Here is a 72,089-nt window from a genome sequence, read left to right as displayed (position 1 = left end):
TGAGTTTAATGCTGCTCAGACACCTGCATGCTCAGACACTATGCTAGGTGACCCTAGCAAAATAATAGAACCATCTTCACAGGACTGCTGTGAGAATGAACTGAAATAATATAAGTAAGTGCTTTGTAAACCTTAAAACACCATATTGTTGTTCAGTCATTTTTTTTAGTTGTGTCTGATTCTTTATAATCACATTTGGCTGGATTTGAACTCAGGTCTTCCTGACCCCAGGCCTGGTACTCTATTCACTGCTCCACCTAGCTGCCCAGTTGGAAATATAAAAAATATTGGGTTTGAGTAACAGAGGGCTCAGCTATGAATAGCCAAAATCCTGTTTACTAGGAATGTCTTTCTTCACTGTCCAATGATGCTCTGCCTTCCTTTTCCTAAAGAAGCATAGCTGGTTTTACAGTAAACACATCTTCTGTATGGAGTATTGTTCTTAGGGAGCAGGGGGAAATTGAAGAGCTGCTCTCTAAACTATTTCACATCTTGAAGTTACTGTATTTATACAGTACTGTGGAGGGGCTCTAAGATCAAAGGCTAAATGATTTTACCAGTGCAAGCTGTTTATCTCCATCCTCTTGAACTCCCTATACTTCACTCCTTGGGTGGCCCTCATCACCCTCCATCATGGTATGCTTTGGCATTTGAATTGAACATGAAGTCAGCCCACCACCCCCCTGTATATCTAATCACCACATGATTTTTCCTCTGCCACCAAGGTCTTAGAACTCTTAGAGTTTCTAGCTACAGTGAGCCAGAGCAAATAGAGGGTCAGCTCCAAAGAGGCTCACATTCAATGTAGGACTCACTCTCTAGGCCAGAGAGCCTGTTATGAAGGGGTCTATAAAAATTTTAGATTGTGAGACTTAGTTCAGTTGATTGCTTCTGGGGATTGCCAGATTAGGAGTTGATTGCCTGTTTTCTAATGAAAGGTATTTCCTGGGTGTTCCTCATCTCCCCCCACCCCATTTTGGGATTAGGCTGCTTGATGGGTTTAGAATGAGGATTCACTCCAATTTCCAGCCAACCCTCTCTAAGTCAGTGGTTCTAATTCTTGTTTTGTGTCATGGCCCCTTTTGGCAGTCAGAAGCAGTGACAGATATCACTGGCTCTATGTTCAGTTATGATAGGACTCCAAAGAATTCCTCTATCAACTGATCATTTTCTGTCCAAAGGCAGGCATATCCCAAACATTCTTTCCTCTTATTCTCTTGCTGCAGTGTCACCATCTGCTGAGGTGAAAGCCTTTTCTCCTCCTATATGTCTTTGTACTTGATCCCAATATTAACCTCTCCTTTATCACAGATCTCTTCATTTTATGTTCTCCCTTCAGAATTCTTATACCTTCATACCCTCCCTCTTAGAGAACCTCCTTTCCTCCTGTACTAAAAAAAGTATAGGGTACATTCATTTGATGTCTCTCTTCTATTCCATTTCTATTCTTCAGTCTCTGATGAAAGGGTGAACCTTTTTCTTATCAAGGATAATTTCTATACTGTTTTTTTTTGATCCCATCCCCTCCTATCTTCTCCAGATTTCCCCGAAAATTTTTCCCTCTCTTTAGCTCATGTCCAATTTTTCCCAATCTGTTGTCTTTAAACATTTCTGTATCTCTCAGATTCTGAAGAAATCTTTGTATATCATGTCTCTTTTTCATGGCCAAACTCCTAGAAGGATTGTCTTTACTCACTGTTTCTATTTTCTCATCTTGTAGTCCTCAGTTGCTTGTAATCTCACTTCTAACTCCACCACTCAAGTGAAACTTCTCTCTCCATTGTTGGCAATGATAGCTTAGCAGCTAAAGTCAGAGGGCTGTTCCCAAGCCCTCATCTTTCTTGACAGCATGATGGCTTCAGGCACTATTGTATCCCTTCCTTCTAGACACTCTTTCCTTTGCTGGTTTATGTGGAATACCTCTCTCTTGGTTCTCTTCCTGCCTGTCTGACTGTTCCATCTTGACTTTCTTTGCTAGATTATCATTCTGCTACCACCTACGTAGTGTGAGCATCTCCCAGGGTTCTGTCCTAGCCTTTTCCCCCACTTTCTTCCTCAGTGATCTCACAGCTGCAATAGGTTCAATTATCACCCGAAGGCAAATGACTCTCAAATCTTTATATTAATTCCTAATCTCTCTCCTGAACTCCATTCTGTTATTATTGCCTGCCTAATATCTCTTCTTGGATATTTTAAGCAGCTCAGATTAAACATGTCCTAAATAGAACTCATCTTTCCAGTCCCTTATGATCTCTAATCTAGATTATTTCAGTAGCCTTCTGATTTTTCTCCCTGCCTTTGTTCTTCACTCTTCAAGCTTTTCTCTGCCAAACAGACATTCCCAATAAACAAATTTGAACCATATCCATATTATTCTCCCTCCCTATTTAGAAATCTTCAATGGCTCCCTATTTTATTTCCAGGAAAAATACAAAATCTTCAACCTAGCATTCAAAGCCCTCCACAATCTGCCTCTCAATTATATCTAAAGTCTTATTTCATATAAATTCCCCAGATTCACTCTTTTTAAAAATTGAATTTTTTTGTTCCATTTTAGGTTCAAAACTGCCTCACTCCCTCTCTCCCCACCCCACAATAGAGAAGGTCACCAGGTGACACAGAAAATACATACATACATATATGTGGGCGGAGCCAAGATGGCAGCTGGAAAGCAGGGACTAGCATGAGCTCCCCACCGAATCCTTCCAAAAACCTATAAAAAATGGCTCTGAACCAATTCTAGAACTGCAGAACCCACAAAACAGCAGAGGGAAGCAGGGCTCCAGCTGAGGACAGCCTGGATGGTTTCTGGGTGAGGTCTATCCCGCACGGAGCTGGCAGCTGGGAGTGGAGCGGAGCGGAACAGAGCCCAGCATGAGTGGCACGGACCAAGCAGACCAGGAGCCAGGCGGAGTGTGCCCTAGCACCCTGAATCAGTGAGCTGCGGCAGTTACCAAACTTCTCAACCCACAAACACCAAAGACAGCAGAGAAGGTTAGTGGGAAAAGCTGCGGGAGTGGAAGGAGTTCGTGGTTCGGCCACCACCCCGGGAGGCCGGAGTGGAGGTGAGGCAGCTACAGAAGTTCAGCTGCAGTTGCTTCCAGCCCCAGGCCCACCTGGTGGGAGGAATTAAGTGGTGGATCAGAGCAGGAGTGCACAGCCTGCTGAAGATCTGAGTCAGGTCCAGGTTGGGGGTTCTTGGGGAAGGAGGAGTGCTGGTGTGGCAGAGGTGGCACATCCCCCCAGGCATGGAACATAGTTCTCTAAACTCTACAAGCAGTCATACCCCACTGAAAAACTCAAGGGTCAAGTTAGTTGGCTGGGAATATGGCCAGGCAGCGAAAATGCACCCAGATTCAGTCTCAGACTTTGGAAGCTTTCTTTGGTGACAAAGAAGACCAAAACATACAGCCAGAAGAAATCAACAAAGTCAAAGAGCCTACATCAAAAGCCTCCAAGAAAAACATGAACTGGTCCCAGGCCATGGAAGAGCTCAAAAAGGATTTGGAAAAGCAAGTTAGAGAAGTAGAGGAAAAATTGGGAAGAGAAATGAGAAGGATGCGAGAAAACCATGAAAAACAAGTCAATGACTTGCTAAAGGAGACCCCCCAAAAATACTGAAAAATATACTGAAGAAAACAACACCTTGAAAAATAGACTAACTCAAATGACAAAAGAGCTCCAAAAAGCCAATGAGGAGAAGAATGCTTTGAAAGGCAGAATTAGCCAATTGGAAAAGGAGGTCCAAAAGACCACTGAAGAAAATACTACATATATATGTATACACACACACACACACACACACACACACATATGTTGAGAGAGAGAAAGAGAGAGAGAGAGAGAGAGAGAGAGAGAGAGAGAGAGAGAGAGAGAGAGAACATACTTCTGTTTATCAGTTCTTTCCCTGGAAGTAGATAGTATCTTCCTTTATTGGCCCTTTGTAGTTGATTTGAGTATTTAAAATACTCAGAATAACTTAAGTGTTCACAGTGATTCTTCAAATACTATTGCAGTTAATGTATACAATATTCTCTTGATTCTGCTCATTTCACTCTTCATTATTCGTGCAAATCTTTCCATGTTTTTCTAAAATTAAGCTGCTCATTATTTCTTACAGAACAGTAGTATTCCATCACAATTATATATACCACAGTTTGTTTAGCCATTCCCTAATTGATGGGCACCCCCTCAATTTCCAGTTCTTTACCACAACAAAGAGAGCTGGTATAAATATTTTAGAACATATAGGTTTTTTTTTTCCATTTTCCCAGATCATCTTGGTGATTCCCTCCATATTTAATGCAAATTGCCTCTTTAATTATTCTGCAAACATGACCTTCCTTCATTTGTTCTATGCCTTTGCAGTAGTGATCCCCTTATCTGGAATGTACTACTTCTTCATCTTGTAAAATCCCTATCTTCTTTAAAAGATAGATCATGGTCTCCTGTCTATACAAGGCCTTTCTTGAGCTCCAGTTGACACTATTTCCTTCATTACTTTATGTATAGATATAACTTCTTTATGTAAATGTTGCTTCCCCTTAGGAAAATGTACATTACTTGAGGAGACAGTCTGTTTTGTCCCTGTTTTTATATACCTAGAATCCAATACAGACATTGCATATAGTTGTTTGTCTTTTGTTCCAAAGAGGATCAAATGACATCATGGGGTAATGTCTTGAGTCATGCATGAATTAGATTTAAGTAAGGTAGAGTTGCACAGTCATTAGCCTCACTCTCTCTTCCAGAGTCAGTGGCAAGATAAAAGTCAGGATGATTGCCAGTGGCCTGGGATACAGTGAATGACCTTGGCATCTTCAATTTCTGACCAAGCTCTAAGCACTCCACAGTGTTTTGCTTCAGCCAGTTTCATGGCCATTGGGACAAACTGTTCTCATCCACCCATTTTGCTGGGCGAGGTCTTCACATGCTTGAGGTGGACATCTTCCTAACTCACCAATGGGTTTGAGGCCTGTCAGTTACCCTCAACCTGGTTTAGCCCATCTGTCAAGATGGTTTTACTAAGGTGTGGCCACTGCACATGCTACAGCTTCTTGGAGTCATAGGTGAGAGTTGGGTGAAGGTGGACATCAAATGTGGATGAACAGCCCTGAAAAGGCCTCAGCAAGCCCTCGTCCCAGAGGTACTAGTTCTTGCTGAACACCCCATACACTCCACTGCATATAATAACCAGTTTAAAGGGCCCATTGATTTGAATTGAATTAAATGTTTTTGACTCACATTGAAAATGAGCTGATTAGGCCAGGTATGGTAGCACAAGCCTGTAGTACCTGCTATTGAGGAAACTGAGATCACTTGAATTTAGAAGTTGTGAGCTGCATTAGTGCTAAAGCCAATTAAATATCTGTACTAAGTAGCTTGGAACCAATATAATGAGCCTCTGGGGGGTGGTGTGTTAGTGGTGGGGAAGGTACCAAGTAAACTAAGGAGGAGCATACTGGCCCAGAGTGGAAAGCAAATCAAAGTTTCCATCTCAATCAAAAGTAAAATGGAATCTAATATTGGCTTCTGGATTTCCAGCTTGAGTGAGCTAGGGAGATCAAAGCTAAAAAAAGAGCCGATTACTAAAACTGAAACAATTTTATCTAAGTGAAAGCATTTCTGCATGAGACTTAGATGACCTCAGTTAATAAAGCAGCAAACTTGCAAATTGTAGATGAAGAGAGAGCATCAACATGTCCACTAGCCTACATCAGCTATCTTTATCCAGTTTTTGACAGGGACTGGATGACAGTTGATTGATTACTGAATTATCTAATAGCAGGGTAAATAATTTATGGTTTTGATTAAAGGACAGCCATATACCTTAGATATGAGACAACACTGATGTTATTTGAAGATGGGAGGCTTCAGAGGAGAAAGGCAAAATTTGCTCAAGTAAAGATCTAGTTAAAAACATGGTATATAAGAAGGGCATTTGTATTTGCAACAGTAGAGCAAGATAAAACAAATAATTTCTGTTAGTCAAGGATATGATCTGTTTAATGAGGGCTGGTAAAAATATGTACATATGTATGTAGAACTTCATTTATTGAGAGTTTTGAAGTGAATGAGAGGCAATGTACTTAAGTGAATAGAGGGTTAACCTTGAAAAAGGGAAGATGTAGGCTCATCATACCTGTGACACATAGTGACTGTGTGACCCTGGAAATATCATTTAACTTCTCTGTCCTTTAGGTAACTCTCTCAAGACTTTAAGTTACAGAAAAGGTGCTGACCTATTTTGGTAGAAATTTGCTCACCTGAAAGAGCCTTATGTCAATGAAATTACAAGTCCAATCTCTATCCCCTATCTTTTTGAATCTCAGTTGAGAAAACTTAAAGCCGAAAAGCAAGGTGGACAGAGGAAAGTGTGCACACATATCTGCCAAGTTTGTTAGCTTTGAGAGCTGCAGTTGGAGTATAGGAAAAATAACAATGGGTGGGACTAGTAACATACAAAAGACATTATGTGAGGAGAGAGTCAATAATAAAGCCCAGGGCCTCAGATGGCCCTATACAAAGGCAGTATACAAAAAGCAGTATTTAGGAAGCAAAGAGGAACAATGAAAGGAAAAGACTGATACTAAGGTGAGTGTGACAACAAAAAGAGATGTCCAAGAGAACAGAGAGCTGAGAGCTGCTTCTTTCTGATTTGGATCCTATTTTCTCTGACAAAGTTACTTAAATGTAAAATGCAGAATGCAGAATGAAAGTAATATGTTGGAAAATATGAAGCTGGAATAAGTAATGAGAGAGGCCAAAGACTTAGAGACTTTAACGAATACCTTCTTTCAGAAAAGAATCAGAAAACATGGTAAATAATGAGCACAGAATAACATCACAAAAGTGAAATTGATTGTATTTTAATAACATGAAAGATTTACTATTGGCATAGAAATTATTCTGGAATCAGATATCTGTGTACAGTAAGACATTGACTTTGCAAAGATCAAAATTAGTATAAAGCTAGAAGAAAATAACATCGATGAAAAATAAAAATGAGAAAAAGATGCATAGTAAAAACAGCTCCATCCTGACTTATTTTAAAAATTGATTATAAAATATAGGACAAGGATAGAAAAAATAACATGGGTACAAGATATAATAATTACGTATAGAATTTCAACCATTGTAAATCAACCGCTTTAATTAAGAGACCAAAGGGACCTAAGAAGTACCTTTGTCAGCAAATTCTTGATGTACTGACCAAGAAGAAAGATAAGGCAGTCAAGGACAACACCAATTTAGAATATAAACATATTTGCACCCTCTTAAGGAGAAAGATGATATAATGATAATAACAACTAACATTCATATAGATTCTTAAGACCAGCAAATGCTGAGTCAAAATTCAAACCTGAGTCTTCCTGACTCCAAGTTCAGCACGCTCTCAGGTATGTCATATATTTACTCTTTTTTTTTTTTTTTTTGCTTTTTGGCAGGGCAATTGGGCTTAAGTGACTTGCCCAAGGTCACACAGCTAGTACATGTGTCAAGTGTCTGAGGCCGCATTTGAACTCAGGTCCTCCTGACTCCAGAGTCGGTGCTCTACTCACTGCACCACCTAGCTGCCCCCACATTTCTACTCTTATCTCCTTACTATGTGCAAATTATGAATTGTATTGCCTGATTAAATGGAGAGAACAGGTGAAGGTAAAACAATTTAATGAAGACTTTTTCAGAGGTAAGAGTCATACTAGTCTAAAGAAGGTTTGTCACGTTAAGAAAAGTAATCCTTGGTATTTACAGATGAAAATAGGAGGGGGGAGAGATATCAGAAAAAAAGATGGGAAAATCTACAAAGATTTTTAAAAATAAGAAACTTTTTTATCATAAAGGAAGGTGAAATCACCACCCTTAGGTGCTAACATCACAGTCCAAGATGTTTGTAGAAGAGGCATAAATGGCATTAAAGACTAAAGAAAAAGATGGCAAACAACTGTGATAGAGAAAGTATACGTAGAAGAGGTCTCTGTTGGAGATGAAAGAAGTATGAGGGGATTAAGAGACTGATTCATAAGGTATCCAAAGAAGAGGATGATATTAAAGGTATGATGGGGGGAAAGTGGACCTTAATAATACTGAAAAAAAAGAAAATTGATCAATCCGTTGAAAAAAGTTGGAAAACATATTCAGTGTTCCATATTCGTGGACCTTTTGCCTTTGCAAAAAAGTGATGTGGGGTGTCTTCTATATCTTCTTTGAGGTCATGTTTGTTCTGTGTCGTTTTGGAACAGTCATTTTTTTATTGTTTTGAGGTTTTTGTTCTATTTAATTGCTATTGTGGTGCGTGTTGTTTTCTTGGCTCAGTGGTGTCACTTTGCATGAGTTCATATAAATCTTTCTATGCTTCTCAGTATTCATTATATCCATCATTTCTTACAGCTTATCAATATTCCATTCCATTCACGTACCACAATTAGCCATTTACCAATCAGTGGACATCTACTTTGTTGTCAGTTCTTTGATAGTATGAAAAAAAAAGTCATGCCATATATATTTTGGGTTACATGAGGATTTTCTTCTTATAATGACCTCCTTAAGGTATATGTCTAGTAACAATAAATTTTTAAAATAGCTTTGCAGTAAATGAATTTGTTGTACCACTTCAGCAATACCCGAGATTCTAGTTACTAGTAGAGCTTGTGTCTCAAGGTTAGAGGCAGCATAGTAAAGTAGATAGAGCCCTGGGCTTGGTGGAGTCAGGAAGATTTGGGCTTTTCTCATGCTGCTAAGTTAGGTTTTTATCATGCCTCTCTCACTCCCTGCCTCAAGTAGCTTACAGTCTAATGGGGTAGCCAACATGGAGACAACTATGAATAAATAAGATATGTACAGGATAAATTTGATAAAATCACAGACAGTGGCACTAGCCTTAAAGAAGAGCAAGAAAATCATCTTAGCAATTCCCCAAGACTTCTTAATGCCAGTGGAGAGAGTTCCTACACTGACAAAATTATATATCCATTGTTTAGCTGTAACAGTGAACATTTACATAATGCTTTGAGGTATGCATTATGCTTTATACAGCTTATCTTAGGGAGTCTATGAGGCTGGTAATTATTCTGAAGGTGAAGGGGTTAATAGCTATCTCTTTAAAAATAAAGGTTTCTGAAATATTTTCCTCAGCAGCAAATTTAGAGTTAGGTACCCACTGATTTACTTATTACCATTGATGGGAGTGTGTGTGTGTGTGTGTGTGTGTGTGTGTGTGTGATCCAGATCATGTGGAATTCTAAATCTCTCTTGGTATGTCTAGATTTAGGACAATAAGATTTTGAATATTATTGCACTAATGAGGAAGTAAACCTAAAGCTCTAGCACAAATTTTGTTAGGCTTTTTTTCAAGATTATAGACTTTCCATAAGGACTTTCAAATCCCTTCAGAGGAATTAAAAAGGACCCTTCAGAGTTTCGTATTATGGCTTACCACTGCAAAAGTTGCATACTTTTCATAATTTTCACTCGGGAACAGAGGCAGATGTGAATTTAAAGGGCTTTACATTTTCAGGAGTTTCCTCTGAACTGATTTAAATATGCAATAATTAATAGTAATCTTTTCTTGTTCATATAAAATCAGCTCATTATGAGATAAGCTTTCCTGTAAACATTTACAAGACAGTGATTCATTTTTCCTCTTTTTAAGGAAATGTTCATCCAGAATGAGATAGCATGAATGGTCAGAATATGGCAGCCCCAAAGCACATTAGGTCATTGAGTCAGGTCTGCTTGTTTTGGATGTATCAGGTTCCATTTCATTTGCTCCTAAACTCATCAGATGTGACTGAACTAAAATCAAGTCCTCAATTGCTCCTGGTTTTACTCAGTGAAACACAAGTAATTGATAAGAAAGCCTGTGTTATGTTCTGTGGATGACTGAAGTTAATGATTTGTTCAGAGTAAGCTCTGTCTTCCTCTCTGGTTGTACCTAGGCATAGAAATATTAGGTTGCACGGGCAAAACAAAGAAGGTATGGGCAATGTCAGTGACACAGTCAAGGAGGGGGAAGGTAATTGGCTTCTAATTTCTGAATTTTATGCTTACTCGAGAACTGAGGTTGAACATAGTTTTTGTAAAAGAAAGATGGTGGAAAAGATGTCTACCATCTGCCAAAAACCTCTAAAAATAATTAATAAGCCATTCTTCTGTTTAAAGAATAATATCAAGGCTTCGATCAACAGGAATTTACTAATTGTCTATTATGTGACAGGCATTATAGTAGGTCCTGGGGAAACAAATATATAAATGAAAAAGTCTCTTCTCCTAAAGGCTTTACGTTCTTTTGGGGTAAATGTGTACACATATGTAGCATTCCAGTGTGAGTTTCAAAGTGAATGAGAGGCAGGAAGGTGTAACGGATAAAGAGCTGACCTTGAAGACAGGAAGACCTGGGTTCAAATCTTGTCTTTGACACACATTTCCTGTGTGACCCTGGCCAAGATATAACGCCGCCCCCCCCCATTACCTCACGTTTAGTCCCAGCTTTCTTGTTGCCAAAGTTCTCTTCCGCACTTCAGTACATCCTCTACTTAGCAGACAGTGATTTTTCTAAACTGCAGATCTGACCATGTTACCCCCATACTTAATAAACTCCAATGGCTCCCTATCTCCTCCAGCATAAAATATATAATCATCTATTTGGCGATAAGTCTTTCATAATCTTCCCCTCACACGTTTGCAGTGTTTCCACATTTTAGATCTTCCAATTTCCCCATATACTCTGTGATACAGAGATGTTGGCCTTCTTATGGTTCCTCAAACAATGCACTCCACCTCACAACTCCAGGTAATTTCATTGTCTGTCTCCCATTCCTGGGATGCTCTCCCTCCTCATCTTCACTTGCTTACTTCCCTGGCTTCCTTTGAAGCCCAACTAAAAATTCTGTCTTCTGCAGGAAGCCTTTTTGATCCCTCTTAATTCTAGTGCCTTCCCTCTGTTGATTCTTTCCAATTTATCCTTCTTCTAGTTTGTTTGTACATAGCTGTTTGCATCTTGTCTTCCACATTAAACTGCTGGCTTCTTGAGGCCTCTTTTTACATTTCCAGTACTTAACACAATGTCTGGCATATAATAGGCCTTTGTTTTTGTTCATTCATTTTTTAGTAATGTCCAACTCTTCATGACTCCATTTGGGGTTTTCCTGGCAGAGATGCTGGAGTAGTTTGCCATTTCCTTCTCCAGCTCATTTTACAGAGAAGGAAACTAAGGCCAACAGGGTTAAGTAACTTGCCCAGGGTCACACAGCTAGTGTCTGAGGTCACATTCGATCTCAGGAAGATGAGTCCTCCTGACTTCAGGCCCTGCCCTTAACCACTAGCTGCCCAGAACTGGGCCTTAACAAATGTTAATTGGTTGATTGATTAGCTGCTCTGGGTAGCTTTCTAAGATGAGATGCAGAGGAAGCACCTCCTTGTAGAGGGAGTTTCTTCACCTGGGGTTTTCCTATTGCAATGAAATCACCAATCTAATACCTATCACTGTCCTCTCTGAAGTGACTATTTACATAGAAAATATTTGTAGGGCTGACTGGTACTGGTACAGAGAAAGTAGTGATGACACTTAAGCACTGAGAACACAGATGTAGAAGGGATCCCTAGTCTAGCCCCTCATTATATAAATGAAGAAATTGGGACTTAGGGAAATTCAATGATTTGCTTAAGGTTGTGAAGAATTAAATATGAGGTAGGACTTGAACCCAAGTCTTTTAACTTCACAGCCAGTGCATTTTCCATTGTACTATATTGCCTTCTCTAGAGAAGTCTCCATGCTTTGATTTGAGTTTTGTGAACTAACCCTAAGGGCCTTTGGTAACAAAAAACAGTTTAGTGAACTAAAATTAGGAAAAAGGGCTATGGCCAAGCATTAATTCATTAGGAACTATGCATCTTGAAGAGGTTAAAAAACCCATTCCTTGAAATAATTATAAATTCTTCATAGGACACTTTAATAACTCATTATTTGGCATGAACCTTAATACTAAAGACATGCAATTCAAAATTTTTTTGTAGGGAAACTTCAGTTTTATGAGGTGGCACAATGGATTTATTATTTGTCAAGTAGCTCAAGTAGGGGAAGACAATAATAATGATTTGTTGAGGTTGTATTGTATCTTAGAAATTCAGAAAAATAGATCAATTCTAATAATTTCCTGCTGGCAAAAATCTCTGACCAGAGTTTTGTGGATTTTCAGGTCGCCTTTGTTAAAGGGAATCACTACAAGATATACATCTACACACATCCACACAAATGTCTGTACCTAGTTGATTATGTATGATTTTTCCTGTTATAATTCAAGCTCCTTGAGGTAGGAGTCTGTTTACACCTTTTTTTTATCCCCTGTGTCTAGCAAGGCACATAGTAGGTGCTTAATCTATGTTTGTTGACTGATTCCTGATGTGCCTTTAAGTAGGTATTTATAATTTGGTTATTGTGTATTGAAAGTTATCTGAATTAGATTCACAAGAAGCTTGTGTCTCAAGGCTAACTCTTCCAACTGAACCCTTCATTCTACTCCTTCCTTTCCCAATTCCCTCCCTTCATCCTTCCTTCATTTCTTTCTTTCTTCAACTAGGAAATCAACTGTCTATCCTTCTCTGTTCTGTCTCTAGTATCTTTTCCCCCTTTCCACTAGCTCCTGCTACTTTCTTTTTTAGGTTTTTCCTGCCTTAAGAGGACAATAAACTACCCTTGTTTATCATTCTCCCCCACCAATTTCCTCTTCTTCCAAACTTTTAAAATGAATAGTTCAATTACTAATGTAGTTTAGTAATGCGATGATTAGTCTAATGCAAATTGAGTAGTCTAACTACTCAGTATTACTAACCACTAGTCTAACTACTACTAAAGTAGTCTAACTAAGAGCCTTAATTAGACATCAAACACCCAGGACAAAATTCAGCTGAGGGAGGTGGGAAAAGAGTTTCTAAGGTTTATACCTTTGGGTAACTCCTTTGGGTGGACTGAGGTAGGTTAATGAGATAAGTTATGGGAATTTAGGATACTGAGGGTACTCAAAGGGGATAGAATTTGGAGTGGATAAGGCTATAATCCAGGTGTCAAATGTATTTGTGAGGAATGAAAGTCCATAGATGACAGAAATAGGGATCTGCACAGGTTAGAGTGAACTTTACTATAAGTTCCATGCTTTCCACAATGTCTCGCTTCCCTCTTCTCCTTAATTGTATGTTTTTTTTTCCTTCTTTCACTTCTGCACTTCCTCATCTCCCACAATCTTATACTTTCTCTTTTCTTTCACTTCCTTTTCTCCCTCTCAGGTCTATACGTTGCCTCTTCTTTCACTTTCTCCCCTCAATTTTTCTCTCATTCACTAAGATGAGCAGCTAGCTAGCTGTTCCTTGAGAGGATGCACCAGATATTAACCTGGGACATAGCCCTGGTTGCCCCATGTTAACTCAGGCTCTGGTACAGTTCTTAGTGGTGAAATCCCAAATAAGAACTCATATTCTGATTGAAATTTCACTTTTGGGACTAGATACTAGATCTAAGTTGGCCATATCAGGCAATATCATCTGCTAAAGAAATTGATTGCTATTTTTGACTCATGATGGATTAATCAGAAATGTTCTCATGACTTTTTTGGTCTGTCAGCATGAAAGCTTCCTTTTTTTGTCTTCTAGCCAAAGTAGTCCTTGATGAGAAAGTTGAAGCAGGCTATAGAAATAGGACTTTGGTAAATCTTGATAAATATGTGCCAACTTTTCTATTTAGCCCTAATTAGTTTCTACTGGTGATTTCAAATGTCTAAGGCAAATTCAATAGACCTAATTTAGTAAAAGATCCTCTAGTTAGTAAAATCTTTGAATAGCCATTTTATTCCATCACACTAAATAGAGATTATAAGTGATAAATTTTGAAAGATTGTGGAATCCCATTTAATTGGTTGAATAATGAGTTCATTGAAAACTCTCTGTATTTTATCTGCCTTTATAACTCCAATGCTTTATAAAATGGGTTAGTCAAATTAGGTGATTGCACATGTTCATTGAATTAAATTATATTAAATTATATTTTTATTTCTTCATGGAAAATATTGAAATAGGGAGGTTAAAATGCCATGCTGTATTTAAGTTACTTCTTCATAAAAATTTAGCAGTAGGATCAAATGGCAGCTAGGTGATGCAATGGATAAAGTCTTGGACTTGGAGTCAGGGAAAACTTACTAGCTGTATGACCCTGGACAAGTCATCTAATTGCTTTCAGTCTCAGTGTTTTCATCTGAGAAATGAAGGGTCACAATAATACCTACTTCATAGCATTGTTGTAAGACTAAAATCAAATAATATGTTTGAATTGGTTTTGTGTATCTTAAAGTGTGATTGAAATGCTATTATAGTATTAGTTACAAATACCACTATTAACTCATACATTGAGTATGCCATAGCTATCATCCTATAGCCAATGAAAAATAATTGTTAGTTCAAAAAAAAGACAAACTACAACCCAGTGATGAAATAAGTTCATGTAGCAGCCTTCCTATAGTATACGAGGATACTCTATGGGAGATCATTTTCAAATCACTGATATTGGTTTCATTCTTTGGTGACCATAACATTTGACTTGTGAACAAAATACCTAGTAGTGGCTTGCAACATGGCACTATAGGCATGAGTGGTCACAGTATTTTTAACTACCCACCTTTTCTTTAATGATTATATTTTATGAAGTTAAATGGATTGTAGTAATCATGCCCATTACTGCTATCTTTGCTGAACCACCACCTTTTTCTGCTAAACTAATGAAATATCATTCAGACTAATTCTTAGACAATGCTTTCTATTCTACTATTGGATTAGAAATTGAACAATTGAACTATTTTTTTCAATATGAATAACTGCCATTAATATAGTATTTTAAAGTTTGTAGAATACTTTCCATATGTACCCTGTGCCTATATGTCATCTCAGACACTTACTAGCAGTGTGACTTAACCTCTGTCTCTCTTAGTTTCTTCATTTGTAAAGTGGGAATAATAGTAGCACCTACCTCTCAGAGTTGTGAGTTTGAACTGAAATATATGTAAAGTGCTTCACAAACCTTGAAGGGTTATAGAAATGCTAGCTGTCATGGCTATGACTATCATTATTTTTGTATTTCTTCAAATTATTGTTTTCTCCAGGGCTTGGGAATGCCAGTGCCCTAAATATAAAAAAAATGGTTGATTCATGCTTGTAGAAATGCTTTTTAATAATATAGGAAATTGAAGTGGGGGCATAAAAGAGACCTTTGAGTAACTTGATGAATATATGAAAATTTTTACCTTCTTCCTTATTTAGGGTCTGTTGGTGATCTCATCAGTCAAGGGAACATCAAGGGAAAATCATAGCAATATTTTGATTTATATTTCAGCTACTGTTATTCCTCTGTCCTCTAAACCAGATCCACAGATGTTCATCCCTCCTTCCATGTTTTGAACATGTATTTTTTTCAATCTAATCTCATCAGAGAGTTCTCTGGTCAGTCAGATTGTCTTTTTAGCTACCCCCACGATAGTGTGATTTAGTGGAAAGAACAGTGGACTTCAAATATAAAGACGTGGTTCTTGTTTGTTGTATCCCAGTGTCTGCCATAGGACACTTTCTTCCCACCCATGCAGGACAGAGAAAGCATATAAACAAGCACAATTAGACAAGCAGGATTAGTCTATACCTATTACGTAGCTTCATCACTGCTCATAAGATACAACTTTCAGCATAAGCCATAAACTCAGGGGCAAAGATCAATCTTTTTTCACTACAATAAGACAACAGGGTGGGGTGGGGTGGGAAACAGGAATCCCAACCTCGTAGGTACTTTCCCTACAATGTTATTCCTAGCCTCCACAGGTCCCTTCTTGTCACACCCTCTCCTCACATACTCTGTGCAATTCCCTGTGTAGGTTTAGTCTGATCAAAGTTACACTCTTCTTTCTCTTGCCTCAAAATAATAAAAATAATAGCCAGCAAGTAAAGTTCTTAATAGCTTGCAAAGCACTTCACCTGTGTTATTTCTCTTGATCCTGTAAAGCATATATTGTTATCCTCATTATACAGATGAGAAAACTGAGGTAAGTATCTTGCCTAAAGATCACAAAGGTAGTATACATCTCCAGTAGGGTTTGAACTAGGTCTTCTAGACTCCAAGTACAATACTATATCCATTCTGCCACCTAGATCCCCGTGGCATCTGGTTATAGCCTCATTTTGAAGGTTGGTTACATCAACTCAGCTCAGCTGTTATTCTTAGCTTTTTTGTCTTTGTGGTCTGAACACCTTGCACATAGTAGGATTTTAATGTTTCTTTACTAGGGATAACACTTCTTAACTTGCTAAAATGTTCATATAATTTTTAAAAATGGTACTTAAAAAAATAAGATAATGACACTTTTAGAAAGTATCTATCTCCACCACCTTACCAGAGATAGATTCCCACCATACCCCAACCAAAGTCTATAATATCACTACCTGAATGCTTTTCAGTATTTACTGGAGCCCTGAAGTGGAATGGTTTTGTTATTACTATAATAACAGGTTCTTTAATAAGGGTTAATAATTTAACAAAATCAAGAAACTTTCATTAAGTGCTCACTCTGTGCAAGGTACCAGGAATAAAATGATAACAATGAAAAAGTTCCTATCCCCAAGGAGTTAATAATCTCTTGGGGATATGCGCTATATACAACATACTCACATGTCCATGAAAACAATTTGTATACAACAGTCTATTTCCTGGCTCGAAGTCTGTATTCAGGCTGTGCGCCAATGTGTGGAGTACACCTCCACATTTTAGAATCTTTACTCCTCTTACAATCTCAGCTCAAGTTCTGATCTACATGGTTGTGGATGATCCACCCTTTCCCTCAAATTAATTTTCTTTTAAATTTACTTTGCTTATATTCTGCATTTGCTCATCTGTGTACATGTTGTTTCCTTCCCAGCAGAATGTAAATTCTTTGAGGGTAGTCATTTTCATTTTTACTTTTGGTCTTAGTATGTCTGGCACTTAGCTTGTCTCTTGCAACATAAAAGATGCTTAATAACTGCTTGTTGAATATGAATAAAAAGAAGAGGACTGATATAAGAGATGGAGAACACGGAGATATAGAACTTGGCCTATAATTTGATATGAGGGATGGAGAGAGAGAAGACTAAAGGATGACTGTGAGATATTAAAAGAGAATGGCTGATTCTGGAGAACAATTTGGAACTATGGCCAAAGGGCTATAAAAAGGTGCATACCCTTTGACCCAGAAATACCACTTCTAGGACTGTACCCCAAAGAGATCACACAAGTGGGAAAGGGACCAGTATGTACAAAAATATTTATAGCAGCTCTTTTTGTGGTAGCAAAGAATTGGAAATCAAGGGGATGCCCATCAATTGGGGAATGGCTGAACAAGTTGTGGTATATGAATGTAATGGAATACTATTGTGCTATAAGAAATGGGGAAGATACGGACTTCATGATAACCTGGAAAGACCTACATAATCTGATGCTGAGTGAGAGGAGCAGAAACAGGAGAACATTATACACAATCCACAGATATGTTGATTCTGTGATGACTAACTTCAATAGATTAGGCTCTTCTCAGCAATACAAGATTCAAAGACAACTCCAAAGGACTCATGATAGAGAGAGCTATGTACATCCAGAGAAAGAGCTATGCAAATGCAGATTGAGGCAATCTATTTGCTCTCTCTTTTATCTTTTTTTTTCCCCTCTCTGTTTTGGTTTTGTTTCTTCTTCCTCATGATTCATTCCATTGGTCATAATTCTTCTTTGTAACTTGACTATTGTGTAAATAAGTTTAATGTGAAGGTATATGTAGAAGATATATCAGATTCCATGCCTTCAGGGTGGGGGAAGGAGAAGGGAGGGAGGGGAAGAAAATCTGGAACCCAAAAACATGCAGAACTGAGTGTTGTAAACTAAAAATAAAAAATCTTAATTAAAAAAAGAGAGAACAGCTGACAGAATAGTGGTTCCCATGATAGGAATAGGAAAATTTGGAGAAGGGACAGGGTTCGTAGAGGAAGATTATAAATTCTATTTTGAACATATTGAGTTTGAAGTGGTGGTGGGAAATTCAGGTGGAGATGGCAAGAAGACAAGAGTTGTGGGAATGGAATTCAGGATAGAGATTGTTGTTATTGTTAAGTCTAATTTGGGACTGGTCTATGTAGAGGTGAAAATAAGATCACTGAGATCATCAAGACTATGGAGAAATGAAAGAAAGGGCCCAGAAGAGAACTTCAAATGTTGCCTGTGATTAAGAAAAAAAAGAATGGAAATGAGCAGTGAAAGGAGACTGAGAAGGAATGATTATAAAGATAGAAGGAAAAGAGAAGAGTATCATGAAAGCCAAGAGAGAAGAGAGAGTTGCTGTTACGGTGTTTTGTTTTGTTTGTTTTCCTGAGAGGAGAGAAGAAGGGGGTACAAGGTAGAATCAACAGTATTGAAAGTTGCAGAAATTTTAAAGAAGATGAGTTGTAATGGCAACCACACTGGCATACCCAAGACGGCTGCTACTGCAGGTTCTTAGATCTGCTTAACTAAGGAAAGCAACTTAAAAAGGGTCAACGATCTTCTTTAATTACATAGAAAAAATAAAAAGAGAAATGAAGACCAACAGACAGGGCTCTACTGCCTGAATCAGAGCTTTACATCCACCACTGAATGGAGACAGCCTTTAACTCTGAGAAGTCAGGGAGCTCTGAACATACAGCCACTCGGAGTCTCAACGAAGGAATGACATCTTTCTCATAAGCAAATCCCCAAAGCAAAGGCTCACCTCTCACAATATATACTCTTTCAGCTAATAGGTTCTGAGCCAGAAGGCTTCACAACCCCACTCATTGCCTAATTAGCTTATTAACAAAAGGTGTAGAAACCTTCTCATGAGCAAGCTTCCCTTAATGGGCTCCACATGAGGCCTATTAATGGGCAGGGAAAATCTTACACCCCACCTTAACATTACATGAGTATGGAGAAAAGTCCTTTAGATTTAGTAATTGGGATTATTGTTTACCTTTGATAGAACAATTATCAGTAGAGGGCTAGAAGCCAGAGTGTAAGGAGTTGAGGGGCAAGGAAGTGGGAGCAGAAGGAATTATTGTAGCCTTTTTAGGAGTTCAATGGTGAAAGGAAAGAGAGCTCTAGTATGAAATTTTTAGGGAATGAAGGTCTAGAGGAGGATTTGTAAGTAAATTTGGACATATATGTAGGCAGTGAGTGAGGTCATGGTGGGGGGGAGAGAGAGAGAGAGACAGAGACAGAGACAGAGAGAGAGAGGAAGACAGAGGGAGAGACAGAGACAGACAGAAAGACACTTGGGATCAAAGGCTGATTGGACTACATCTGAAGTATTCTGTCCAGTTACAGGAACAATATGGTGAAAAGGATATAGAGAGGCTGAAGTCTATATCCAGAAAAGGGAAGCAATTCTGGTGAGAAGTAAAGACATCTAGCCTGAAGATAATATATTTGGAGGATTATCAGGTGAAGGAGGAATTAGAGCATTGTTTCAAATATTTCTTCCTCCTTCCTCACCCCTCTCTCCTCTTACCAATTGATGATCTCTTTTGACAAAGATCACTGAAATGGAAAATAAGGTGGATTGCAGGTTGAAGATTAACCTTGGAATGAAGCCAACCCAATACATGTGTCCTCTTGTCTGCTATTGTGTTGCTCCTCTGTCCTCAAATAATAGTTGCAGATTCACTACTATGAAGCAATGTATATTAAACATAAAATGAATGACATAAATGGGAGGAGGAGGAAGAAGAATTCTAATATAAATTTATACAAACAAAAGATTTTTGAAACTATTCAAGATACCTTGAAGGAGAAATATTTACAAGATAATATTTTAATATCTTTCACTCAGGGCTTTTTTCCCTATATATTGATATTTTTATGATTTTGTAAAAATACTGAAAAGTGTACATTAGTGAAATGGAAAAAAAAATTACTCAATTGCAGAGTTTGCTCTTGAAAGAGTTGGGGAAGTCCCTTCAGCTCATTGGTACTTCTTTTTCTTTTTCTGCTAATTAAGTTGATTGGAGTTGATAGGACTATAATATCTCTAAGGTTTCTTCCTGATATAGATCCTTGTTGTTCAGTCATTTTTCAGTCTTATCTAACTCTCTGTGGCCCAGTTTGGGGCTTTCTTGGCATGCTAGATCACACAGGGAAAAAAGGAGTGCAAAACACCAATGATTATATTACTAGCACCTTGTTAAAACTTGCTAGGCTATTGTGTCACCTTCAACATTACCAGTAAGAAATCTGCCTGCTAAGGGTTGTGAGTAATGCTTTCTGTTTATGTACTTCCTATACTTGTAAACATCTTTGCTGGCTTGAATGTTTAATGATTGCTGTGGGAAAAATGACACCCTGATTCATATACCTTGTTTTTCATTGTGTATGGTGGCTTTTTCCTGAGCCCTCTAAAAGATAACACTGTCAACCACATTGATCATAGCACCATAAATTAAGAAAGTGTCAGGGACCATAGAAGTGATCTGCTTCAACCTATTCACGTTGCAGATGAAGACACTGACGTCCCAAAAGGCAAAGTGACTTGCCCTATGTCACGCAAGTAGTATGTGACAAAGCCAGGATTCAAACCCAGGTCCCCTGATTCTAAATTCAGTACATGTTTTTGTACACATGCTGTTGACTGAAACTTTTGAGAAACTATCAATCTTAGCCTATTCCTACTGAGAATGTCTCTTTTGATTAAAACATTTGCTTTATTTTATGACTTCAGTTGAAAATTGACCCAATGAACATTGCCTATTATGCTTCCACACAGTAACTTCCAGCACTGCTGACAGTTAAATTAATGAGCTATAGCTGTCTTAGATACTTCGTACAGTGGAAAGGGCAATGGCTCTGTAATCAGAAGACCAAGGTTCAGGTCTCATCTCTGATATTGTAGCCTATATGACCTTGGACAAGTTGTTTGACCTCACTGGGCTTTCGTTTCCTCATCTATAAAGTGGGGTTTGATTAGTTGACCTCCAACATCAGTCCTAAATGAACAATCTTAACCCTTAGTGAAGTGCAACAAGCTTCCTTTTTCTAGTGTAGAAATGGTGTTTGATGTAGAGAAGATAAATGCTTGGCTATGGTCCAGCATTAGAGGGTTCTTACACTTGGATAAGCAGTTTATAAAGGGGAAAAGTCTAGGTTGAGAGGCCAATGACCTGAGAGTGAGTTCTGGTTCTATAACTTAAGTGTGTGATCTTGCACAAGTTACTTACCTTTTTAGAATCCCTTTTCCTAAAGGATAAAGCTGGGATATTTTTACCTACCTTACAGAAGTCTTATGAGCACCAAACAAAATAATATATATGAAAATGCTTTATAAATATAATCCACTTTTACGATCTTACTTTGAAAGTTCCATTAAGTTATTGGTGTAGGAATTCTTTCCACTGTCACAGATCATATTACCTCTAAATTTTAATAGATGATTTCAGGAGTTTCCAAGATCCATAAAATTTATAACCTTGGGTGGCCATCTTTATGACAAGTCTCCTCATAATTAGCTAGGGTAGTGCCCAGACAAGGAATAGTATGTGTTCAGAGTCAGGAAGAAGTGGGTTTGAATTTTACCTCAAACAGTTTCTAGCTATTGTTTTATGAATAGAGTTGTGTTAAGAATCAAATGAGATCATGCATGTACACTGATTTGCAAGCCTTAAAGTGCTGTGTGTCAGTTATTGTCATCATTAAAGCATTCTTAGCTGAATAGAACCTACCAGAGCTTGTGTATGATACAATCAACTCATACCATGATGAAATATTTCTGTGGGACTTCTGTGGAGGATTATTGTTTTTGCAATTGATAATACCCCCATTATTAATGTGAGAAATGTTAGTAATAATAAATAACATTTATAAAGAACTTCAAGTTTTACATAGTACTTTGCATATCAAATTTGATATTATTAGAATAAAGATAGTAAAGAACAATATCTACAGTAGTTCTAAATACTATTTCTTTGAGTGTGGAGGGGAATGGGAGGGAAAGTTATCAAAATCAGTGTGTGCCTGAATGTCATCAGCAAATTCATTTATGGAAATCTCAAAGGCCTGGCTTTCGACCAAGGAAAGATTTGTAATCTACAGCCCTGTTCCCGAAAGATCTCCCTCCATATGTGGCAGTCATCACACTAGGAGAATAGCAGTGGAAATAGGTCTTAGATCCTGATTTTCTTTCCTATTACCTAGTTTTGCCTATAAGTCATGTTGTTGGATCTGACAGACTTAGCATCCAGCACTCAAAAGAAGGCTAAATAGGGGTATGTTAAGTACTGTGATGATTTCCTGGAAATGTAGTGCCCAGATTTTAAAGAGTAGACATTTAAAAGCCTTTCATACAAGCTTTCTTGACTCAATTACCTTTACTTTTGCCTGATATGAAGTGTATATTTTCTTCTGGTTTGATATGGGGATCAGTGTAGGGAAATTCTGGTGGGAAACTTTCTCTACCAATTCAGATCAGTACCTACTCTGCAACTTAATGTCAGAGAGTTGTTTGGGGCCTCTGAGAGATTAAGAGACTTGCCCAGGATCCCAGAGCCAGGACTTGAAGCCAGGTCTTCTCAATCTTGAGGGTAGCTCTCAGTCAACCATGCCATGCTTCTTAGGATGGGTTCTACCTCCAGTGCAATGGATTACTTAGAGTGAGAGAGTTTAGATCAAAAATTACTTTTTTTGTAATGCATTTAGTTACACCCACAGAAAAAAAGCCAAGAGGGAGACTCCAGAAGACCTTAGCAGTCTTTTTGTTTAATACAAAGAGTGGTCCTCTATTCTGTTTTCCCAAAAGGAAAATCTTCATTTCAGGTCAGCTGATTCAGGGACCAAGTAAACTCCAACTATCTTAGCTGTGTTTCATAAAATTTTGGCTCACAGGTGCTTTAGGGTGTGTGTTGGATGGGGAAGGGATTGATGGAGGGAAATAGAGGATTGTCAACTCAAGTTACCATTCTCTGTCATAGCACCTTGGTCTACAACAATCTGTACCTCCACCCCTAGCTTCCAGGGTCACAAATATCAGCTCAATAACACAACCACTCTCACCCCCTTTTCTTTATGGAATACCATAACAAACAAAGGTAAATAAAGCAAGGGTCTGCCTGCACAGCTGCCCAGGCTCCTGCTGACTCTGGTCAGGCCCCATGCCATAGCTCAAAGTGGGGTGGAGGGTGAATATACCAATACTCTCTTCACTATTTCACTGCTACTGGTACTATCTGACTTAATGCCCTCAGGCACAGCATCTCTGTCTCTTCCTATTATTTCCTGGCTTGCTAACAGGACCAGAGCATTCCTTCACTGCCATTTTTTTTTTCCCAAATGGAGGCTACTGGATCAAAACAATTCACCAAGCATCCATCTATCTATCTATCTATCTATCTATCTATCTATCTAGCTGTCTGTCTGTCTATCTATCTATCTATCTATCTGATTTTTGAAGCCAATTGGGGTTAAGTGACTTGCTCAGGATCACACAACTAGTAAGTATCTGAGGCCAGATTTGAACTTGGGTCCTTCTGACTCCAGGGTTGGTCCTCTATCCACTGTGCCACCTAGCTACCTCTCACCAAGAATTATTAAGCACTTACTAGGTGCCAGGCATTGTGCTGAGGGCTAGGCATACAAATACAAGCAGAAAGAAAAATAGCCCCTGCCCTCTGGAGATTCTCTATAAGGAGAGAAGACAGCATATAAAAGCAAGGGTAGGGGGAGAAGAAGATATCCTGAGAGAGCATGGTGGAAACTATCTTAGAAAGTCAGAAATGGAACCCAGAGAGTAATGATGAGGAGGCTAGCCTAAGTAGTTTTCTTAAAAATGGAAGTTCTGTTGTGCACAGCCACAGATATGTGGATTCCGTGAGGACCAACCCTGACATACTGCGCTTCTCTCAGCAACCTAAAGGGGCAAGGACAAATCCAGGGGACTCACGATGGAGAATGCTATCTTCATTCAGAGAAAGAACTGCGAAGTTTGAATACAGACTGAGGCACACTACATGCTCGCTTTTTCTGCTTCTCTTTTGTTTTTGGTTTTGGGTTTTTTTTTTTGTTGTTGTTTTTTTTTTTTTTGGTTCTGTTTCTTCTTTCTTATGATTCATTCCATTGGTCAAAATTCTTCTCCACGACTTGAATAGAGCATAAATTAATTCAATGCGAAGTTATACATGACAGTTATATGAGACTTCATGCCGTCTTGGGGAGGGAGGGGGGAGGGAGGGGAGAAAAACTGGAACTCAAAACTATGTAGAACCGTGCGTGGTAAACTAAAAATAAATAAAGGAAAAAAAAAAATTGTCAAACGCCAAAAAAAAAAAAAAAAAAATGGAAGTTCTGGGAGGAATCGACCAATCAGAAGAAAGAGGTTCAGGGGCAGGGAACTTCCAGGTTGAGAAGTGTTCTGTGGCATGGTGAGCAAAGTCTGGCATACCAATTGTTTAGAGAGGTGTACTACATCCAGTTCAATGCACAACTGAGAGCCTGAGGGTACAGACAGATAATTATTTTCTATTTAATGTCACCCCCCTCTCAGAAAAAGTAAAAGCAGAAAAGATGGCCCCTTGAGGTTTCGGAAGCCTCCATAGAGAAGGATATATATCCTCCTTGCCCAGAGTGTTCGCAGTTGGGTTTCAGATCACTTGAGGGCAGAAAGATAAAACAAGTTAATGCAAGCTGCTCTAGGTCAGCATACTGGCCCACAATACTATGCTGCCTCCAAAGCATATAACCTAAGATGATCCAACTTGAATTCATCTCATTCATCAAGGACATCTTGAATGCTTCATTTTAGAAATTTTGTTGTCTCTGAAAAAGTAAGTAGAAATTTTGAACCTTTCCAGCAACAAATAACATAAACCTGACAAAGTTTATGAGTTAACTGTAGCAGAAAGCAACTCTATAATACCAGGTTCCCAAGCTTTTTCCCTTAAAGGGGTCTTCAGTTGATCTTGCTCTACAATTATGTTTTTGGAAATTTTTTTCCAAAAAACCATCTGTGTTTTACCATTTTTAAAGGACTTTAATGGGGAGGAAAACAGGCTAGGAACATTAGGACTTATAAGAGAGGGGAAAAATAAGGTTTAGCCTGTCCTTTACTTGTGGCATGCTGAATGCTTCCAAGCATGTCCTAACACCAAGAGATCTGAATGTAGCTAGGCATCATTTTGGTCTCTGGGGATTATAGGGATAATGAGCAGATTACCAATGATGTTCCTTCTTGCATTAGCCTTAGAGATAGAAATGGATTGTTGACATCTCACTGCACACGAATTCATCAGTCTTAGAATTGAGGTGGAGGGAGAAAAGGCAAGAGACAAGTGAGGAAGACTAATGATAGGTAATTAATACACCTTTTTTGGATCTCTCTTGAAATTTGGGCTGCTGATCAAATAATACTGGTGTTGCTAGGTGACTACCCATTAAGTAAATATACAGTAAATGTTTTATGTACTGTATGTTGCAACTCTTCTCCTGGGTGTGTATTTAGACAATATAATACTGACAGATCTAGAGACACTGTCCAAATCCATTATCTTATTTCTCCAAACTGCTCCATTATTATGTCCAAAATTTATGTTTATGTTTATGTATTGCAAGAGGAAGGAAGAAGAAACATCTGCAGGACACTACTTCTATTAAACTTTTTCATTTCATGGCATGGCATTTCACATTGAGTGAGAAATTGTAATACTAACTACGTCTCATGAAATACATGTCCCTGCCTTTATTTTATACTCATTTTTAGGTTTATAATTCAATGACTTAAAAAAAAATAAACAGCACAATATAGGCTAATGAAATAAACTGTAACTGTGGACATAACTGATACCAATGTTTGTAGGAGCTTTTCTGGTCTCAAGAATTGCCCAATTAGAGGTACTAATGAGATGATTTGTGAGGGTTTATGACATCACTCTGGATGAATGGTTGTGTGGAAGAAATGACGGGGTCAGTAAAGATGGTGACATTTTAGTCATACTTATTTTTAGCCGGATTGTGCAACACAGTAACGTGCATGGAAAGCAGGCCTTGTAGTCAGGGAGATCTAGGTTCAGATCATGCCTCCAACACTCACTAGTTATGTGAACACAGGCAATTAACTCACTTAACCTTTTTTAATTTATTCATGTTTTCTCTGAAAAGAACAATATCCTTTATACTGGAAATGATAGAACAAAAATAACCAACAGGGAGTTGATTCCTAAGATAACTAAGGTCATAGCAAGAGATCACTTAAATGGCCTTGATTAATTCAACTTGGTTCAGATGAACCACATCCTTGGGTCCTGAAAAAAAATGGCAGATGTGAGTGCTGAGCCACTGTTAGTGATATTTGAGAGGTCATGGAAAATGAGAGCAGTACCAGAAAACTCCGGAAGGTCAAATATCATCCTGATTAAAAACAAAAACAACAGCAACAGGAGAAGATAACAGAATCTGCAGATTATAGACCTTGACTATTACTTGACTCAGATTCTTGGAAAAGTTCTAGAAAAGATTATTAAAGAAATGGGTTGCAAGCATCTAGAAAGGGAAGCAGTGGTTACAAAGAATCAGCATCACTTCATCAATAGTAAGCTAGGCAAGTTAACTTCATTTCCTTTTTTGAACAGGATTACTAACCTAGTAGATGATGGGAATGCCATGAAATAGCTTGCCTAATTTTAGGAAAGTATTTGAAAAATTTCTTATGATATTCTTCTAGATAAGATGGAGAGTTGTGAACTACATAAAAAATATTTGGATGGATTAATAACTGGTTGAATAGAGTTAAATGGAGAAAAAGACTCATAAAATAGTTGTTGATGTCAACATGGCAAGAGTTTTCGAGTAGTGTACCCCAAGGATATATTTAAAAAATAAGTGAGCTGCTATTTAACATTTTTTTCAGTGATTTGGACCAAGATATAAACAGTATAATCATCCAATTTGAAAATGATAGATAATATACTATGTGACAGAAGCAGGATTCAAAAGAATCTTGACAGGTAAAAGCATTGGATTGAACCTAATAAGATGGCACTTAGGAAGGATAAATATAAAATTTTAACTTTCAATAAAAAATCAACTTCACAAATATAATATAAGGGAGGAATTGTCAGGCAGCAGTTCTGACAAAAATCTGAGGGTTTTGGTTGTTGTTGTTCAGTTATTCAGCCATGTCCAATTCTGTGACCCCATGGACCATACTGTCCTTGGTGTTTGCTTGGCAAAGATTCTGGAATGGTTTGCCATATACTTCTCCAGTGGATTTTAGTGTGGGTTTTAGTAGATTGCAAACATATGAGCAGTGCAATATGTGTGTTCCCCCCCTCACCCCCAAATTAATTTTATCTTTTAGGGCATTAAGAGGGGCATAGCTTCTAGGAATAGAGAATTGATAACCCCATCACACTCTATCCTCATAAGGATTTATCTGGTGGATTTTATTCAGTTCTGGTCACCACATTTTAGAGAAGGAATTGATAAACTGGAAAGCATCTAGTAGAGGGCAATAAGAATGGTGAAGGACCTTGACTTCATGATATATGAGGATCAATTGAAGGAAGAGGGGATGTTTTGAGAAGATTCACATGAGGCTCAAATGATATAATGCATTTAAATAGCATTTAAACCCCAAAGTTCTATACAAATGCAAATTACTATTTTTTCAATGGAAAAATGGTTTTTTAAAAATATAAAATAGTCACCTAAGAGATTTCATTGTTTATAAATGTGGGAAGAATGTCCTGAACTAAAAATATAAGACTATAGTGTTTCTCACTTCATCTTTTTTATGCCTTTTTCTTTATCTTATCTGTATAGGGACCTTCCACTGAGGAAATTCCCTCAACTGATGCAGATTGTCTTCTCTTTTATAATTTAAAACTTTGGAGAATTTGAGTAATTTGCTTAGGGTCACATGGAAATATGTCACCTTATAAAGGTCAGACATAGGACTTGAATCCAGGTCCATCTGACTGATTCCAAAGACAGCTTTCTATCTACACTACTCTGATTTTCTTTCATTTCATTGGACATATTAATTTGAAAGGACTGGCTTTCAACCTATGAGATAATGCTGACTCTAACACAGTACCTATACACTTACATGTATATACACATGCACACATACATACATACATATATAATACACACACACACACTTTAGTTCAAATGAGTTTAAAATCTCAGCATCTAATTTCCAATGTCATAGAGCAGAAAATTTTAAGACTTTTACCAAAGATATTATGGAGCATTGGCTTTGATGCCAAAAGACCTGAGTCTGAATATTGGTTTTGTTACTGTCAGTGAGTTGGAGCAACTAGATTCTCTGAGCCTCAGTTTCCTCATTTGCAAAGTGAAGGGGCCAGGTAGATGATCTCCATTAATTCCCTCTTACTATAAATGATTCACAGAAGAGCACAGGGTAAATAATCCAGATTACAACTGAAAAGTTAATGAACAGTTATTTTAAGATCAAGCTTAGTCTTTTGCTCCCACTGATAATTAGCAAAGTTCTTTAGGCATTGTCCATCTACTTGTGAAATAAACCAAGTTCATGACTCAAAGAACTTGATGCTGCATTCCCTTTGTATTTCAAAGATACCCAGCTCTGGGTTTTCTATTGAAAAAAATCTTATCAATTCAGCTGAAAATTCAGGAATACCTTCCTTATATAGAGGTAACCTATATACCAATATTGATTATCTGGAACATAGTCAAGGGCCTTAGAAGATAGGAAAAAAAAATTCTAAAAAGTCCTTTGATTATCTCATACTTCTGGAGCAAAATCTTTGTGCTCTTATGGTAGAGGTCCTTAGTCAGAGCCTGTTTTACTTGGTGATGTAGCTTCCTGGCTCCCAGCAGATTAGAAAGAGTAAATTAGAAGGAAAAATTAGGGGACTAAGCTAATAAAAGCAGATATCCTCAGAGCAGCAAGAACAAGCTTGCAGTAAGGCAGAAAAACCATGAAAAACAGATACAAATACTTAAAAGAATACTAGTCTGGAACCATGTAATACAAGGGTAAATGGTCCTTGAGGAAATCACTATATTTATAATGCATACCATGATAATGAGTGGTCACAACAATGGCAATTATCAACAAAGCTTAAAATATGTTGCATATAATCTGTTTGCAAATACATGGTAGCTTGTAGCACATTTTAGATAAGCTTCAGTCATCTGAAAAATTAACTTATATGCAATATCTAATTCTCTTATGATGCCAGACAAATTGAGTTACTATATATTTTTCTTTTAATTAAATCATATTTTGATTGAACAGGAAATGTTATAAATTATTAGCCAAACATTAAAATAGTTTTGCTTTGTCAGTATAAAATCAGAATTTGGAGTGATTTTTCTTTGGTTGCATATAGTTGAGAAGAAATAATTTAATGTAAATCAAATGACAAAAGAATAAATACAAAATAAACAAAAAAGACAATTTTTACACTATATGTTATATATACATACATGTTATATATAATATAACATATGTGTATATTATATATAATATGTATTATATAACATATTATAATAATATAATTTTATAATAAAGCACTGACCAAGTAAAGAGATGATTTCTTTTCATTTTAATTTTTCTTTGCAAAAATGAAAACATTGGATATGTAATAGTTTATTTTACAAAATGTAATGAGGATAGATAAAACTAAATCTAAATATATTAAGTTAGTCCAATATAAGTTAGACTTAATTTGTTACATAATTGAAATAAAATTTTGGAAATGCAATCACACAGTTGAGGTTTATGAAATCTATTTTAAAAGGTATATTAAATGGCCAATGTAATAAAAATCATGGATTTTAGACCATTTACAATAAAGACAAAATGTTTCAAATACTTATGTATTCAATTCCTAAGACATATATTAGAGCTACATAAAAGCAATAGAAAAACACCTTTAATAAAAATAAAGGAAAAATTAACCTCTCAATACCACCCCAGTTGTACTTCTGTGCCTTATGGAGCAGAAAGGCTTTGTCAATGGTTGTGGTGACAGACAGTAGGTGTTTTGATTGAGGGTCAGCCTAGCAAACTTCATCATTAAGCAGACTGCAAGGTGATGACAGTTTTTAGTCATAGCAGAGCTCATGAAGACAATTTATTAAATGCTAGGGGTTTTCAATTTGTGTTAGGGAAGAAAGTGCCTGAAGTAAAGAAATCTAAGATTCTTGAAGTACTGACACAAAGAAAAAAAAAACTAAACCATTAGAAAGGATCTCCAATGACCATGGCCATGTTAAACCAATATAATAAAGATAAGTAATAAATGTAATGTAATGTCAATTATATTGCCAGTGACCTATTTTATAGAATTAAAGTGATTATAAAATTATATGGAAAAAAGTGACAAGACTATTAAGGGAAATTATGGGGTGGGGAAGAGGAAGAATAGAAATTCCCATTGTTAGAGAGCTGATTATGTTATAAAATAACAATAATAATAATAAAAATTCACTTCTACAATATTTTAAAAACAGATATTCAGAACATGAATCAAGGACAATTTTGGAAATTTATTCAATAAAAATTATGGCAAAAATATATAGCAGTATGTTGGAAAATGGAAACAGGTTCTGATCTCAGACTATGTATTAAATAAATTCCTAGTAGATAATTTACCTAAATGCAGAAACAAGAAGATAGAATCTGTGTTTATTATAACATTAGTTGTAATAGGATCAATAATCTTGCCTATATGATAAATAAAAGTGATTAGAGAAAATATAAATAAAATTGAATAAAAATAAAGAGTTTTGAGCACAGAAAATGATGTATCCAGGACGAAAAGGAAAGACAGAAATTGGGAAAAATCCTTGCTATGAACGTTTTTGATAAAACTTTGATATAAAAAAGATCCACAAGGAATTGACATAAATTGAAAAATTAAGAACCTTTTTTTTGCATTGGATAGGTGGTGAAAAGAAATGGACAGTTCTTGAAAGAAGAAACCCAAAATGTAATAATCAAATGAAAAAAAAATGTTCACAATCTCCTATAGTCAGAAAACTGAAAAATAAACTAATTTTATAATCTTACATACTTAAAATTAGTGAAGAGAATTTTAAAAAGATAAAATTTATTTTGACAGAACTGTGGGAAAAAAGTGCCACAATTATACTTCTAGTGGAGCTGTTGAATTGGTGTTATCTTTTTTGGAAGGCAACATAGTACAATAAACTGAATTATGAAGTGGTTTATACTCTCTAACCCAGTAATCTCACTGTGGGGACTATTCTCTATGGGTGTTTTTGAAAGGAATATATTGCAAAAAATACTTCCAGCATCGGTATTCATAATAGCACAAAGTTGAAATGAACTCAGGTAGCCAACAATTTCTGGAATAGCTCAATAAATTGTGGATTATGTACATAACCGAATGTTAAAATATATGAATTGAGGAATGTGAAGAATATAAAATATGGGATGCTAAATGAAGCGATAGTGAAAATATAGAATCAGATCAACATAATACACTCCATAAATATGCAGAAATAAATAAAAGTAGAAGAGGTTTTATAAATAAAGTAGAAAAAGTTGGTGTTGAGATCATCTTTCTATTCACTATAGAAAACAAACTTTAAATTATAGAGTTTGAGATTTCAGGAATAGTAATTTAGTTTTTTTTTTTGGTTAATTCCAATGTCTGTTTTCATTGATGACTAATGTTTAGAATAAACATAGAGACAGAATCTGTGGACTTATTTGAAATACATCCCTAAAGTTGGAACTTGCAAATATTTTTATACTAATCCTTCCACTTTGATTAGTCCTAAAGTGAAAGCCTGGAAAAGGAAGCTAAAGTTATTATCTTTAAAATGTATTCTAAAAATCACTGTCCTCAAATAATTATTACTCTCATTCCCTTCTCAAATAAATAATTTCCTGTTTCCTAGAATAAACAGATGAGAAATCATTTTGGAATAAACATTTATAAATCCACAAAATTTATGAATTAGGAATCCAACCCAAAGCACAAAGTTCATTTAGTTCATTCATCAGGGATTTTCTATATTTTGGAAGGGGTTTTCCTATAATTTATAATGTGAAGTCTCAATGAGCTATTCTTTTTTCAACTACATGCAATTTTTATTTAAGCTGTTTAAAAAATGTCAAAAGAAAATTATTCCTAGAGTATGGTGAGGAGCTGCGATTATAGGATCATTCATACGATCATAGGATTGAAAGCTAGAAGGGACCTTGGCAGACATCGAGTCCAACTCCATTTTAGTAGGGGCCAAAGATTATCCATGTATAGCCCAAGAACATTACATTATAATGCTTAAAAAAGCATTATTAAAAACTTTAATAAATGTTAATTGAAATTTAGAAAATGAATGAAGTAAAAGCAGCTGGTATAAATTTTGGCTCTGTTACTTTTCTAGATTGTCACCTGGGCAAATAAAAGTCACATAACTTGGCTCAGTGAATAGAATGCTAAGCTTTGAGTCAGGAAGACCTGAGTTCAAATCGAGCCTCAGACACTCACTAGCTATGTGACCCTGGGCAAGTCATTTAACTCTGTTTGGCTAATCCACTGGAGAATGAAATGTCAAACTACTCCAGTATTTTTGCCAAGAAAAACCCAGACAAGATCAAGAAGAGTTTAACACAACTGAACAACAAAAAATATCTGAGCCTCAGTTTCTTCAAAAAATTTAGAGGTGGAAAGGACCTAGGAATCATCTAGTCCAACCCTCCTATTTTATAGATGAGGAAACAGTTTCAGAGAAATTAAATAACTTTGCTAAGGTTATACAGCTGAGTAAATGACAAAGCTAAGATTCAAATCCAGGACATCTGACTCTAAATTCAATGCTCTTTCTACTACTAAATCATTCTATTTCCCTGATTCATCTCAGAAGGAGCTTGGACTAGACCCCAGTAGACCTAAAATCTATGAATGAACTGTTAACTGTTTTTATTATTGTGAAAGGGGTAGGGAGTTATCCTAACCTTGGCACTTTGATCAAGTTGTACATGTGGAGTGAACAAGGGAGTAGATGAAACAAGATTCAATAACTGTTTCTTTTAAATTGGTGTTTTTAAAAGGTAAAAAATACAAAAATATTCCAAGCATTAGTATTCATAATAGCAAAAGGCTGAAATCAATTTATATAACCATCAATGTCTATATTGCTGAAAAAATGGTGGGTTGTATACATAAGGAAATATTATTAAAACATAAGAATTGAGAAATATGAAGAATACAAATATAAAGGAAGTTAAGTGACATTATAGAGAAGAAGTAGAATCAGACCAACACAATACATTCTAACTAAAAAGAAATAAAAGTAGAAAAATTCAGAAGGGGACAGGAAACAAACAAAAAAACCCAAACAACTAAACAAGCAAATATTTTAGTTTTATTGGTGGTGGGAATAGGGAATGAATGTATGATCTCACTGGTAAATGGAACAGCCAGTTGAAGAAAGATTCAATAAACGTAAAAGGATGTAAAAATGTTTATTGTTTTATTTTTATATTACATTAAATGCAAAGTGTATTGATGTTGCATAAACTCCACTAGACTGTTAAGTTCCTTGAGGCCAGGGATTGTGAGTGTTTTTTGCTTATACTTACATAACTACTATGAACATGTTATTTAAACACAAATTCTGAGACTACCACCTTATTAGGTAGAGACATAGGGCAAGAAAGAGTAGCATTAGAATGGATTGTTTTAACCTTCCAATTCCATTCTGTGCCCAGTTTAAATAAATAAGTTGTTTAAGAATAGAGACTCTTTAATTTTTACCTTTGTATATACAGTGTCAAGCAGAGTCATTTTGCCTTGGGGGTGCCACTTTTTTTGAATGCAAATATTTAGCTTAGAAAGGATAAGTCTGTGATCAGTCTAGCACTCTGCACTACAGATTGCCTTTGTCATTCTCACATCCTGTCTGTCTCTTCTCCTTACAATCCCCTAGTCTATAAAATGCCAATATTTCCTTCCAGGGTGCATCCATGAAGTTTTATTGCATTTAGGTAAACAGAAAACAGTGTTGGGGATGAGAATTTCATGAGATGCACAAGACTTCAGTAGTAAGTGACCATTGCTGTTGCTGTCCCCAACTCTATTCCTCCCTAGGACTCCCTGCCAAGTCTGGTAGTCTGAGCCTACTCTAGCCTTAAAGTCATCCAGAATTATAAGCTTGTCCTCTTTTGACTACCAGAAGAATTAATGTCAACAAATTAGAGCTCTTCTCTGGGTGGGAACAGTTTGTTGAAAACTTGGAGGGAAAATTGAGCCAACAGTGAGCCCGGGCAGCGGAGGTGGGGCAGCTACAGCTGTTGTTGCTTCCAGCCCCAGGCCCACCTGGTGGGAGGAATTAAGTGGTGGATCAGAGCAGGAGTGCACAGCCTGCTGAAGATCTAAGTCTAGTCCGGGTTGGGGGTTCTTGGGGAAGGAGCAGTGCGGGTGTGGCAGAGCTGGCACCTCCCCCCCAAACATGGAACATAGAACTCTTTAGTCTACAAGCAGTCATACCCCACTGAAAAACTCAAGGGTCAAGTTAGTTGGTTGGGAATATGGCCAGGCAGCAAAAACGCACCCAGATTCAGTCTCAGACTTTGAATTCTTTCTTTGGTGACAAAGAAGACCAAAACATACAGACAGAAGTTAACAAAGTCAAAGAGCCTAAAACAGAAACCTCCAAGAAAAACATGAACTGGTCCCAGGCCATGGAAGAGCTCAAAAAGGATTTGGAAAAGCAAGTTAGCGAAGTAGAGGAAAAATTGGGAAGAGAAATGAGAAGGATGTGAGAAAACCATGAAAAACAAGTCAATGACTTGCTAAAGAAGACCCAAAAAAATACTGAAAAATACACTGAAGAAAAAAACACCTTAAAAAACAGACTAACTCAAATGGCAAAAGAGCTCCAAAAAGCCAATGAGGAGAAGAATGCCTTGAAAGGCAGAATTAGCCAAATGGAAAAGGAGGTCCAAAAGACCACTGAAGAAAACACTACTTTAAAAATTAGATTGGAGCAAGTGGAAGCTAGTGACTTGATGAGAAATCAAGATATTATAAAACAGAACCAAAGGAATGAAAAAATGAAAGACAATGTGAAATATCTCATTGGAAAAACCACCGACATGGAAAATAGATCCAGGAGAGATAATTTTAAAATTATTGGACTACCTGAAAGCCATGATAAAAAAGAGCCTAGATATCATCTTTCAAGAAATTATCAAGGAGAACTGCCCTGATATTCTAGAGCCACAGGGAAAAATAGAAATTGAAAGAATCCATCGATTGCCTCCTCAATCAGATCCCAAAAAGAAATCTCCTAGGAATATTGTCACCAAATTCCAGAGCTCCCAGATCAAGGAGAAAATATTGCAAGTATCCAGAAAGAAACAATTTGAGTATTGTGGAAACCCAATCAGAATAACCCAAGATCTGGCAGCTTCTACATTAAGAGATTGAAGGGCTTGGAATACGATATTCTGGAGGTCAATGGAGCTAGAATTAAAACCAAGAATCACCTACCCAGCAAAACTGAGTATCATGCTCCAAGGCAAAATGTGGATTTTTAATAAAATAGAGGACTTTCAAGCTTTCTCAGTGAAAAGACCAGAACTGAATAGAAAATTTGACTTTCAAACACAAGAACCAAGAGAAGCATGAAAAGGTAATCAAGAAAAAGAACAAGAAAAAGAAGTTGCAAGGGTCTTAGGAAGATTCTGAAGATCACCCGGCAGGATAAAGTACCGGACACTGAGGTCCTTACTAAAACTAAACTGCCAAGCATTCAAATTCTGCTTCAGAGAGTGCAACTCCAATAGGCTGGCCATGTTGTTCGAATGCAAAACATATGCTTGCCAAAAAGACTATTTTATGCAGAACTCACACAGGGCAAGTGTTCACATGGTGGTCAGAAGAAGCGATACAAGGACACTCTCAAGGTCTCTCTCAAGAACTTTGGAATTGATTGTGTGATATGGGAGACATTGGCACAGCACTGCTCAGCATGGCATTCCCACATCGGAGTAGGTGCTGTGCTCTATAAGCAAAGCAGAATTGAAACAGCTCAAAGGAACTGCAGGATGCACAAGTTTGGAGTATCCACCCCAAATATTCACATGGACTATTTGTGCCCAACCTATGGCATGATCAGCCACACTTGGACACATTTAATCTTGACTGAACCATAGTGATGCCATTTTGGTCCTCTTTGAGAATGAAGGACAAAAACCAAACAACCTAGCAGAGTGTTTGGGATATAGAAGGTGCTTAATAAATGTGTAATGCCTGACTGACTAACAAATGCTTATTGATTGTTTAATTGATCAGAATGACTGAGGTAGCCATGACAGAAATGAGGAAGTTCAGAAGAGCTGTGTCGGGAGGAGAAAGCTTCCAAGTTCGATTTTCAAATTTGAGATTACTGTTGGACACCCACATAGAAATATCTAGTAAGCAGTTGATGTAGGACTGGAGTTCTGAAGACAGAGTTTGGCTATATATGGAGATCTCAGAGTCCTCTGCAGAAAGATGAATCTAATTATTAGAGAAATATTTAGATAATTCATGGGGCAACAAATTAAATACCCTATTTGTGTACTTTAAAAATTATTCATTCCTGATATTCCAAAAGAATCCATGTTTTCAAAATGTGCTAAGAATATAATATAAATTTGGGGCACAATTAAGCCTGGCAGTGGACTGGCAAGTAGATCTGAATGTATTTTTTAGTGCAGGAATTATAAAGATCACTCCACTGAAAGGTATTGTCAAAAGTAGAGCTCTTTGTCAAGATAATTGGAAAGTTTTGCATACTGCAACATCCTCAAAAGGCTGAGTATTTGTTTATTCTCCATTCACTACAGTAAAATGGGGTAGTAATGTAGACACAATCTGAATAAGAGTTGTTATGATACGCTACATGAAACTAGCTGGGTATATTGGGCATTTGCCAAGATTTAGATGAGAGATTTGGAGAGAAAAGCATCATGCAATAATGGTGATGATTCAGTAGTGGGAAGTCTGCTGTGGGATAATCCCATATAGGAGCTGTCCTGGAACTAGTAGGCATTTCAACACAAATGATATTTCAACTAGCATGCAATCTACTAGCCAAGGACCTCAGCATAAGACTGAAAAAAAGTGGTTTTTTTTTTTTTTCTGTTCTCTTGCTTGTGTACAGGGACAGTCTCAAATTTATGCATACTAAAAATTCCAAGTTCAATTTCTCAAGGACATGGACTATGTCCTGAATTTCAATTATATTAATTGAATTGTATTAACATGTTGATAATATTACTGTACTATATTACAGACTCACAATTTTTCATCTAGAGACTGTGGTGAACTTGCTTAAAATGAGATTAGGTAGTTTTCATCGGGGTAAGGTAGAAAGATATCTAATTTCATACAGGGTAGATCTAAACCTGCAGAGGACTTTAAAAGTTATTTAGTAAAATTCACTCATTATACAGATAAGCAAACTGAGGCTGAAGGGGATTAAGTAATTTGCCATGGTCACACAGGCCATAAGCATCAGAAGGATTTAAAGCCAGGTCCTCTTGACTCCAGAGAAAGCGCCCTTTCTTCTCTAATGTTTTTGTTGTTAATCTTTAGGCATGTTTGACTCTTCATGACCCCATCTGAGATTTTCTTGGTGAAGATACTGGAGTGGTTTGCCATTTTCTTCTCTAGCTCATTTTACAGATGAGGAAAATGAGGCAAACAGGGGTAAGTGACTTGCCTAGGCTCTCATAGCTAGTAAGTATATGGGGCCAGATTTGAATTCAGATCTTGAGTCTGGGCCCCCAGTGCTCTATCCACTGCACCAACTACCTGCCCTCTCTAATGTTACACCTTATTATTTGCCATCCATTTTAGGGACCGAGGGAAGATGCAGTTTTTAGAAGACTGAGGTCAACACATTAATTTTGTTATTTTAATTGATTTTTTAAAAATAAAAAGTAAAGATTAGAATTCTAGAAATGAATAAAACACCAAAATCCAAATAATTTAAAAAAGAAATTTGCTCATATTTTCCTTTGGAGACATCCTTATATTTTATAGCACTATGTTTTTTCTGGTCTATGCTCTTTCATGTTTTCATATTTTTATAGCTTTTATCTCTAGTACAATCTGAGGCTATCACCTTATTAGGTAGAGACACAGGCCAAGGAAAAGAGTGGTATTGGAACAGATTGCTGCAACCTTCCAATTCTATTCTGTGCTGAGTTTGAGTGGTTGGCTAAATCTGTATTTATGAAGTAACTGTACTAACATGAAGTACTTTTCATATTACTAAAGGTAATTATGATCATTAGTACCTACTTCTTGGTTTATGAAACAAGGTGAATTCCCAGTTTTAATTTCCCTGTAGGGAGTGGTAAATTTGACCTTATATATCTATCACTTAGAAAGACAAAAGAGTGAGTGTGGGATAAAAATGGGACAGATTTCAAAAACTTATACTTAAAAAGTATTTTGATTGCCAGATCATAAGATTTAGAGCTGGAAGGGATCTTAGAGAACCTATAATCCAATCTTTTCATATGACAGAGAGGAAACCAAAGCCTAGAGAAAGATGGGTTAAAATTTCAACTTCTATAACTGAAAAAAGAAATACTCAATCTTATCTACAAAATCACCCAGATTTCGTGTGATCTTCATGTACTTCTCAGAGGTGATATTGATTCCTCTTCCTCCCAAGGCAACCCATTGCACTTTTGCTATATTCCAATTATATTAGTTTTACCTGACATACTATGATAATAATAGTAACCATGGTGACAATAGCTAGCATTTAGTGTAGTACTAAGTGTGCAAAACACTTTTTACAAATGATATCTCATTTTATCCTCACAACAACACTAGGAAGTAGGTGCTATTATAATCATCCCATTTTATAGTTGAGGAAACTGAGGCAAATAGAGGTTAAGTCACTTGCCCAGGGTTACACAGCTAGTAAGTGTTTGAGCTCAGGCCTATCCTGACATCAGGCCTAGTATTCTATCCATTGAGCCACCAGCAGCTTCATTTCAGCTTTGACCTATTGCTCTTATTTCTTCATTCTGGGACCAAAGAGAAGAAGTCTCTTCTCTCATGTGATAGCTCTTATGTTTCTATAACCCCTAAGTCTTCTCTTCTCCAGGTCAAATATCCATGGCTCCTTTACTTGATGCTCACCTGACATTATCTCAAGGCCTCTCAATATATTGGTTGCTCTGTGCTGGACACACTCAAGTTTATCAACATTATTTCTAAAACGTGGCATCCAGAATTTAACAGAATTTTCCAGATGTGATTTTACTAGGGCTGAATAGAGTAAGGCTATCCCATCCTTCATTCTGAACACTATTCTTTTCTTAATATAGCCACATTTGCATTATTATGTGTCCCATTATATTGTTGACTTAATGGAGCTTGCAATTCCCTGGATCTTTTTAAGATGAGTTGCTATCTTACCACACCCATGCCATTTTATACTTGTGAAGCTGATTTTATGAACCAAAATGTAAAACTAAAAAAAAAAAAAAAACATTTATCCCAAAGAAACTTAACTGAATAGGATTTGTCCCAAGATTTAAGCCTGTTGAGATCTCTTTTAGACCCAGACTCTATCAGACATGTTAGCTCTCACTCCCTGCTTCGGGTCATGTGCATATTTCATAAGATCATCTATAGATATAGAACTTGAAAGGACTTGAGTCCAGCTAGTTTAATCTCCTCATTTTACAAATGAAGTTACTGAGATCTAAGAAAGTAAGCCTAAGATCACACAATTAGTAAGTATCAAAGGCATGATTTAAATCAAGATCCTCAGACTAAAAATGTGCTCTTTACATTGTCCCCATGTAGTCCTTCAATTGGTAAGCATGTCTTAAATCTTCAATAGAAGTCATTGACAAAACTGTTAAATAACATAAGACCAAGGAAAGATCATTGTGATGCTCTACCTGAGGACATTTTCTCCCCAATTAGACATTTAATGTCTATCTTTGGGTCTGGTCATTCATCCAGTTCCAAATTTACCTAAATGTACTATTATTATTCCAAAAATTTGCCAAAAGATTAGTATGTTTTGTCAAATATTATACCAAAAGCTATAGAAACTGTAGCTTCTTCTGATCCACCATCCCAGTAATCATTTTCAAAAAGCAAATGAATTAATTCTGTCATGACTCTTTCTAAATAAAGCAAAGCAGGCACTTTGTGATCATCAGTCCCTTTTCTAGATGTTTACTCACCATGACTTTATAATCTGTGCCAGAATTTTGCCAGATATTGAAGTTAAGTTCACTGACCTATAGTTTGCAGTATTTACTTTTCTTCTTCTTTTGAAGAGCTTGAGTATATTTTCCCTTTTCTAGTTCTTCCCTGTCTCTCTGGTTTTTTTTTTTACATTCTTTCAGCTATCACTGGCAAAAAAGTGACTTGGCAATCATATTTGCCAATCATTTCAGTCCTCCTGGATACAACTCATCAAGGGTAAACAGATGTTCACTTAGTAGCTTCCTCAGATTCAGTTTTAACTTTCTAGTAGTAATTTTTGATCTGTCTTATCTAGAATATTTTCCTTGGCAGAGAAAACTAAGGCAAAATAAGATGAGTCATTCTTCCTTCACTCAATCCATTTTCATTAATCTATTCTCTCCCCAAGCTGTTGTCCTCTATCTTCTTCGATGCTCTTCTTTTCCCCAATAAAGTTTTTAAAAAGAATCCTTTGTGGTCTTTAGCATTAGCAACTCTGACACTATTCTAACTGGGTATACTGAACTTTTAAATTCATCTTCCATCTACCTGTCCTTATTTGCATCTTCTGGATGTCTCCTTAAAGTCTAAACAACGAATTCCCTATGTATACATATCAACCCATTTAAAATTTTCTTTATTTTAAAAATATTTTTATTCATCTTTAGGACAGTTACTTCTCAATCCCCACCCTCCTCACCTTGCCACAATTCTACTTTATAACAAAGAAAAACCATTAAGCAGAAGCAACCAACACAGGGATTGTACCTTATAATATATGCAACAGACCATCAGGTTTCTACCAAGAAAAGAGGTAATCACATTTCATCATTGGTCCTCTGGAATGAACATTGGTCACTTCATTTAATCTGATTTCTGATGTTTTTAGTATTGCTTTTTAATTTTCGTTATTTTAGTCTGTGTATCATGTTCTCCTAGTTTTATTCTCTTCATTCTCCATAAGCTTTCAAAAGTCTTTCCATTTGTCTCCAAATGTCTCATATTTATTGCTTCTTGTGTCACAATTAAAATCAATTATATTCATTTAAAAAGGTTTTCTTTATGACTTAAGTCTTTATATTCATCATTTCTGGATATGTATCCACCCACTTCTCCAACAAGTCTTCCCTTTTACAAAGCAACAAAATAGTTAAGAAAAAGAAACCAACACATTTGCCTTATCTGACTACAGGTGCAACATGGCATACTCATAGGTGCCTAGCTCTTCAATAAAAAGAGGATGATGAATTTCTCTAATTTTTTCTACTGGAGCAAGATTGATCAACACAGTTTCAGCTTCTTTTCATTGCTCTTTTCACTTATATTTTGGTTATCATTAAATACTCTACCTTTCCTGTCTTCTTAAGCCTTACTCCCCACCATATACTCCTTGGTCTTGAAATGATGGCCTTCTATGTTTTCCACAAACAAGATACTCAATCTCTTGGTCCTGGGCACTTTCTCTGGCTGTCCCCAATGCCTGGAATGCTCTGCCTTTGCTCTGACCACTGCCTGTCCCAACTACCTTTCAATCCTAACTACAATCTCATCTTCTACAGGAAACATTATTCAAACCCTCTTAATTTTAGAGCTATCCCTGTTAATTATTTCTTATTTATCCTGCATATAGCTTACTTTGTATATATTCATTCTCATGTTATTTCCCCTTTTATATAGGAATCTCCCTGAGGGCAGGAATTCTCTTTTGCCTCTTTTTTATCCCCATCACTTAGCATGGTACCTGGCACAGAAAAGGCACCTAATGAATATTCGTTGATTGATTATCCTATTTTCCTGGTTCTACTAATTTCATTCTACATCAATTTTTCCAAGTCCTCCACATGTTTCTCTGAATTCTCATTAGTCATTTCTTACAGTAAAATAATATGCCATTATATTTATGTACCAAAGTTTGTTTAGCCATTTCCCAATTGATGAATATCCACTTTATTTTCAATTCTTTGTTCTCACATGAGACTTTTTTTTTTTCTGTCTTTGGTCTACTTGGGGGTATATATCCAGCTATCTTTAGGTCAGAGAGTTTAAAGAATTAAATTACTTTTTTTCAAACAGTGAAATAATATTGATAAAAAGATTTGCAAAAAAAAGATTTGCAAATCTTAAGTGATATATAAATGCTAGCTATTATCATTATCTATATTAATTCCCTATATGTCTTGGTTATGAGACCTTCATTAGAGACACAAAGATTTTCTCCTAATTTTCCCTTCTTGCCTGAGTTGCATTGATTTTGTTCGTAGAAAAACTTTTGAATTTCAAATCAAATTAATTTTGACTTGAATATTTGACAACATTTTATTAAAATATTTGACATTTTATTATTTGTGGTCCTCTGCCTTGCTTGGTTAGGAATTCTTCCCCTAGCCATAATTGGGAGAGTTTCATCCTTCCTTCATTTTTAACAACATATTAGATTGAATATCAATTTATAACTTGTTGTATACTTGGGCTCTTTTGACAATTTTTCCTTTCCTCCTTTTTTTCCTGATAGTCTTCTTAGAAAGATGGCTTTTTAAGTTGTTCATCTAACAGGGTATACCAGGATTCTTAATCTGGGGTCCATGAAGTTGGATGGGGAAAATATGTTTTTTTTCAGTAACTGAAATTTAGCATCTCCTTTCATTATAAATTTAAAAAAAATCTGAGTTCAAAGGCTTTACCAAACTGACAGTAGGGCCCATGACACATAAACACACGCAAGGTTAAGATCCTCTAGTATATATTGTCTTTGTAATTCCTAGCACTTCAAACAACTTTTGAAAGAAACACGCAAAACTAGGAGCTAACCTGAAGTTAACTATCCAGTAGTAACATATTTTTGAGTTGACTCTCTTAGATAAAGCCTTTTATATAAAGCTCAAGATTTTTTTTTAAAAAAGGAATTCATTTGTGTAATCAAAATATTTCTTTTTCTTGTCACATAAGCTCTACAATGCATGTTGTCTCTTGTACACATTTGGTGAATGGTTCGGCTTTGCTCAGTGTATTTCACATTAAAAGGATAAATTATCATTGGATATCCTTAAGAGCTTCCTCTCTGCTTGCTTGTCTCTGAAACCAAAAAGCAAAATGAAAAATGAAACACATCCTTAGCCAATTGCTTTCAAAAGAAAGGGTCATAGTTTACATTTCACATATAAACACACAAATTGGAAAAAAAAACACAAGAAAAATAATCCTTTTATTATTATTTGAGATAAATGAAGAGGTCATACTAGAGAGAAGGAAAAATAAATTTGCTTCAGGTAATTTCCAAATACTGAACATTTTTGTTTTCCTAAAGATCCTCTGAAAAATGTAAGATAAAGAAAAAGTCCCAGAAGCAATTAATAGAAATCTGCTGAATTTAAAGTATACTAAACAATGGCATTGGACTGTAATACTTACTGGTTTAGAAGAATGAAGTGAAATTTAATGTCAATATCGCATGAGGTTTCCATGGAGTACCTCCAGATGGACCAGTTTTTGATCTATTTAACATTTTTATCAATTGCTTTCATAAATACATAGATGGCACACTTATAATATTTGCAAATGATGCGGAATAGGGAGTTATAGCTAACACATTTTATCACAGAGCTAGGATTCATAAAGATCTTGACAGGCAAGAGGAATGGTTCTAATTTTAAGACTATGAAATCCAATAGGGATAAATGTAGATTTTTATGCTTGGCTTAAAAAAAATCAGTTTTACAAGCACAAGTTGGGGGAGAGATTGTTAGACCATAAGTTCATCTGTAAAAGGTCTGAGGTTGCTAGTGGAATGTAAGCTCATTGTGATTCAGCAATCCCAGTACATGCTCTAGCAGCTAAAAGAGTTGCTAAGATCTGTGGATGCAATGACATAGTTTCCAGGAATAAAAGGGTGATAGTCACTCTGTACTTTGTTCTAGGTGGACCAGATTTTGAGTGTTATGTTCAATTCTGGACACTGACATTTAGGAATTACATTGATAAACTGGATAAATCTCAGCTTCCTTTCAACCCATACATTTTGTGATAAGGAGCCTTATTTTGTCAAGCCCATTTTCATTCAGCCCATGGGGTGTTTCATTAATATCTATATTTTGAAATGAGTTGAGCAGCACATATTTGTTGAGAGTTATCTAGGTGCTATGGAGGATAGCTAACCTAACATATAGCTTAATGGAATTTATAATCTATTTGCAACAACAAGATCATTACATAGAGGAAACGATGAAAGGCAGTATTTACTATGAACTGCTACAGGAGTTCAGAAATGGGAGACATTGGCATGGACTAGAATAGACAGCATACCAATCCATGAAGACAGTTACATTTAAGATAGGTTTTCAAGGATGGTTAGGACTCCAGTGAGTGGAGAAAGGGGGCAAGTTCATTGCAGTTGGGGGTAATAGATAGCTAAGTGTTAGAGTGCATAGAGTGATGGACTTAGATTCAGGAAGACCTGAGTTTGAATCCTGTCTTAGATACTTACTAGCTGTGTAAGCCTGGCCAAGTCACTCTTTCTGCCTCAGTTCCCTCATCTGTAAAGTGGAATAATGGTAGCACCTACCTCTCAGGGTTTTGTGAGGGTAAAATGAGACAGATTTAAAGTGTTTTGCAAACTTTAAAGTATTATATGGATGTTAATTGATTATTATTAGAATCACTATTACTAACAGCATAATCAAAGTTGTAAGAGTGATAATAAGCAAGATGTGTTTGAAGGCCTATAAAGAAACTAATAATTAGTTCACTATTTATTGGGGAAATTGACGTGATCTGTTCAAGTGGGGTCAGATTACAGAAAGTAACAAATTATGGGTGAAGAATTTGGATCTTCTCTGTGAGAGGACATGATCTATGTGGGTTTGTGACTTGTGGAGTTAAATGATGAAAATTAATTTGACTCTGAAGAAGAGTGAGAAAGCCTGAGGAAAAGAAGATCATGCAGAAGGTTGTTGTGGGCTCCTTCAGGCAGACAATCTGAAAAGACTACTTGGGATCCTCAGCATGAGCTAGAAACTAGATAGATAGATAGATAGATAACAAATAGTAGAGAGACACTCCATCATGTACCCAGACACTTTGGGATCTTCCCAGGTAATAAATCTTGGCAAGGGAGAAGAGGTCTTTGCATAAACTTGCAAATCAGCTTTCAAAGCAAAATCATATGCAAAAAACATGTAGTACGTGTACTACTTATGTGACAATGAATATATTGCTTGACCTCTCTATGTTTCAGACTCCTCATTTATAAAATGGAGATTAAAATACTTGCCCTATCTATCCCATAGTGGGAGTGTGATTTGATGAACATACATAAAACAGCTCGTAGACCTTTACATGTACTATAAATGTAAACTATCCATGAGCTACTGTAACAGCAACCACATTGGCATACCCAGGATGGCTTCTAGAACAGGTTCTTAGATCTGCTTTACTAGGAAAGATAGCTGTTTCAGGGGTCAACAATCTTCTTTAATTACATAAAATACAAACAGAGAAAACACAGAGCAGAGAAATAAAGACCAACAGACAGGGCTCTACTGCCTGAATCAAAGCAATATTCCTATAGACTTTACATACACCACTGGATTGAGTGAACCTTTACCTCTGAGCAGTCAGGGAGCTCTGAACATATGGTCATTCAGAGTCTCGACCAGGAAATCACAAGGTCCTTCTCATAAGTGAGCTCCCAAAGCAGTTCACTTCTCAGAATATCTACTCTTTTGGCTAATAGGCTCAGAGCCAGAAAACATCACAACCCTCCTGATTCAGTTCCTAATTAGCTTAGTACCAAAAGATGTGGAAGCCTTCCTACAAGCAAGCTTCCCCTAAGCAAGCTTCCCTTAATGGACTCCGTGTGAGGCCTATTAGTGGGTAGGAAAGATCTTATTCTCCATTAACCTTACAGCTACTTAATAATATATACTTGTATTCACAAGAATTTTATAAATAGATATTTTAGATCCCAACGAGGACATCACCTTTTTTTTAAACATGGCATGAGTATATAAATTATAATCTAAGTCCCCGCAAAAGCTCTGATCTTAGGGGTTGAGCCAGTCACTGAAAACCATTTAGAAGTTTTGCATATCATGTCAGCTCTGCATGGATGAGCAATCCTTTCCATAGGGAAGTTCTTTCCTTATCCCAGACCAAGCTCATGTCCTATAGGCTCATCAAGTTGATTGATTGGGTGGCTCTAAAGTTGATCTGTAAGCTCCTCAGCCAAAACCCCTTAAAAATGAATATTAATAGGAAAATGAATTTCTGAGAGTGTGAGCAAAACAAAAATAAGGTGATGTTTTACCAATCATCTTGAAAACTTGTTTGGATTTCCATAGGAAAAAGAAGGGGAAATCATAATAACCTGTTCACATTTCTGTGCCCCAGAGAAGTGCTTGTTGTGGAGAGGTTTAAAGGTCAGAAGTGTCTAATACTTTTTTGGGGGAAAGCTGAATTTAATTGCTCCTCAGCCTGCTTGCTTTTAACCTCTCTTCCTAGTAGCATATTATTTTCCTACAGCTCTCAGTCTATGAGTCTGGAATGGGCAGACTATCAAAACAGATTTTCAGTCATTTGTCATAGTGGTGCTTTTCGTACCACTACATTTAGACTTATTCCCTACTTAAACGAACCCCTGAATTGAGGGTAGTTTTACTAAGCCATGAACATTTTCTGTGGGGATAAAACAAGGCCTCTGAGGTTTTAGCACGGGAACACTTTTATTTTACTAAGTGAACAAGAATTTGTCTGGATGTGTGTAAATCATAAGATGACCAAAAACAAATAAACAAAGAAGATGATAAAAGAGGTCAGTCTGGTGGCAGTGGTTCTTTGTACTCCAGTAATACCAAAGTGAAAATGTTTTAAATGCAAAAAAAAATGAAATCTCTATGAGAACATTTCTTTGGTGGAAAGTCATTAGAAGAATATGATTACTTTCCAAGAAATTTGTGCCAGCCAGTACCTGGGGTTATTTTACTTTCTTTGAAGCAAGATACTAGGTTCATAACTTATATGGCATAAAGAGGACCTTTGAAAATGAAAGATCATTCTAGCAACATAAATACCTTTGAGGAATGTATCTGCAGGCACTCTCTGAGCTCTATTCCATGACTTATTATCTGCTTCTCACTTTTATGACAGTATTTTTAAAAATAGTTCTCACATGGGCATTTATGTTATTCTTTTTTCACTTGAACAGTCCTATGCGTTTTCTAACTTTTTGAGAAATAACACATATTAATTCGAAACCACAATGACCATGAAGTAAATTTCAAATCAAGATGTCTAAAGTTTTCCTTCCACTTTTAGAATCATGTGAATAGTTTGACTGTGGCTACGATTCATGGGGTATTTGCATCCAAGTTTGTGGGTTTTTTCCTACCTAAATTTTTCTCTTTTTTTGACTCCATTCCATCGTCTTCGTGGCAAGAAATGAAACAGCAAGAGAAGTGAGTAGATGTATTTGTCTGCTTAAAAGTATGCAGAGGAAGACCTTATGAATATGCCACACTTTTTCTGGCTCAAAAGAATGAGAACATAAAATTTCAGAGTTGAAAGGTATGTCAGAGGCCACAGAGTCAATACAATCAGGTATCCTCAACGTAATAGCCTGGTAAAATGGCCATCTAGCCTTTTTTGAAGACTTCTACTGACGAAAAAATTATCAATTCCTGGGACAACCCATTCCATTTTGGGACAGCATTAATTATTAGAAGTTTATATTATGGTACACTATGACTCTAAATTCTATTGATTACTCTAATTCTGACATCTGGGGCCAAAAATTACTAAAAAAAAATGGTTATCAGCTTCTCTTCTTTTTGGTATCCTGATATTTCCTCTAAGTTTTTTTTCTCCAGTTTATGCCCAATTCTTTCACTTGGTTCTTGTATGCCATACTTTGAGTATTCCTAATCTTCCTGGGTATGCATCAACTTTCTAGTCACCCTTGCAACAATTCTTCTATTAATGGCTTTTCTGGGAGTCGTCATACTCTTTACTGATTTCGAACTTGCATTTCACTAAAACCCTCTAGTCTTCTTCAAATGGCTATATCTTCTATATACCTCTACTTGTGCATTCTGGTTTTTAAATTCTAATTGGAGGACTTTATATTTATTCCTCTTTAACTCCATTTGATTAGACTTGGCCCAATATTCCAGTCTATCAACTATTTTTGGTTTTGGGGAATCTCTATTTTGTTATGCAACATTGTTATTGTCTCTCTCAGCTGCATGCGAGTCACAAACTTGATAAGCATGCCTTTGTCCAACTGTGTTATAAACATATTGATCACAACAGGACTTGAGGAACCCTTTGACATGTCAATCTATTTCACGTCACTAAGTTTCCTTCAAGGTTTAAATCAATTGGTCAGTCAATCAACCAGTTCTGGATTCTCTCTCTTTTTTAAATTAAGATTTTTTATTTTTAGTTTAAAACACTCAGTGCTGCATGATTTTAAGTTCCAGATTTTCTTCCTCCCTTGCCCCCTCCTCCCCAAGACAACATGGAATCCGATATATCTTCTACATATAACTTTGCATTAAAATTATTTACACTGGGGCAGCTAGGTGGCACAGTGAGTAGAACACCAGCCCTGGAGTCAAGAGGACCTGAGTTCAAATCCAGCTTCAGACACTTGACACATTTACTAGCTGTGTGACCTTGGGCAAATCACTTATTTCCTTGCCTTCTCCTCTCCAAAAGAAAAAAAGCCCAAAACAAAAAAAATTATTTACACAATAATAAAGTTGTAAAGAAAAATTATGACCAATGGAATGAATCATGAGAAAGAAAAAACAAAACCAAAAAAAGAGAAAAAAATTAAAAAGAAGAGAGCAAATAGTTTGCTTCAATCTGTATTCAGACTCCATAGTTCTTTCTCTGGATGTAGATAGCTCTTTCCATCATGAGTTCTTTGGAGTTGTCTTTGAACCTTGTATTGCTGAGAAGAGCCAAGTCTATCAAGGTTAGCCATCACAGAATCAAAATTTCTGTGGTTGTGTACAATGTTCTCCTGGTTCTGCTCTGCTCACTCAGCGTTATATCATGCAGGTTTTTCCAAGTTATGATGAAGTCCGTATCTTCCCCATTTCTTATAGCACAATAGTATTCCATTAAATTCATATACCACAATTTGTTTAGCCATTCCCCAATTGAAGGTTATCCCCTTGATTTCCAATTCTTTGCTAGCACAAAAAGAGCTGCTATGAATATTTTTGTACATACAGGTTCCTTTCCCACTTGTGTGATCTCTTTGGGATACAGCCTTAAAAGTGATATTACTGGGTCAAAGGGCATACACGTTTTTATAGCCTTTAGGCATAGTTCCAAATTGCTCTCCAGAATGGTTGGATCAGTTCACAACTCCACCAACAATGTAACAGTGTTCCAATTTTCCCACATCCTCTCCAGCATTTATCATTTTCCCGTTTTGTCATTTTAGCCAATCTGATAGGAGAGATGTGGTACCTAAGAGTTTTTTGATTTGCATTTCTCTAATCAGTAGTGATTTAGAGCATTTTTATATGCCTATAGATATCTTTAATTTCTTCCTCCGAAAATTGCCTGTTCATATCCTTTGACCATTTCTCATTAGGGGAATGACTTGTATTCCTATAAATTTGGCTCATTTCCCTGTATATTTCAGAGATGAGGCCTTTATCAGAGACACTGGCTGTAAAGATTTTCTCCCAATTTTGTGCTTCCCTCTTAATCTTTGTTGCATTGGCTTTTTTTATAGAAAAACTTTTCAATTTAACATAACCAAAACTATTCATTTTGTATTTTGCAATGGTCTCTATTTCTTGTTGTGTCATGAATTCTTTCCTTTCCCATAAATCTGATAGGTAAACTATTCCTTGCTCTCTTAAATTGCTTATAGTATCAGCCTTTATTCCTAAATCATGAACCCATTTTGACTTTATTTTGGTATATGGTGTGAGATATTGGTCTGTGCCCAGTTTCTGCCCTACCATTTTCCAATTTTCCCAGCAGTTTTTGTGAAATAGTGAATTCTTAGCCCAGAAGCTGGATTCTTTGGGTTTATTAAAGAGTAGATTGCCATAGTCATTGACTACTGCATCTTGTGTACCCAATGTATTCCACTGATCCATCACTCTGTTTCTTAGCTAGTACCAAGTAATTGTGATGACTGCTGCTTTGTAGTACAGTTTAATATCTGGTATGGCTAGGCCACCTATCCTAGCATTTCTTTTCATTAATTCCCTAGATATTTTAGACCTCTTGTTCTTCCAAATGAATTTTGTTATTATTTTATCCAACTCTGTAAAATAATTTTTGGTTGTTCAATTGGTATGGCACTGAATAAATAAATTAATTTAGGTAAAATTGTCATTTTTATTGTATTAGCTCTGCCTAACCATGAGCAACTGATGTTTTTCCATTTATTTACATCTGATTTTATTTGCGTGAAAAGCGTTTCATAATTATGTTCATATACTCCCTGGGTTTGTCTTGGCAGGTAGACTCCCAAATATTTTATAGTGTATATGGTAACTTTAAATGGAATTTCTCTTTCTATCTCTTGCTGTTGGCCTTTGTTAGTAATGTATAAAAATGCCAAGGATTATGTGGGTTTATTTTATATCCTGCAACTTTGCTAAAGTTGTTTATTATTTCAAGTAGTTTTTTTACTTGATTCTCTAGGATTCTCTAAGTAAACCATCATATCATCTGCAAAAAGTGATAATTTACTTTCTTCTTTTCCTCTTCTAATTCCTTCAATTTCTTTTTCTTCTCTTATTGCTACAGCTAATATTTCTAGTACCAAATTGAATAATAGAGGTGATAAAGGACATCCTTGTTTCACCCCTGATCTTATTGCGAATGCATCTAGCTAATCCCCATTACAAATAATGCTTGTTGATGGTTTTAGGTAGATGCTATTTATAATTTTAAGGAAGGCTCCATTTATTCCTATGCTTTCTTGTTTTTTTTAATAGGAATGGGTGTTGTATTTTGTCAAAGGCTTTTTCTGCATCTATTGAGATGATCATATGGTTTCTGCTAATTTTGTTGTTGATATGATCAATTATGGTGATAGTTTTCCTAATATTGAACCAGCCTTGCATTCCTAGAATAAATCCTACCTGGTTGTAGTGTATTATTCTCATGATAAGTTGCTACAATCTTTTTGCTAATATTTTAAGTTTTTGCAACAATATTCATTGGGGAAATTGGTCTATAATTTTCTTTCTCTGTTTTGACTCTTTCTGGTTTGGATATTAATACTATATGTGTGTCATAAAAAGAATTTGATAGGACTCCTTCTTCACCTATTTGTCCCAAATAGACTATAAAGTACAGGAATTAATTCTTCTTTAAATGTTTGATAAAATTCACATGTAAAACCATCTGACCTGGGAGATTTTTTCCTAGGGAGTTCATTGAGGGCTTGCTCAATTTCTTTTTCTGAAATGGGGTTATTTAAGTATTTTACTTCTTCTGTTAACCTAGGCAATTTAAAATATAAATTGTAAACATTCATTTCCCTCAGGTTGTCACATGTATGGGCATACAATTGGGCAAAATAATTCCTAATTATTGTTTTAATTTCCCCTTCATTGGAGGTTAATTCATCCCTTTTCATTTTTGATAATGGTAATTTCATTTTCTTCTTTCTTTTTTTAATCAAATTGGCCAAAAGTTTATCAATTTTATTGGTTTTCCCATAAAATCAGCTCTTAGTTTTATTTATTATTTTAATAGTGTTCTTGATTTAAATTTTATTAATCTCTCCTTTGATTTTCAGTATTTCTAATTTGGTATTTAATTGGGGATTTTCAATTTGTTCTTTTTCTAGCTTTTTTCGGTTGCATGCCCAATCCATTGATCTCCTTTTCTCTATTTTATTCATGTAAGCATTTAGAGATATAAAACTTCCCTTAAGAACTGCTTTTGCTGTATCCCATAAGTTTTGGTATGTTGTCTCATTATTGTCATTCTCTTGGATGAAGTTACTGATTGTTTCTATGATTTTTTTCTCTGGCTCACTCATTCTTTTGAATTAGATTATTTAGTTTCCAATTAATTTTTAGTTTCTTTTTCCATGGTTCTTTATTACAAATAATTTTTATTGCATCATGATCTGAAAAGGATGCTTTGACTACTTCTGCCTTTCTGCACTAAATTGTGAAGTTTTTATGCCCTAGTACATGGGCAAATTTTGAGTATGTGCCATGTACTGCTGAGAAAAAAGTATATTCCTTTTTATCCCCATTCAGTTTTCTCCAGAGGTCTATCATATCTGCCTTTTCTAAAATTCTATTTACCTCCTTAACTTCTTTCTTATTTATTTTGAGGTTAGATTTATCAAGTTCAGAGAGGGGTAGGTTAAGGTCCCCCACTATTATAGTTTTGCTGTCTATTTCTTCCTGGAACTCCCTTAAATTCTCCTCTAAGAATCTGCATGTATACCACTTGGTGCATATATGTTAAATAATGATATTGCTTCATAGTTTATGGTGCCTTTTAGCAGGATATAGTGTTCTTCCTTATCTCTTTTAATTAGGTCTATCTTTGCTTTTGCTTTGTCTGAGATTAGGATTACTACCCCTGCTTTTTTTTTTTTTTTTACTTTAGCTGAAGCACAATACATTCTCCTCCAGCCCTTTACCTTTACCCTGTGTCTATCACCCTATTTCAAATGTGTTTCTAGTCAACAGCACATTGTACGATTATGGTTTTTAATCCATTCTGCTATCTGCTTCCACTTTATGGGAGCCTTCATCCCATTCACATTCACAATTATGATTACTATCTGTGTCTTTTTCTCCATCATATTTTCCCCCATTTATGCTTTTATTTCTCCCTTCTCCCTTCCACTCCTCAACAGAATTTGGTTTTGACTGCTGCCTTCCTCAGTTTACCCTCCCTCTTAATTTCCCTTCCTTATCTTCCCATTTTCCCCTTGCTACTTCTTCCCTCCCTTCTGACCACCCTCCTCCCTTTTCTTTCCCCTTTCCCCTCCTACTGCCTGTAGGACAAGTTTGATTTCTATACTTACCAGAGTATGTTATTCCCTTCAAGAACCAAATCCAATGAGAGTAGAGCTCAAATACTGCTCTTCTTCCTCCCTTCTTTCCCTCTATGTGTTTTTGTGCCTCTTCACATGATGTAATTTATCCTTTTCTACTACCTCCTTACCTCTTCTTCCAGAACCCTCCACTTACATCTCTTAGTTATGTTTTTTTTATTATTTATCAGTTATTTTATACTGACATCCATAGTCTATGTATATCCCTTTCAATTGTCATAATAATTATACTATTCTGAAGAGTGGCATACATATAAAATATATATAAAACAATATAATCCTATAGAAAGATGTAAATAATTTGCCTTGTTGATTAACAAGGGTTTTTCTTCCCCTGTTTACTTTTTTATGTCTCTCTTGAGTTTTGTATTTGAAGATCAAATTTTCCATTGAGCTCTGGCCTTTTCATCACGAAGGTCTGGAATTCCCTTATTTCATTGAATGTCCATCTCCTTGCCTGGTAGTTGATCTTTGTAGTCCAAGCTCCTTTGCCTTTTACAATATATTCCAATTTCTCCTGTCATTTAATGTAGATGCTGAAAGGTCCTGCATGATCCTGACTGTAGTTTGGTGATATTTGAATTGTTTCTCTCTAGCTGCTTGCAGTATTTTCTCCTTGGCCTAGTAGTTCTGGAATTTGGCTATAATATTTCTTGGAGTTTTCAATTTGATATCTTTTTCAGGGGGTGATTGGTGGATTCTTTCAATGATGATTTTACCCTCTGGTTCTAGGACCTTGGGGCAATTTTCCTTAATGATTTGTTAGAAGATACTATCCAGGCTCTTTTTTTCATCATGGTTTTCCAGTACGCCAATAATTCTTAAATTGTCTCTCCTGGATCTATTCTCCAGGTCAGTTGTTTTTCCAATAGGATATTTCACATTTTCTTCTATTTTTTTTCATTCTTTAGATTTTGTTTGACTGATTCTTGATGTCTCATAGAGTCATTAGCTTCTACTTGCCCAATTCTAATTTTTAATGCATTGTTTTCTTCCTTTAGCTTTTCTATCTCCTTTTCCATTTGGTTGATTTTACTTTTCAATGAGACGTTTTCTCCATTTATATTCTGATTCTCCTTAACCTTTTTGCCAATTTTACATTTTAAAGATTTGTTTTCATCGGTGAACTTTTTTTCCATTTTGTCTTTCACTTCCCTAATTTGGTTTTAAAAGTCCTCCTTGAGTTCTTCCAGGAATACTTTTTGGTCTGGAGACCAGTTCACTTTCCCTTTTGAGGTTTCAGATGTGGGTATAGTATCCATGCTGTTCTGTTCTGAATTGGTATTTTGATCTTCTCTGTCTCCATAATATGATTTAATGGTCTTTGGCCTTTTAGTGTGCCTTTTCATGGTGTTTTTTTTTCTCCTGGATTCTAAAGTGAATCTCTGCTTCTGGGGCTCAGGGGCCTCTGTCCCAAGTTTCTCATTTTGGGATCTGTGGGCCTGCTCACTGGCTTTGTGTACTATGCCTCTGGTTTCATGAGGTGTGGGGGAGGGATGGTCTGGCTGCTGGAAGTCTCCTCTTCCCCAGGACTGCTCTACAGCACGGGTGGTCTCAGCTGTTGTCTGTGCTGGTGTCTGCCACTTCCACTGGCTGTGCACAGGCACATCTGGGGTCCTGGTGTTGACATTAGTTAGCTCTGCACCCCTGTGGCTCAGTCACTCTCATTGTTCTGCTGAGGTGAGACCTGAAGGGACACCTGTATTCCTGGACTAGTCTCCTTCTGCTGCCACAGGGAGGGTGCTCTCACCAACTTCTCTCACTATATGGCTACTGAAGCCCTACTTCTGACTCCTCTGTTTCTCCTGAGGTAGTATTCTCTGGGTGAGGGAGGGAGAGCCATTTTACCTGGCTATTACAGCTCCTGGAAGTTCAAGAAGGTGAGTTTCAAACCTTTAGACTGTGTGTGGGCTGGAGGCCTCCAGAATAGCTGTTCCAGTGGCCGCAGCCTCTGTGCTGGTGTCTCCCATAGGTCCAACAGACTGCTGTACTAGGCTGAGAGTCCTGGGGCTCGATCATTGCTGTAGCCGGTACTTCCACCCTGGACCTGTTCTTGCTCCCACGTTTCCCTCGCCCAGCATTCTCTCAGACTGGCAATTCCTCTGCTGTTTCCAGTCTGGTGCCATTCTGCGTGCCCAGCACTCTTGCCCCTCTCAGTTTACTAGTGGCTTCTAACTCTCTAAAATCCACTCAGATTCACTTTTTTTAGATGTATCTGACAGAATTTGTGAGAGAGCTCCAGTAATTCCTTCCTTTCACAGCACCATCTAGTTCTGGATTCTCTTAACTGGATTCACTCAGTTTATCTCTCCACCTTATCCACATGGCTGTCATGAAAAAAAAAAGGTCAAATGCCTTAATGTAGCAAATACATAAAAATACCTTATATCTACATGTGCGTGCATGTACATGTGTAATTCCCCTTATCATCTAGTAGCCTGTTCAAAAAAAAAGAAAATGAAGTTAAGTAGCATGACTTTTTATTGATGAAAATGTGCTGGCTCATAGCAATTGCCATTTTCCTTTACAAGTATTCATAAACAATCCCTTCAATAATGTGTTGTAGAATTATGTCAGCAATTGAAGATAAGCCTACTGGTCTATAATTTAAAAGACCCATCTTCTTTTTCAGGTATCAGGACATTTGTTCATCTCATAGTCCCTTTCCTGCTGTTCATCTTCTGTTCTCCACAGTTTTTCCAAGAACACTGAAATAAACCAGCTATTTATGTTCTTTCAGAACTCTAAGATATAGCCAATTCAGGCCTGATAAACTAAACTTATGGATGCCAGTTAGGTATTCTCTGAACCATCTCCTCTCTTACCATAGATTTCCATTTCCTGTTAGCTATTTTCTATTCTATACTTCCTATCTTTGAAGATTATTCTCCTTAATAAACAGAATGAATTTAAATGGAAGACAATTCTTCCTCTTTTTGTTGTGTGCATTGATATCCCATTCATTCCAAATGGAGGTCCAATTCCTCTGTTTCTCACATGGCTAAAAAGAGATTTCTATTATTTTTAGCATTTATCAAACCCCTTTTTGTTTGGGGCTTTAGCATTCTGGATATTCTTACAGGGCTATGCTATTCCTTACCATTCATCCTCAATGATTAGCCCTGGCTTCCATGTTATGTAGATGTCTTCTTAATCATGAGTTCATTGATGGTTTCCCTGTTGTAGATCTCATATATCTTTCCCTTTTCTTCTACATCAACAACTTTTGTTTTGTGTTATCAGTGTTCTACAGTTGTTATCCATCTTTTTGATTGAGATAATTTCCTGTATATAAGATCTTAGGTCAAGTGATCCTGTATATCCTTTTCTGAACACTTTGAGATCTTCTCCACCAAAGTCTACTTGGATCTCTCCACCACACTATGGACAAAACTCACTTCCTTATCTATAATGAAGTCAGAAATGTTATGGTCACTTCCTTCTAATGAAGGAGAGCCAAGACTCACTTCTTACTTATGTCACTAGTTTTGCTTTGTTCATTAGAATTGTATCAGGGCTATCAGTTAACCCCTCATTTCCTACATTACCTAAAGGACAAAATTGCCAGTGAGATAAGATGAGAATTTCTTGGCTTCTCTTCTGTAATCATAGACCTCCAGGAGAAGTCCGGAGAGTTAGTCTTCCCTCACTGCTATATATTAGCTACCAGACCTATTTTGCTTCCAAAACTTATTGTTTAGTTCTTTCTTTTGGTTGGGCTTTCTGTAATGTATTCCCACTATAATATCCTTTCTGTCATCCCTTTGAGATCCACCTCAAAATTTTCCATCATGTTTCCCCTTTGGTTTTCTTCTTCTTGCTAATATTTTGATCTAAGTTATTAACATTAATTACCATATTCTAGTCATTTACATATACATAATGTATATCTACATATACATTATATATAACATATATCCCAAGTCTCAATGATGCCATAACTATTTTGCATTAATATCTCTAGCTTTTTATGCTTATTATTCAAATTAATTTACCAGCCTTGGGAGGAATGAGTAATATCATAGTTTTCATTAAATTTCAGAGCTGAAGTTCTTTTCTTAGGATGGCCCTTCTCTCATAGATATTTTCTCCTGTACTTTACTGGATGACTTCATTGTGGTCTCTGTTTTGGCAGTTATACAAATATGAGTTACTTCCTTCCCCTTCCTGTTAGTTTAACCCTGTCTTGATCAGTGTGTAAGTATGGAATGAAGAAGAACTTGAAAAAGAATACCACTTAGCACAAAACTTGGTGCAATCAGTGCCAAATTTGTTGTATGTTGGAAAGAGCATTGGTCATAGAATCAGGAGACCTGGGTTTGACTATTGCTTGACACTTGCTAGCTGTTTGAACATGGAAAAATCATTTAATTTCTTTAAGCCTCAGTGTCCTTATGTCTAAAAGGTAGAAGTGGGGGCAATAATACATATACTGTAGTTTTCAGAGGATTATTGAAAGGACCATATAAAATCACATATGTTAAGTGTCATGCAAATTTAAAAATTTTAATTGTATTATTCTTATATACAATTCTATTATTGTTATATATTCTTATTATATTCATGTCCAAAAAGTATATATAATGTGCCATCCTGAGTACATAGGATGGCTACTCTTCTGCCTTTTAGTGCTGATGACTAAGTCCTAAGAGCTGTCTATAATGAAAAGGAGGCCTAACTACCTTTATGAATAGGAATATGTTCCTGGTGACCTGTTTTTATTTCTCTGTTGACCCACCTTGGGACATACCTCTTTGTGGTATGTCCTGAAATGACTTGTAATAGACATAGATAAAGGTCAGGAATGGAGAGAAAAAAAGCAGTTTTCACTCCATACATAATGGATATCCTAGAGCACACAATTAATCAACAAGCATTTTACCCCCATTGGCAACTATATAATGCCTCTCCTTTATCTTCAAAAACTTTAACATAAACATTAGAGAGACAGTGTGGTATAGTGGAGAGTGAGATGGACTTATAGTTGGGAAGACTGTGTTTATATCCAGCCACTGACATTACTATCTATGTGACTATGGATAAGTCACTTAAAGTCTTGGAGCCTAAGTTTACTCATTCACATAAATAGGATAATAAGAGCTATAATACCTACCCAATTGGGTTATTGTGAGATTTGAATGAGACACACGCAAAGTATTTTTCAAATTCTAAAGCTCTATAAACTCTCATTAAACTCTATCATTTTCATGAAATTTCTATGAAATACCTTGCAAGATGAGCAATTGCAACGAAGGCCAAGAGAAAGTTCTGGCACCAACAATTAACTTCAGGATTCTTAACTTCCAGTCTTCCAGACTTGCTTGTCCTGTACTACTTTGCTCCCCTTTGAAAGAGAACGCAAAAAAAAATGCATTTCCAACAGCTGAATGACTCTGCTAAGGGAATTCTAAGGGCCATCAGTTTTTGACAAGTTTCCAGTATGCATCACTTTTGATTTACATTCAAAAATGAGTCATGGGTTTAGAATCTTTAGAAGGTTGGCAGCTGTTTCTTTGACACCTCCTCAACCGTGTGACAGCACTGGACCTGAATGCTACATTAAGGCTATTATTTTAAATGAATGATTGTTAGTGGAAAAAACATCCCAGTCTTAGGTATTGCATCATGAGAAACTCTCAACAGAGGTGGCTTTATTTTTTTTTCCATTAAAATGGAGACATCTTTCTAAACTCATACTTTCTAGTGTGCAAGAGACTGTACAAGGAAATTACAATAAGGAAAATGAAATTTTAAATTAGACCCACAAAAGAGAAGATTGGTCTGAAGCAGTGTAAAGTTTGTATTACAGTTAACCAAAAAAAAAAAAAAGAAGAAGAAGAAGGCTGGCTTAGAATGCATAAGGCCTTGAATGCAAGCCTAAAGAATTTTGTTGGTTGAGCCACAGCTAGCCATTGAAGGCTTTTGAGCACAGGAGTCAATTGATCAGGATTGCATTAGGAAGTATAGGGATCAGGGACACCAGTAAAAAGGCTATAGACTGTGCATGCATAATCTGAAGGGATTTGGTGCTTAGAGTGATCACTGTAAACTAATTTCTTGGAGTAATTTACACCCAAAAGAGTAGAAGGACCTGGATCCCTCCAGATTTCATGGAATATGGTGGGGGTTGATGACCACAGAGAGGGCAAACGACTGGAGGGGAAGGCAGATTTTACCTGATTTCTTAATTGAGAGAGGAAAATAGGGGAGCAAAAAAATAAATAGATAAAGGGAAGAAAATAATGAACTAAGACGTTAATCAAAACTCCAAAACTGGGAAAAGTGGTAACAAACAGAGGAAGGGCTGAGGGCAAGGGAAAACCAGTGGGAATAGAGTTGCCTTAAAGTATATTAACCCAAAATAACTGAAGAGACACAATATTATGTTTACAGAGGGAGTAAATCTTAATAGGAAAAAAATTAGAGACAAATAGAAAATACATAAAACTAACTCACATGACTTTAAATATGAGTGAATTGATTAATTCAATAAAACAAAAAAGTGTCAGACAGGCTAAGAAACTTCCCATCCACCAATCTATTTCTTACAAGAAATGCACATACATACATACATACATATATATATTATATGTATATAATGTATATATATATATAGTATTTTTTAAAATAAAGACATACACAGAACAAAAATGAAGGGCTTGAAAAAAATTACTATACTTCAGATAAATCCAAAAAAGCAGTGAATTTGTAATCATGCTATTGGAAAAAGCAAAAACAAACATTCACAATTATGAAAAGGGATAAACAAGGTAACTATATTATGTTAAAGAGAATTATAGACAATAAATTACTATGGTCCAAATGCCTTAGTATCTAAATTCATTTAAAAAAATGGAAATACAAGAAGACATAGACAATTATATGATAATAGCAGGATATTTAAATGTCCCTTGATCAGTTTTAAATAAATCTAACAAAGATAAATGAAAAGAAAACATATACTTGAACAAATTACTGAAGAAACTGGAGCTAAAAAATTCATGGCATCTTCTAAATTAGATGCCTAGAGAATATATGCCTATTTCAACACAGTATACAGTTGTGTATAATAGTTTCTTATAATTTTGTTTATTTCCTCTTCATGAAAAAGTAATTCTCATTTTTCAATTCATATATTAGTAATTTGGTTTCTCTTTCTCTGTCTCTATCTCTGTTTTTCTGTCTCTCCCCAAATTAGCAAGTGAGCTATTAAGTTTATTAATTTAAAAATAGTCTTTTGTTTTGTTTCTCAGGTCCATATCTGTTTGTAGTTGTGTTTCTCTTTGACTTTCAAATTTCCACATTTTGTGCATGTGTGGGGGTTTTAAAAGCTAACTTTTTATTGTTGTTATTGCTCTTGACAGCATATTTAATGTATGTGGTTGCTCTGCCTTTTGGGGAAATGTGTGTGCAGACAACTGTTTCCTCTAAGGACTGTTTTATTACCATTTCATAAATTTTGGTACATTGTTTCATTGTTATTATTTTATTTAGTATAATTATTTGTTATTTCTATGATTTTTTTCTTTGAAACACTCATTATGCAAATCAAAACAACTCTTAGGTACCACATATCTCCTGTCAGATTGGCTAACATAACAAAACAGGAAAATGATAAGTGCTGGAGAGGATGTGGGAAAATTGGAACACTGTTACATTGTTGGTGGAGTTGTGGACAGATCCAGCCATTTTGGAGAGCAATTTGGAACTATGCCCAGAGGGCTATAAAAATGTGCATACCCTTTGATCCAGCAATACCACTGCTGGGGCTATATCCCAAAGAGATCACACAAGTGGGAAATGGACCTATCTGTACAAAAATATTTATAGCAGCTCTTTTTGTGGTGGCAAAGAATTGGAAATCAAGAGGATACCCAGCAATTGGGGAATGGCTGAACAAGTTGTGGTATATGAATGTAATGGAATACTATTGTGCTATAAGAAATGGGGAATATACAGACTTCATAATAACCTGGAAAGACCTACATGATCTGATGCTGAGTGAGAGGAGCAGAACCAGGAGAACATTATACACAACCACAGACACATTGATTCTGTGATGACTAACTTTGATAGACTTGCCTCTGCTCAGTCATACAAGGCTCAAAGGCAGCTCCAAAGGAGTCATGGTGGAAAAAGGGAGCTACATCCAAAGAAAGAACTGTGGAATCTGAATGCAGATTGAGGCAAACTATTTGCTCTCTCTTTTTTTCTCTTTTTTCTTTTTTTTGGTTTTGTTTCTTCTCTCTCATGATTCATTCCATTGGTCATAAATCTTCTTCGCAACTTAACTATTGTGTAAATAAGTTTAATGTGAAGGTTTATAGAATCTATATCAGACTGCATGCCATCCTGGGGGGAGGGGAGAGGGGAGGGAAGGGAAGAAAACTTAAAACTCAAGAACATGTAAAACTAAGTGTTGTGAACTAAAAATAAAAAATCTAATTTTAAAAAAAATTAAAAATAAAGTGCCTACTACGTGCCAAGTTAAAAAAAAGATAACATTGATCTTGAATTATTTCTGTTTTTAGTTCATTTTTTCTTATTGATTACACTATGCATTTTGTTACAGTCTAAAAGGGAGATGTTTATTATTCCTGCTTTTCTACATTAATTTATTTATTTTAGCCCAGAGAAGAAAAGACTAAATATGGCTATATAGTTGCTGTCCTTAAGTGTTTGAAGAGCTATCACATGGAGGAGGAAATAGATTTGTTCTGATGGTTCCAAGAGGGCAAAACCAGGAGCAATGAGTGGAACTTATAAAAGGAAATTTAAGCTTGCTATCATGGAACATTTCTTAATAATTAGAGTTGTCTAAAAATGGAATGTACTGACTTGTAGTAGTGGCTTCCCTCTGTACTTGAAGGTCTCCAAGCAGAGTATAGATGACTACTTGTTAGGTCACTTTTTTAGAAAACCCTTGGGGTCGGAGTGTAACTAAATGAATGTTAAGGGCCCTTTGAACTCTAACCACCAGCACCTCCCCCCCGCCAAAAAAAAAAACCTGTGATTCTGTGAGATTTAAACCCTTATCTTTCTTATTGCAAATCTAATACTCTAATTACTACAACACATTGTCTCTTCCGTGAATTTACTTAATGCTTATAAATGTTTGCTGAATTATGTATTGCAGAAAGGGGCCCTGAACTTAGAGTCAGGAGACCTGTGTCTGAATCCAAGTTCTATGATTTAGACTTGTGTGTTCTTGGGCAAGTTACTGAACCTTATTTCTTCTCATCTATAAAATGAGGAAAATCATTTCTTCACTACTGGCTTTGCGATGTTGCTGTGGGGAAATTGTTTGGCATGTCTTAAAGGACTGCGGGGATATTTTTGATAGTGGTGGTGGTAGCTATTGAACTCACATCTCAATGATGCCAGTATTTTGGGGAAAGTTAATTTGTCACCTATAGGGAAAATCCAAATATATTCAAAATTGAAGTCAGGGCTATAGGAGCACTTGATGACTTGACCCTAACTGAAGATGACGCAGGAAGATCTGAGAACTGTTTTTACTTTCAGCTGATAAGGTAATACTTTCTTCCCAGGATTTATATTATGGTGATTAATTTAACTGTTGAATTATTTTATTGGCTTGTCTATGTCTTCATACTTCTGTTTTTTTTTTCTTACCTCCTCCTTTTAACCTTATCTCAAATTTTATAGAATTAATCAATTCAGGTTTCTCTGTGTAATTTCTGAATTGCCTGGAGGAAACATTATATATAATCTAATAAAAAGCAAATGTTAGCTTGACTCAGAAGACTCATGAATGTAAATACTTTAAAAAATTGAAGTCTTTTATTGAGTAGATTCATACACTTTGAGGAGGCCATGATAATAATGATACAATAATACCTAGCATTTGTATAGTGCTTTACAGTTTGCAAACTATCTTACAAATATTATCACATTTTATTCTCATGACAATCCTGGAGTAGAGGGAGGGGTAGTTGCTATTATTCTCCTTTTACAGTTAAGGAAACAGGCAGGCATAAGTTAAGTGTGACTTGCCCAGGGTCACATGGCTTATAAATTTCTGAGGCAAGATTTATATTCATCCTGATTCTAAATCCCATGTTCTATTCACTGTGCTACATATACCCAAATAAGTTTGCATCTAGCTATCTATGTATCTCTCCCTCTCTCCCTCCCTCCTTCTCTCTCTCTCTCTCTCTCTCTCTCTCTCTCTCTCTCCCTCTCTTTCTCTTTTGTATATAGTGTTTTATGACAAATCTAAAAGGTATTACTGATATTATTACTATTATCAGAAATTTACCTACAAAAATAAAATTGGGCTATTTTATAATGAATGATAATAAACTGAGCACCAGCAAATAGTTTGTCACAATAAGTTTTAGTAAATTTTTCATACTATGTCTCTGCTTTGTGTTTATGAAAAACTACCTGAATATAGCCTATAAACTTTTGGAGAAATCTATTTGGACCAATAATTTCTTGCTATTTTAGAATAGTTGTAAAACCTCTGTAAACTAGAGATGATAAGAGTTGCCTGGAGGAGATGGAAAACAACTGCCATGTGTTAATAAACTCCATAAACTGCAATGAAATACAAACTTGAATTCTGTATACAGTTTGCTACTGTTTGTGCCAGATAGACATTTGTATATTAACTGTTTATTCGGTAACATTTTTATAGCAAACATGTGGTTGGTCCTTAGAACAAAGTCGAAGCTAATGGCCTTCCAAGTATCTCTGGTAAGCACCGTGTAAAATGTGGCTACTCTTGAAGTCAAAATAAGAAACTGTGCCCTGGACTCAAAGTCAGGACGACCTGAATTTAAATTTGACTTCAGACACTTACTAGCTATGCGAATCTGGACAAGTCAGGTCACGCCTCAGTGTCAGTTTGGTCATCTGCAAAATGAAGATAATAATAGCATGTTTCAGGGTTTGTATGAGAATTAAATGGGCTGACATATATAAAGTATTTTGCAAACTTGAAAGTGTTCTATAAATGTTATCTATTATCATTATACAACCTCTAATTATGATTATACCTTTAATTAACCAGACATTAGAAAAAAAGTTTTTGTCTAAATCACCTCAAAAACTGCCTTAATTTATGTTCTTTGTATAAGAATCCATATTCTTCACATTTTTTAATGTATGGTACAGATCCAGCTTTCCTCTGTAACTACACAAATATAAAATAGTGTTCAAAATAGCCTAGTGGTTAACCAATCAATGCACCTGGAAGTCCTTATTTATCTTCTTTCTGCAAGGTCTGTCTTCAAAGACACTATTTATATTACCCCCCAAAATTATAAAACCTTCAAGTTAAGTATTCCCAGAAGTTCTAAGTATATAGAGAATATGCCTCTTTTAATTTAAGTTATACTCAGCACATTAAATATCTAAGCCAATTCATTCAAATTTAGTTTTGTTCATTAAAAGATGAGAAAACATCTTGTAGAATATAAAATGACTTCTAGAAACTTAGTCTTTCATACCAAGAATGAGAGGCAGTTTGGTATGGTGGTTGGCAGCCCAGTCTTAGTTAAGAAAACTTTTGACATATACTAGCTGTGTGACTATGGTCATCACTCATGACCCAGGAAATTCACTAAGGCTATAAATTGCAGATAAATTACTTAAATTCAATGGCCATAGGACAATTTCAACAGTGGAGTTCCTTAATGTAATGAAATCACAGATAGGAACCAAACTGAACTTCCTCACTCATCCCTTTCCAACAAATAAAGCCATAAAATAAACCTGGAACAAAAAATTATGTTTTCCTGGTAACTTGGGTAGCATAACACCAAAAGCTGATCAGGTAGTGAGAAGACTGGGGTTTAAATCCTAGCTTATATCTATATGAGAAATCATTGTGAAAAACTTAGAAACATCAGTGCATCTCTTTTGGCCAGATTTTTTAATCCATAAATGCGTGCTGGGTTACATGATGCTTAAGATTTTTTCCAACTCTAATAATACTGATTTCTATGACCTACAAAAGAATGATAGACAACACGGGCCTTGTAGACAGAGGATCTGATACCCTGCAGAAAGCTTTATACTTAAAAATGCATGATGATTTTTAACATTAATCCAAGGATTCATTTGCATGCAGGTAAAGCTTTCTTGTTGTGTACATTATACATACATATATACATTCATATAAAATTAAATACAGAAAATCTGCACAGAGCTTAATCATGAGCTGGCCTCTCTCTGTCTCAGCACATTTCTTTCTTTTTCTTTTTTTTGCAAGGGGGAAGGCGGGGCAATTGGGGTTAAGTGACTTGCCCAAGGTTACACAGCTAGTAAGTGTGTCAAGTGTCTGAGGCTGGATTTGAACTCAGGTCCTCCTGACTACAGGGCCAGTGCTCTACTCACTGTGCCACCTGGCTGCCCCATCTCATCCCATTTCTAATGTTCCTCATCTATTCGTTAGTTTTGCTTAGGGAACAAATCCAGATTCATTTTAATATTCTTCTCCTGGTTTTTCTTCTCTGCTTTTCACTCTACTAATTTCATCAACCTTGTCTCACCACCAGGCTGACCCCTTTCTTACATTGGTTAATTCCTCCCAGTGCCTCCATTTTGGGGAAGGAAACATCCCAGCCATTCTTCTTTCTTTTACTGGCTTGGCTTCTGATTCTTGGGTCTTTAACATCCTGATCCGTTGTGGGTCTGCCTCCTCATGTCCTGTACTCCTTTTCTGCTGCTTTATGTGTGCTGTCTTGCACTAATAGAATGTAAACTCCTTGAGAGAAGGTGTTAGATATCGTCTTGCTTGTGTACTTTTATCCACGGCACTTAGCATAGTGCCTGGCACAGAGCAGATTCTTAATAAACACTTGTTGTCTTAACTTCTTTTAATATCTTCTGGAGGAAAACACAGTAAGAGAAATAGCAGTAATTCACTTCCAAGTCAAGCCAAATAAAATTTATTTCTTGATTAGGCATGGTTATAGATAATCAATAACCTGTACTACCCCACCATTCTACTGGCATGGATAGTTGAATGTTGGTTGTGCATGAAATCATTTTATTCTGTTATTTTAATTGTTTCTTCCAGCAAGGAACTAAAGGTCGTTCAGTTATTTTATACTACAAATGATTACAAGGTCCTCACAACATGGTGAGGGAGTATGAGGTCCTTTGCCTAAAATTCCATGATTTATGGAAACCTCTTCATCAACTCTATACTTCCCAGACAGAGACTGACTTGCTTACATTAATGCAGCTACTAAGCATCTGCGGCTAAATTTGAACATAGGTCTTCCTGATACCAGTACTACTGAATTGTAAGTCCTGGAATTGGTTGATGTGGAGAGGAAGTCAGCCCAGCCGAAAGAGCACTTCCTCTTTACAGTTGATTACATCCTCATTCCCTGCCCATGGGTTGTAGTCAGGCTGATTAGTGTATAAAGAATCCAATAAGAAATTTCCTGAAAAATCTCTAGGCTTTCCCATTTGATTAACACTTCTCATAAAACAGTTTCTATCCAGCCCTGCTTTGTTTTTATTTTTTTGCCTCAGGGCCAATTTGCTCTCCCCAAAGTGCATTGCCTCAACATGGAAGTCATCAACTACCAATTAAGGGAGTGCCAACGGAGAGGAAGGAAAGCAGAACAAAGCTCTCAGCAGGCAGGTTGTGTGCTGATAACCAGAAAGTACCAAATTAAGGCTAATTCACAGAACTCTGGAGGGTGACTCAGATTGCTAGACATGAGTCATGGGCCTCCACTGAGATAGGGCAGGCTTCACATACGTAAGGCCTTAGGAGGTGCCACAAGCCAGTTTAAAATGTTTAAATCAGCAACAGCTAAATGATAGAGCTGCCAAGTCGCACATCAAAAATTTGACTAATAATGTCTCTGGCTGCCATTTTCAGAGAAGAGAGAAATATTTAAAGAATCTCATAGGAGGTACAGATCAGGTAGTTTTAGGGGGAAAATGATGGGGGAAGAGCACATTAATATTGTATGTCTCCTTGTGTGTCAGGCAAGTCATTTTGTGAAATCATTAAATAATAGTTATGAGTAGAATGATGGGGAGAAATTAAGCCATTTCTGCTTGAACTATTTTCTTATTGAGGATTTTTTGATACAAATGGTCTGGCCTCATTGGGCTTATCCTTAATTTCTCACTCCTGGCCTGATTGGCCTCAGACATCAGGCTTTTCCTACCACCTCTGTGGGTCTCCTACCAATTTCCCTGGCATCTGACAAAATATTCATCACCTCTCCTCTGCTCTTCCATTTCCTACTATTTTATGAACTTCATTCTCTTGTTACATTCTTTATCCTGGTGAAGAAAAGACATAGGGATGACATGACAGCTGTTTAAGTATTTGAAGGACTCTTATGCACAGGAAAAAATAGGCTAGTTCAGCTTGGTCCTACAAAGCAGAACCAGGAACAAGGGGCAGATGCCAAAAATGCACAAAATGAGGCTTGATGTCAAGGGAAAATCAACACAATTCTTCACAACTGGAGTCGTCACAAAGTGGGATGCTCCCTCACTGCTGTACACCCTAGCCCCTCCAAGTCTGTCATCTGAATCAGTAAGTACGAAAGGGTTTGCTGGGGCTAGTTCATGGATTGAAAATTGCCAATAGCTAAAAGAAATACAGTTTGATTTATTGTTTTATTGTTTGTTAAGGCTTAAGAAAGTATGAAGAAAATGTTTATAATGCATATTAAATGCACATTAAATATGAAAATGTGTTGTTTGTACATCTCTGCCCCCAACTGATTGTTAAACATTAATCAGAACAATCCTACCAATAACTAACTGGCAACCTAATACCTTTGTAATTTCTTTCTCTTTATTACTCCCAAAGCCAGTTCGCAGGAAAGAATCTCTACTCTTAATCTAATACAATCTGAGCTTCTGGAGGGCAGAGACTGTTTTTTTTATAAGTCCATTGTTTTAAATGTCTAACCTACATTGGTTAGAAAAAGTTTCCTCAGTCAAGGAGTTCCTTAATATGAATGAAATAAAAGATCTAATCCCTATCCAGTCCATATTCCCATTAATACTCTTAAATTCACTGATTAATAAATGTTGCCAGTGAACTCAGGGATATTTACATTTTAAGTGAAGATATTGTCTATATGGTCACCAGAGATTTTTCAGTTCAGTCAGAGGAAATGGAAGTGGAGCTGGGGCTTCAAAAATTAGTTCAAAAGGATAGCAGAATGATTAAACCAAATGCAAAAATATAGAGCTCAGAATTATCTATCTCAGTTAGTTCCTCCTTTTGATCTTGTACCTTGAGTTTCTCCTTTCATTGACCTGTTACTTTACACCAACACCCTAACTTGCTTAGCCTGTCTGTAACCTTGTTTGGCCCTGGTAAGCAGACTGTTTATAAGACTAAGGATAAGGTTCTCTCACTCATTCAGAGGTTCATTGATCTCTGGTCCTTTTGGCCTATGATACTATGCAGTGACAAGCCTTTTGCTTCTGCTCTTCTGGTCCTATTGATACATCTCCCTTTCCCCCCCTTCACACTGTCCACCCCCCCATCCCAGGCACTTTTCCACGGTGAGTCTAGCTTAGTGGTACAAGTCAGATAGTAGTCTTAAGCCAAAAGAATGAATCTCTAATTATGGAATTTTAAGCATCACTGAGCTGGGTGGAGGAAGTATTTTGGAGAGAGAGGAACAAAGAGGCCTTTCTAGTAGCTTTGAAGTTATACCACATAGGCTGTGACTTGCTTCCACCTACTGAAAAAGATGACCCCGAATGTTAGGAGTGAAGATATCTGGGCCAAAAAATACAAAATGGATCTAAATACTTCTTTTATGTAGAAAAATCCAGAGGAAATGAGAATTCAGCTTTTTTAGAACAAGTGAGCTTAAGTCTGACATTGTGTTTGCTATCAAGTAAAATTATTTGAGCCATAGGTAACATGAGACAAAAGTTCAGTTGGGAATTAAGTTCATTTGTTAAGTGAGCAACTCCTTACAAAAGTATATTTTAACTGGCTTTTGGCTTCAAGGACTGACTCCACTACTGAATTCACTGAATTTTATGCCATGATTTCAGACATGAACATGACTATGACAGGTAAGTGAATTTGAACAACTCCTGAGGTCATTGTAACTTGCAGTTAACACTACATTACTTAAAAAGCTCCAAATGAAGTGATATGTTCTAATCTAGAGGAAGCCAACTCAGATGCTGGGAAACAGAAGTTAAAAAGAAATTATCAAGGGAAGAAATAGACAGATAGAGGGTTTTTTAAAGATTATTCTTAAATTTCTATTGATGTCATTTGTTTTTACCTCACAGTCATTTCTGAATATACCTCTTCCCCACACCCCCACATACTACACCCAAAATTCCACGTCTCTCCAAGGAAATGAGGGAAGTACATTTCTTCATCATTTCTCAAGGGCCAAGATTCGTCATTACAATTACACAATGTTCAGCTTTGTTTTGCTGTTCTTTTTGTTTAAAGTTCTCTAGTTATTGTATACATTATTTTCCTGCTTCTAAGTTTGTGTGATAAAATCACTATTCATTACTATCTTTTTATTTCCCTCCATCTTCCATGTAGTTCTTTTCCTAAAAAGGAAACAAAACTGTCCCCAAGACCTGATTGTCTCCGACTCAGGCTCAAGCTACATGACATTAAAGCACCTTGCTCATGGCCTCAGACCCTGTTGACCTGAATTCCTTATCACTTAAGGGTGTAAAAAGGACTGCCTGAGAGAGTCTGGGCACTTGAGACTTGGTAGATGTTCTAAGACTGTTGGAATCATCACACCTTGCCCTGCTGATCAGAAAAATTTCTGTATGGGGACAAGAGGGGAAGGTTTATATCTACCCAAGCTAAGTGCTATATCCTTGTTGAATATCTTTTCCATGCTATGGGTAAGTAAACCTCTCTTTCCTTCTTTCTTTCTTCCTTCCTTCCTTTCTTTCTTCCTTCCTTCCTTCTTTCCTTCCTTCCTTTTTTCTTTCTTTCGTTCTTTTTCTTACTTTCTTTCTTTCTTTCTATATTTCTTTCTTTCTTTCTTTTTCTTTCTTTCTTCCTTCCTTCCTTCCTTTCTTCCTTTCTTTCTTCCTTCCTTCCTTCCTTCCTTTCTTCCTTTCTTTCTTTCTTTCTTTCTCTTTCTTTCTTTCTTTCTTTCTTTTTCTTTTTTTCTTTCTTTCTTCCTTCCTTCCTTCCTTTCTTTCTTCCTTTCTTTTTCTTTTTTTCTTTCTTTCTTCCTTCCTTCCTTCCTTTCTTTCTTCCTTCCTTCCTTCCTTTCTTTCTTCCTTTCTTTCTTTCTTTCTTTCTTTCTTTCTTTCTTTCTTTCTTTCTTTCTTTCTTTCTTTCTTTCTTTCTTTCTTTCTTTCTTTCTTTCTTTCTATTATTGAATGACCTGTGAGTATCTCATTTCATTTTAGTATAGGACTTAAACTACTAGAAAACCAACCAATGATGGTTCTGTTTCAGCTCATGTAAATCTTCCAAAGGTTCTCTGAATTCCTCATATTCCTCACTTATTTCTTTGTTGACTGGACCTATTATTTCAGCAGTGTAAGCAATGCCCCCAAAGAGAAATCTCTCCACCAACGCAGATTGGTACCTGTTCTGCAATTATAATCTAAGAGTATTGCCTGGAACACTGAGAAATTGAGTGATTTGCAGAGTGTTACACAGTGTCTAATATATAAGAACCAGTACTTGAATCCATGTCTTTCTGACTTAAAGGCCATTCACAAGACGATGTCGTGTTGCCTCTCATCATTCCTTATGATGTTATAATATTTTATTGCATTCATTTTCCACAATTTGGTCAGTCATTTTTAATATGAGTATACACTTTATTTTCAATTATTACCTACCACAGAAAAGTGTATCTTTGAATATTTTCATATATATTCAAACAAATTCAAGCTCTTTGAAGGAAAACACTTGAGTAGGATTTCTTTTTTTTTAATTTACTTATTTAATTTATTTAATATTTTTAGTTTTCAGCTTTGATTTTCACAAGAGTTTGAATTACAAATTTTCTCCCCATTTCTACACTCCCCCCCACTCCAAGATGACATATATTCTGGTTGCCGCATTCCCCAGTCAGCCCTCCCTTCTGTCACCCCACACCCCACCATCCCCTTTTCCCTTACTTTCTTGTCGGGCAAGATAAATTTCTATCCCCCATTGCCTGTATATCTTATTTCCTAGTTGCATGCAAAAACATTTTTTTGAACATTTGTTTTTAAAACTTTGAGTTTCAACTTCTCTCCCCACTCACCCTCCCTAAGAAGGCAAGCAATTCAACATAGGCCACATGCATATCATTATGTAAAACCCTTCCACAATACTCGTGTTGTGAAAGACTAACTATATTTTGCTCCTTCCTATCCTATCCCCCTTTATTCAATTTTCTCCCTTGGCCCTGTCCCTTTTTGAAAGTATTTGTTTTTGGTTACTTCCTCCCCCTATCTGCCCTCCCTTCTGTTGTCCCCCCTTTTTATCTCCTTCCTCCTTCTTTCCTGTGGGGTAAGATACCCAATTGAGTGTGTATGTTATGCCCTCCTCAGGTCAAATCCAATGAGAGCAAGATTCACTCATTCCCCCTCACCTGATCCCTCTTCCCTTCCTACAAAACTGCTTTTTCTTGCCACTTTTATCTCTCCCTTTCTCCATCTGTCAATATATTCCTCTCTCATCCCTTAATTTTATTTTATTTTTTTAGATATCATCCCTTCATATTCAACTCACCCTGTGCCCTCTATATAAATATTTATATACACATATATGTATATACAG

This window comes from Trichosurus vulpecula, chromosome 7, assembly GCF_011100635.1.
Source record: "Trichosurus vulpecula isolate mTriVul1 chromosome 7, mTriVul1.pri, whole genome shotgun sequence".
NCBI lineage: Eukaryota > Metazoa > Chordata > Mammalia > Diprotodontia > Phalangeridae > Trichosurus > Trichosurus vulpecula.
Note: the sequence above shows the minus strand (reverse complement) of the source record.